General features: G+C 40.4%; 1 protein-coding gene across 3 annotated transcripts; it reads right to left on the bottom strand.

The window, feature by feature from the left end:
* Positions 1-1,140: 1,140 nt before the first annotated feature.
* Positions 1,141-37,821, bottom strand: LOC131232543 (uncharacterized). 3 transcript variants are annotated; one of them, XM_058228847.1, is made up of 10 exons: positions 37,666-37,821; positions 35,580-35,727; positions 30,958-31,018; positions 30,734-30,866; positions 23,269-23,392; positions 21,992-22,048; positions 10,550-10,646; positions 10,017-10,224; positions 1,626-1,686; positions 1,141-1,497 (listed from the first exon to the last, which is right to left on the bottom strand). In XM_058228847.1, the coding sequence occupies exons 1-10, from the start codon at positions 37,770-37,772 to the stop codon at positions 1,438-1,440; spliced, it is 1,056 nt and encodes a 351-aa protein (XP_058084830.1). In that variant the 5' UTR covers positions 37,773-37,821; the 3' UTR covers positions 1,141-1,437. The 3 variants fall into 3 exon arrangements, with proteins under 3 accessions (XP_058084830.1, XP_058084829.1, XP_058084831.1); XM_058228846.1 differs by lacking the exon at positions 37,666-37,821 and adding an exon at positions 36,708-37,040; XM_058228848.1 differs by lacking the exons at positions 21,992-22,048; positions 37,666-37,821 and adding an exon at positions 36,708-37,043.
* Between the last annotated feature and the right edge of the window lie 23,127 nt (positions 37,822-60,948).

The following is a 60,948-nucleotide window of genomic DNA, read 5'->3' as shown; positions in this document are numbered from 1 at the left end:
CTCAACATATTTTAAATGATTTTATGAGTGTTTTCAACCATTAATCTTTTGTTTCAATTGTTAAAATGTTTTCATCTTAATATCTTGTAGTCCACTTGATTTGTATATAATTTGAACGATAATAATACAATTAAGATCTTGTAGTCCATCACTTGATTTGCATGTAATTTGAACGATGGTAATACAATTAAGATTTAATAATCCATCACTTGATTTGCATGCAATTTAAATTGACGATGGATGGTTATGTTCAATAAAGAGATTGAGTCAATTTAAATACATGGTTAGCTAAGATTTATAGACTTTAAATGTAATGGGGCAATACCAAAATCTGTACGGTGACGTAGCACCATATTGATATCATTCTATAAATTCTGATTCATCCTTATACAAAAGATCTTATTGGACCTGGAAGAGAGCCCCAAAGACATCACCATGTTGAGAGAGAGAGAGAGAGAGAGAGAGAGAGAGGGGGGTAAAGACTCCATCTAGTAGAGTCAACCTGACTGAGCTAGACCTCGAGTCAAGTTTCTTGAAACATGATTGCACATGGCATACAAGTAAATCAAGTCAGATCATCCAAATGGTGGGCCAGCATCACTTAGCTGACAAAATTAACCATCTGATTTCAGTCGATGTTGTACTGCCTACATTGCAGTCATCAGCTGGATAAATGAACATGCATGCCATGCGTATGGTGGATAAGCCACTGTAATGAGAAATGGAAACCACCCAGTGCACCTCGCCCAAGTTCTTTCCTTAAAGAGCGCGGACCATTGATATATAGTGGCAGAGTATGACTATCCATACACTTTAACACAACCACCGTACACATGGCATACTAGTACCACAATCCAAGACTATCCATACACTTTAACACAACCACCGTACACATGGCATACTAGTACCACAATCCAAACCATCCAAATCATGGGCCTTATGGTAGATGGGACATTTCTCCATCAGATCGATTGGAAGATCATAATCCCTTTTCGTGGATATTATTTGTTGAATTTGGATATTATTTGTTGAATTTGGAACATTGACTGAGAGAGAGAGAGAGAGAGAGAGAGAGAGAGAGAGAGAAGAGTGCTATTAACAAAATTGATTTGTGTGTATCAATATTAACTGCATATATGGTTAGGCACCTAGCCTGATCTAATTATTAGATGGGTCTAAAATGGACAAGAACCCAACCTGATTTTTAAGTAGGTTTGATTTCAGAATCCCGAACAACAAATTGGGTAAGGTATCTTGGGTACCCGCAAATCTGGATACCCTAGTCATGCTCTGCCAGAGTATTGTAGCTTCTCTGAAAAAGAAGAAAGAATATAGAAAACCAAATTGAAAAATTTCTCTAGAAACGCCTAGGAATATGCACAACGAGTCAAGAAGGCAAAGAAATTTGAATCGGGGAATACCAAAGAACAGAGATCATTAGTCCGTTGAACAAAGCTGGCAGACGAGGTCAACAACCCCCGACATGGGGGCATCATCCTGCAGAACAGAAATTCAAAAAGGAAGCATAAAACAGAGAATGATCAGGTGGCTGGGTTTTTTTTTTTTTTTTTTTAAAAGATCGAAATGCTTCACAAGAGAATTATAATTTCCAGGAGTGAACTCACAAGATATACAATATCAAATGCTTTACGGTAGGTTTCAAGAGACTTCTCTATGTTGTCATTCCTGCAGGAACAGTTCCAATTTCAAAGACATCCACAAAAAGATTGAACAAGAACAAGAAAAGATAATCTCAGACAATGAAAGTTAAACTGTCATGTGGCACACACATACAATGATCAGAAGTTTATTTGGTGGCCACCATGTGGGTGGGCAGTAACCCAAAAGACTATGTCCAGACTATGGAGCCCACCTGATCAGCAGCTTGAAAAAATGAATGGCAAACTGAAAGGAAGCAATGGTCCACATTCAATGGGCAAAACTCAAATGACCCAAATGGATCAAGGTTGTCTAATTTCATGGAATTTTGGGCTATGACCACCATATCAATTGCCTCAATCACATGGGCATCTGCTGTGTACTGAGGTGATGATGCTTTGCATTTCTCAACTGTGAAGACCTCCCAATAATTACGGTGGCAAATGGGGCTGGGCTGAAGCATGTTCAAGTCCAGTGCATGAGCTATAAGACCTGAGTCCATACCCGGCCCAGAATGAAGCAGACTTGGGCTAGGCCATTCTCCTATCCAAATACTCAGCTCACAAATGTTAAGGCGTCGAGCTGGACTAGACCTGCTTGTTGGTCCTTCAAGCAGATGTTCAAAGCCCAAGTCCAGCAGAATCAACTATCGACCCCAAAACTCAGGCCCATGACCAACCCACAGGCCTTGAAACTTGGCCCAAACCCAGCAAAGAGGACTGGACTTGAGTTTGACTGGATCCAGCCCAGCACATTTCCCACTATACCAAAAATGCAATAAAAAACTGTTAATCTGCCCAGCCCATTTACCACTTCAGAAATGTGCAATCAATTTTCTAACAAGTTCCATTTCCATTTTATTTTTATGGAGAGGCAACCAAAGTTGGGTGCGACCTACAACTGTTTTCTTTCTTCCAAAGAGACAAGAGTTGGGGTTTTTTGGATGCATGGAATACACGATGTGGATACAGAAGTGTAATGATTACATTTTCCAGCACTACAGTCCAGCGGATTGCAAAAGGGGTATTTTTGGATAGCAAGTGGAAATCACATTTTTCATTACATAACAGTGACCTTGTATCTTGTGCCATAATTATGGAAAGTTTAATAACGACTGCATAGAATCCATGGTTTCCTTGCAATCCAAACAGCCATAAACATCAAAGCAAGGGAATAACAATTGTTTTCCCACGGATTCCTTGTATTCAAACAGGCCCTAAGGTAGTATTTCAGGTAAACAAGGAAACTCACTGTTGGGGGATAAAATGGTTCTACGGAACTAATGAACTTAGTCTCCCTGGTGAACCACAATTAAAGACCAGACATTAAAGTCTCACCATCAATTTCTAGAAGAGTCTCACCCTTACAAGGCCGTTAGAATTCAAGCAAGATTGCCCAGCAAACAAACATGCACAAATCTGGTTTACATATGTTAATTGGAATTTACATATAAAATAAGCAACAAAGGTTCCCTCCAGGAAAATTGTTCCAAATTATCCATTTAGAGTGGGAACAATCTGCTCAGGGTAAACATTTTCAAATTAAAACTTTCAACCTCACCCTTTGAATCTGGGTAGACTGGCCTAAAGAGAAATATTCATAATTTTGTGGGGTATCACGGAGGAGCCCCATCCAAAGTCCAACTAAATCTGATGAATTTCAAGTGAGTATAAAAGGAGAGCCCTTCACAAAGTCTAGCCCAGGGAAAAAAAAAAATAATCATTGGTATGTAGGGAGGTCTCTTAAAAAAATCTCACTAAACCAAGTTTCAATGGGTATGTGGGGAGAACTCTTCAAAACGATTCACCGAACCAAGCCTAAACAGGGATACAGGAGGAGTCCTTTCAAAAGTCCTATCACCAAGATCAAGGTTCTCAACAAAAGCTCAGATTCCCGAAGGATCCCATCCTCCATCAAAGTTCCACAGCAAACTTTTCCAGATCACTGCCAGTGTTGCAAAGAATTACGCTGATGATCTGGCAGTCCCACCATGGAAGTGCTCCATGAGGGCCACACATGACCCTGATTACTCTTAACACTACATAGCTAGAAGATGTTCACCATGCCGCCGTGCTCCAAAAGCATTTTCAGGATTTCAAAGTTAAGAGATCTTAATGCTTTACAAATAGATGTCATTTCATGCTTTGCAGATATATAAATATCTTATCCCCGATGCTACGCTGATATCTTGATGTCCAACAACTTAAAGTCGCACTTCAATGCCTTAACAGCTAAACGAATGACCTCCAACTCTCAACAGCTACAGAATAAATATATTGATATCTTGATGCCTGACACTATCTTTTCAAGCCCCATGGACACAGGATACTACACTCATCAACACTTCATGGCTAGAATATATTCCAAACTGTCCACAACTAAAAAACAAGATTGTCAAAGCTTTGAAGCTAGCAGACATACTCGATGCTTCACAGATGACTTTGTCTTATGCTTCATGGCTATATAGATATCTTGATGTTTGATGATATACTGGTATTGTGGTGCCCAATAGTTAAAAGGTGTGCTTCGAAGCTTCACAGCTATACAGATGACCTCTGATGTACAATGTTAAAAGAGATACTTCAAATGCCATAAGATAAAGGACGTTCCTCGATAACTAATAGCTAAAAGATACACGATTCCAAGCACTAGAAGGCAACCCTATTCTGCTTTAAAGGATCTCAACATCTTAAAACTAGCAGACAATCCTCTAGGGATTCATTAACATTACTTTGATGCTATAAAGCTAGAAGCTGCAGCAAGAGTCCTTCAAGATGGTAAACTGCCAAGTTGTTGGCAGTGGTTCAAGGAATGACAGCATCAAACAAGTCTCTGCCCTCACTCCTTGATCCAGACTGTTCAAAAGGTCCATATCATCTCAAATTATCCCAGCGTGAGCTTGCAACCAAAGATGAGGATCCGAGACCACAAGCAGCTACTTGAACCTCGCTCTGCTCCACTGGTCAATCCAATTGTTCAAAGTACACAAAAGACTATGCCACAATAAGAGCACAAGCAGGAAGAAAGTTTGAATGGTAAATCTCCTCATGAACAGAAAATCAATCCTCTGGGAGGCGACTCAAGCAATCAAGTCATCTCCAGGGCACCAAATCCACTTTTGAAGGACCATCATCGACTTCTAGAATCTAGATACAATGCATGGGCTCTAGAAGCTAATTACATCAATCAAGAACCTCAATGTACAAGAAAAGGCATAAAAATATTGTGCACCTAGAGCTGTCAAAGCATGTTTTTAAGACTCCGAAGAGTCCAATACGACTCAGATTCAGTACTGTTAGAATGTTAAAATGGGCTGTTTGGAATGTTAATTAGGTTGTTTGGGCTTTATTGCATGTGTTTGGATAGTGTTTAGGCCCATAGGAGTAGTATTTGTGTCATTACTTAAGGAGGGCAAACTTGTAATTTCCCCATTTTTCAGAGAAGGCCTAATAAAACATGAGGTGAGCATGTGTGGAGGGGTAGACTCTCTAGCCATCCCAGTCTCCTTTCCTCTCTCTTCTTTCTGTCTTTTCTTATCTATATTTTCTCTAATCTCCTTCTTTCACACTGGCCTACATGTATCAGAGCATGCCTGGGTGTGATTCGGACTCCAAATCTCCTCATTTTAAATCCCTAATCTCTGGATCAAGTATTCTAGGCCCCCAAAAAATCTAGTGTGCTGATCAAACCATAAGGAAAGAGTGTCCCTTTGTTGTTTTCGTGCAGATAACAAGTTTTCTGTGTTTTTCATTAGGTAAATGGAATCGTTCGCAAAAGGGAGTGTAGGAGCCTCATCATGAAGATGAAGGCTTGCTGATTCTTCACGTAAATGTGATGCTTGAGTTGATTTTCTTTTTTACTAGGTGTTGGAAGCTTCTTCTTCTTCTTCTTCTTGTTCTTTTTAATTTTTTTATAAAGCTTGTCTATCCGTAATATTGTGTGAGAGGTAAGAATGATGTTGAAGTCGATTCTAGATGATGAAGGGCTGGAATATATCAGCGTTTTTCTGTATAGGTAAATTAGTTACAAGATAGCTATGAAGCCGAAAGGTGTGGTCATTGGTCCATTATCACTAGGAGAAGTGTCTGGATCTTCATTTAATGTGTGAATAACATCCATGAAACTGAATGGGAAGAATTATCTTTCTAGGTTAAATCTGTTGAAGTGTTTCTCTTAGCCCGAAAAAAAGATTACTTCTTCACGGAATCTAAATTGAGGAATCTAATTCTAAATATAGATAGTGATGATGTGCAAATTAGATCTTAGTTGTGGAATAGCATGGAACCTGAAGTAAGTTCCAATTTGGCGTTCTAGAATACTAGTAAGGATGTTTAGCATATTGTTAAAAAGATGTACTCCTCAAAACAGAATATCTCTCGGGCTTATCAGTTGTATGAGGAGATTTTCTAGTTCCAAAAGGGGGATAAGTCCCTTAGTGAATATTTTGCCAAATTGACTGGCATGTGAGAAGAACTCCAAATATATCACCCTATTACTTTCGTTGTTTGGAGCATCCCCAATGTTATCGAAATATCCCCGACTCAATTATACTGATAACACTGGTAACACTGGTAACTCCCTGTCATCATTAAAAAAAAAAAATGATACCGATAACACCGGAAGTATAAAAAATTCCAGGTATCAACGATATATCGCTAATGTATTGATTTTGCCAATATTTTCGACTATGTAAATTTCAGGTGTCTCTTGTGTTGCCAATTTATCGACATCGCTAGTATTTTCAACTGTGTAAATTCCAGGTGTCACATGTATCCCTGGTGTATAGGCAATATTTCGATAATATTGCCAATGTATCGACATCGCCAAAAATCAGTTTATTAAAAGAAAATTCATAACATGCTTTTATGATGAAATGCATGTTTGTATGTATGTATATGTATGGATGGATGCATGCATGCAAGGATGGATAGATGGATGTGTATTTGTGTGCGCACGCACACATGCATGGGTGGGTGGATGGATCATGCATGTGTGCTTGTATGTATGTGCATGCACGGATGGATGGTGGGAACCTGGTTGAATTTTAATCAATAGATTCTTTTATCAAAAGTTACAGCAAAAACTAATAATCAGGCAACGTGGTTGAATTTTAATGAAAAAATCGCAGCACAAATTATTTCTGGTGAAATGAAAGGGTTGACTGAGGTCTGAATGCATGTGGATCTCCACTGAAGATCACCAAGGCATCAACCCAGAACTCTAGGAGCAGTACATTAAACTAAACTCGACAGAGCCAAGTTCTTCCAAGCCAGGGGTGATCATGCAATTGAGGCTTTGTTCCCATGTGAGTACAGATGAAGGGCCAAAGTAGGGCCAAAGTGATCACATGCCTGTGTGACCACATGTGCAGTTGGGCTAGAGTTCAACTAGTTGCTTAAAAAGTAGATATATTTTCTTTTCTTTTTTCCTTTTTTCTTTTTTTTTTTCTTCTTTTTTTTTTTGTGAAAAAATTCTTTCATGTTTTAACTAAAAAGGAAACTGACTAAAAACTTCACTTAGGCTGATAGTGAATGCCTCCACTAGTGAGGCCATTTTTTATGGGGACATCAGAGGACCTACTCGAGTATACCAAAGGCAGAGGCGACCACCGACATCAATGTAGCCCTCTCTATGGATGGGAGATAAGTTCCAGATGGGGCCTGTCGGACCACTTCAAAGACCCCACATACATTGGACGTGCATTAGGAAGATCCCGCATCGGATGATGCATGTGGGTTTGCTTAGGAGACATTTTTAGCTATAGGTTTTTATTTTCATGTCAATCAGACAGTTGGATCTTGTCGACCAGATCTGGGCCCCTTGGACCCTGATCTTACTTTATTTATGGTTTTTGTTATTTCAAGATTTATTAGACAGTTGAAATTGCACTTAGGTGTTTTAGTGTCTTATTTTGGATTATGGGCCATAACACTTATGTGGATAGCAATTTTATAATTTTTGGTTTTTTTGATATATATATATATATATGGGAAAAGGTACTATGCGCTCGACCTCACGAGTCCGTCGTCGAGCTGTGTGGGCCCCACCGTGATGCGTTTCAAACATCTACCCCATCAGTCAAATGCACCATTCCATCGTGGGCCTAGGTCTCAAAAATCAAGTCAATCCGTGACTTGTGTGGGCCACACCACATATAGAAGTGGGGAGGGGCCGTGCACCATTAAAACATTCATAATCATTTTTTGGGCCCACCAAGATGTGGTTTGCAAATCCAGCCCATCCATTATGTGTGTCCCACTTGGATGAGGGTTCAGACCAAGTTTCAGCAACATTCAAAACTCAGGTGGGCCCCACCAAGTGCTTTTATATGTTTTAACGGTGTCTTTACATGATTTTAGATGGTATGGCCCCCGTGAGTTCCGTATACGGCTGATTTTTGAGATATCCCATAATTTAGAGGGGACCCATCAAATGCACGGTGTTGATGGTCGACACGCATCATGGTGGGGCCCACACAGCTCGACCTCACGGGAGCTTATCGTGAGGTCTAGCGCATAGTACCTTTTCCCATATATATATATATATATATATATATATATATATATATAGATTTCTATGTATCGTGCGATATATTGCACCATATTGCACAATTTTTTGCGATATCACCAAAAAAATCGAAAAAAATAAGGAAAATCATTCAATCAAGAGGATTTCGGTACCTATGGAAGAACATTGCGTGACCGGATAGTGGGCCACTCGATTGATCCATAGCAGTGCATCGTAAGCTCCACGAAATCTCGATTTCCCTTGATTTTCTTCGAATAGATGCTCCATTTACATTGTATAGGAGATTTCGGCAAGAAATCTGCGAAAGCCCTAGAGATTTGGGTTTAATCGAGAGATTTCCCTTGATTTTAGGGATTTTTTTCAAGAGATATTCCAAAACCCTCTCTGTTTGCAGGTTTGGAGGAAACGAAAATAAAAGACTTGTGTCTCTTGCGAAAGCCCTTCTTTAGAGTCTGTGAGAAAACCTTCCATTCCAATCGGATTGTGGAAGGGCTAGAAGATTGCTTGGTGGTGGACTCCTCCAAAGTTCACTTCTTCCGCTTTCTTTTCTCCAACAAGATACACAACTCTCTTCACTTGTCTTCTTCTTCCTTTTTCTACCACTCCTATAAAACTAAAACCCTTTCATCCCACATCCATTTTTTTTTTACATTTCCCCATCAAAATCCAACCATCCATCAACCCCACACGCACATCCATACGTGTGTCCATACAGACCAGCTTTACAGACAGCCGTATGTCCATACGGACAGCCCTATCCCCTCCATTTTTTACATCAGCATCAATCTTAAACCTACAACCGTAATTCTCATTTCCTAAAACCCTTAGTCCTTAATTCCCAAAACCTCGATACCCAATTCCCAAAACCCCCTTCAAAAATCTGATTTTCAAACAAACCCATTTTCCCCAAATCTGATTTTTTTAGTGCCATTGTTTCTTCATGTGAATGTTGCCCTACCTATGCTAGATTGGAAGTCCCAACTTCCAAGTGGGCCACTCTTGTGAAATTTTATACTTTCATGCACCATGTATGTGATAGCCTAGGTCCATTGAGTGGTTAATCTGAATTTTCATAACCTATAATGTGGATGTGCTTGGTTTTACTTGCTGAATGCTTAAATTGATACATAGTTTGATCTCACATCATTCATCCTAGGCTAGTTTCACTCATCCTACATCAATTTTGCACATTCCCATTCCACTGAGGTTTTGTTTACATTGTGAAGACCAGATAAGGACTCTTCGAGAAAATCAGTTTTAGGAGGTTGGGCTGTAGTGAGAGCACTAGCTTAAACTAGTGGGTTGGAGACTTGGAGGTATCGACCTTGGCATTTTCTATATTTTTCTTTGGTGAACACTTCTAAGCCATTCTCAAATCTGGATATTTTGGGATCTTGATTCAAATCACCTCAGTGTTCCGGTACATAATCGGATCCTGGAATATCTCCATTCAAGCAACAGGTGTACTGGCTTGCAGCAGCCATAGCATAAAATTCCTAGGACTCCTTTGTTTAATTATCTACAACTTTGTCTGAAACTAGGAAATATTCTAACTAATTTGAGGGTAGGCATATGGCATTCTAGTTGCATTCTCATTGAGAGTTTCAGGAAAGAGGTAATTGGTCATGCCACTGATTGATAATGAACAAATCCTATCCAATGCTATGAATTAATAAGCATCATTCAGAAGTCTGATGATGGAACAAGCTTTTGAAACATAATCCCAAGAAATTCAACTAAGACTGTTTATCTATATGTAGCAGTTCACAGGAAAGAGGAAAAATGACCATTTATAGCTATAAAAGACAGCGAGACAGTGATTAACTTACAGGAATCCAACAGCAATTCGGTTCTCATAGTTCAAACCATCAGACATTCTTAGATCTCCAAGGTGATCACCAAGAAGTAACACATTAGTTCTCATCTTCACTGAGGCATTGTCATCATTTGGCTCATCAGTATCTCCTAATTGGTCATGAACTGGTGCAGCCATATCAAGAGCATGCTCATTTTTGTTCAGGACATGGATTGTCTTCCCTATCACCACAATCGGTTAGAAAACCAAAAGACAATGCAATAGAATATGATGCAGGAATAAGTACATCTGATCTATGAAATGGAAGAGAATTTGATAAAATGCATTGGTGTTGCAGTGGAAAAAACGACTCCGAAAGTTATGAATGATTTTTGGACAGAACCAAGCAAGTTTTCTTTGAATTGCGCATGAAGAAGCAACAATCTACCAATAATTTGAGCATAATGAATGCAATATTGATGGAAGGATTTGTAAAAGGGAAATTTTCTTGCCGAAAAGATTTCTAAATGCTACATCAGAAATTCTGTGAAAATGTTATGTAGATACCTTTAAAAGCTACAAGATGCCCACCGTCATCGAACTCCATTCGGTTTGATACAACCCTAACATTTTTAAAAGATCTATGAAGTTTTTGCCTCAACACCTGGTAAATCAACAAGAAGACAAACCACCATCACATAGCACCAACATAGGTGCAAAGAAAAATGGGCTTAAATTATACATGCAACCAAGTAATGACTAACACCATAGTTCAAAACCTCAATTAAGCAATCAAAACTCAATGAGATTCATCCACTCAATGAATGATAGACCACCTGAATAATTAAATTGAGCAACAAAAATCTTTTTAAAAAAAATCACATACCACAAGAATCTGCATTATAAAAATAAATAAATAAACAATACCATACTTGACCAAGCTCTATCGCTCTTCTGTGTGCGCGCACACACACAAACTGAATGGGCGGACTTGAAACTTGGCTGAATCAACTCGACTAGATGAGATTTTGATCCAGGTCTCATAGACACTTTTCTCGCCAAAGTGACTCCGTTGAGATTCCTGCTATTCTATATTTCTAGGGATGGATCTTTGGAGTCAGATTTTCCCATGTTAGCGAATTTAGCCTTGTCGAGAAACGTTATGGTCAGTAGTTGTTTTTCATAGACCCAGTGGTGGGGGGGGGGAGGGAGGGGAGATCTAATAGATAAAGAGGCGGCGAAATTTACAAAATTGTTGGAGTGGATATACTTCCTTCATCCTTCCCCCGCTTATAAGGATTTTTGGTTTGGAAAGGCGAGTTTGTTAGGAAATTTCTCAGTTCAGCTGGTGCAGGACTGAATGATCTAACCTCATATGATGCCATGAAATTAAAAGACAAATTAAGTAGAGCAATGGAACAACAAAATAAAGCTACTTCACCATAAATTCAAGATTTTCAGATTCAAGACGTCCAAATTCAAGCCTATGACATTCCGGCAACGCGAATCTTATAAATTATTGATTAACCAAGACCTATGGGAGATAGAACCCCTATCCTAGCATAGGGTTAAATTTGAATTCAATGAAAATCATGCGTCTTGTAAGAGTTTTGATGTGTTAGGGTTGTTTAAAGGCTAGGGAATGTGGGAAATGTATTTGGGGTATCTAGGCTTGGAAGAATTAGGGTTTGCAACATTATAGTTCAGGTTTTGGGAGGTTTCGGGTTAGGATTTCAGATCTTCGTTTTAAGGGATTTAGGATTTAGGGTTTTTAGAATTGGGAATATGGGTTTCAGGTTATAGAAATTAGGGATTTATGATTTGGACAAGGGATTCTCAGATTTTGGGGATTTGGGTTTGAAAAAATTGGGGATTTTGGAATTTGGATATCTAGGGTTTTGATAATCAAGGGGCTGAAAATTAGGTTTTGGGATTTGGATAGTAACAAAGAAGAAGAATGAAGAAGGAAGAAAAGAAGAAGATGAGAGAAGATGATACCTTGTTGAGAAGAGAGAAGAAGGAAAGATAACTAGGGAATCGCCGCTCATGGTTTCGCACCACCAATCCAATCATATGATGAAATTTTGCTCAATTTCTAAGCAAAATGAGAGAAATCTCTTTCATTCATAAAATGCATTAAAAAAAAAAAAAAAATCTAAGGGCCAGACGTCCAAAGCTAAATAGGCTTTGGACCATCAAATTACGAAAATGCCATTTCAGTTCTTTTTTATTCTCATCATGTCCCAAACCTCACAAAACATCAAATAAATGCACCAAATATGAAATAAATTGGAAAAACGCCTAATCTAAGCTTTAAAAAAAATAAAATTTGATGATATCCGATGATGACGATGGCCCATGATCAACAGTCCAATCAAGCTGTCTATGCGATCCAACGGTCCGATCATCATATCGTCACGATCTAACAGTCCAAATCTCCCAACAAAGCAGCCCACATGCATCTTCCTAGTGTAGGGTCTTCCAAAATACACTTCCCGATTTGAGTTGGATTTAGGGTTTTGAAACCCTCGGTCGAAAATCCCCCTTTCTGAGATGGGAGAGTTTTCAGTGCAACCCCGAATAATATATATTTTTTAAGCTTTGAAGAATGGAATCGGATTTTTCTTTTCTTTAGTTACCAACATGGGAAAATGATCAAAGTGAAAACGCTTTCACCATATTATAGTGTAAACGGTTACTATGGGACCCACCATGATGTATTGATGACATGCACTCCAACCATCTTATATGCCATCCCTCATTTCACCATGTGCCCAAAGTTAGGCTAATCCATGACTAAGGTGAACCACGCAGTCAGGATGCGTTGAAAGGGGATGCCCGCCCTTGATTCTTGTAGAGGGTCTACCTTGTTGTGTGGATGTCATCCAATCCAACAATATGAAACATTTGCCCCAGATGATGGCACACCTCAAAAACCAGGCCATTCTGAATCTCAAGTGGGGCCAACGCAAATCGATTGTGGGCGTCCCCCTCCCAAATGTTGCTGCTCTCTTGGCCCACCTAAGTCATGGATTGGCTTGAATTTTAGGCCCATCACCAAAGAAGAGATGGTGTGCATGATGGTTGAAGTGGATGTCATGAACACATCACAGTGGGGCCCATGCAGCTCTTTTTCACCATAATTATAGTGAAACTTGTGCATGGGACCATGACACCATGTAAATTGATCATGCAAATGTTTTTCACTATAGTATAGTGCAAATGGTTGTTGTGGGCCCCACCATGATGTGTTGATGACATCCACTCCGACCATCCTGCACACCATCCTTTGTTTGGCCATGGGCACAAAAAATCAAGCCAATCCATGACTTACGTGGACCACATGGGCAAGAAGAGTTGAGAGAGGAAACCCACCCTTGATTCTCATAGAGGGCCCACCATGTTGTGCATATATCATCTAATCCATGATATGAAACATCTGCCCCAAATGATGGCACATCTCAAAAACCAAACCATTTTGAATCTTGGTTGGGGCCTTAGTGCAAATCAATGGTGGGGGCCCTCCTCCTAACTTTTCTTGCTCGCGTGGCCCACCTGAGTCATGAATTAGCCTGACTTTTAGGCCCATGGCCAAATATGGATGATGTGCATGATGGTTGGAGTGGAAATCATGAACACATCAAGGTGGGGTCCACATATCTCATTTGCACTCTAATTATAGTGAAAAGTGAAAACGTTTGCATTGGATCATGACCGTACATATGTATACATGTGTGTGTATAAGTATGTGTATATATGTATGCATGTACATGTAGAGAGGAATGATCATTGCAGTCAACTGTATGGTAGTTTATCATGTAATTGAGTACTATCTCCTTTGTGTGTGTAGCACCAATCCAAGCAGTCCATCGATTCTGCCCTATGGATTTGGGCCCAACCCCCAAAAATCATGCCAATCCATGAATCAAGTGTACAACAACACGTGGAAAAAGTTAGCAGGGGATGCCCAACCTTGGTTGCATTGGGGCCCTCCTGCGTGTTGGAATGGCCTCATTTTCAGAGTGTCCTTCGTCCTAATGGGATCTGTCAAGTGAATGGATTAGATGGGATATAAACAAAATTGGTGAGCCCCAACCACCAAAGAGTGAGCATCCCTCCCAACTATTTCCATGTGTTGTGGCCCACCTAATTCATGGAATGGCCTGAGTTTTGGGCCCTGGGCCTAAATCCACAGGTTGCCCTAATGGTTGGATAGAATATCAATCACACATTAGCAAAGCCCACTATACTCGATTACATGGTAAGCTACCATGGAGTCAACTACATGATCATTCCCCATATACATGTACCACATAACTTTCTATTGTATTGAGCTGCTGTGGCAACCACGGACGTATGCACGACATCCAAAAATAAGGCCGATCCATGAATTAGGCGGTCCATAGAACAATGAAACAGTTAGGACGGGATGCCCAGTGTTCGAGTTGTCGATATCGCTACAAGTTTCGCTAGCCGGAGATAGCGATATAATATCGTTATCGCTGATAATATCGCCGATAACCGGAAATGCAGGGAAAAATGGGGAAATATGGGGAAAATGGTGGACTTTTTCAGTGAAACTTCGGGATATGCCTAAATACACATATTTACATATTCAGGAATGAAAATTTTGCAAAAAGAATGCATTAAATTAGAAGTTTCCATTTAATGGGGGCCAAAAAGTATGCGTTGTCATAAGAAATCACTCAAATAGTAACCAAAATTAGTTTATATAATACAAATGCAAGCTTACAACAATTAAGACATGCAAAAGTAAATGAATTGAAAAAAATACACATTTCTGCCCATGTTTCATCCCCACATAGAGTGACGAGGTGGCTCGTAATCATTGTCCGGATCCCGTGGCAGTTGAGAGTAGTACTGCTACCCAACATATTGACAGTACTGTTCCCAGGTCATCATCTGCTCGTACTAATTGAGGAACTCTCTTATGTACCTTTGATAGTCATCCTCCCCAAACTATACGAGTACGCCTAGACGTGGGAATTGCGTGACATACATCGACGGCATTTCCTGAGCAGGGTACTGAGGGAACAGATCACGTCCAACCCCAACTTCTTGATAGTATTGTTGCCAGTCATATGGGTACCCCGAATATTCTTCTGTCAAAGGGTCATGACTCGAAGAACTATCTTCCGGCTGCCTGTACCCATGGGTAGAAGAGCGTGACTGAATGTCAGAGCTGCCATGGCCATACCCGTGATATCCCCTATGAGCATAAGGTGGGACAGAAGTGGAGCTCCCCTGATCTGAACTTATGTCCATAGATGACAGGCTGCGTGTGAGAGCATCAGCAGCGGCGCGTCCAGCTTTCTTCTTCGAACGACACTCGAACATATATCTGGGCTCTGATGCTCTCGCCCTGGATGGTGGACGAGATCCATGATCCTCGTCCTGAGTGGTATGGTCAAAGCTCTGCTCCTTAGTGAATTGGCCAACGGATCGTTGGCTCTGAGCTGTCGTGTACCCCCCACCACTGCCACCCCCACCCCCACTAGTACCACCTATACTAGTGTCGGTGCCTCCGTCCCCTCCCTCATCACCGTCGTCATCGTCGTCGTCGTCGTTCCCAGGACCAGTGTCCGGTGGGGGTTGAGTCTCATCATCATCATTACTCACTACGACTTGATGATGAGGAGGGGGCCATGAAGATGCTTCCTCACCCTCTTTGGAACGTGCCGAACTCCTCACCAAAGGATCAAAGGAGTCTGTATCCGCCTTCTGTTCCTCTATTACCTGATTGACATCGATACCCAGAGCCGCTGCTCCCTCGGCTACTTGTGGAGCAAGGCCTCCCTCCGCATCATTTAAATCAACTGATTTGACCCACTCATAAAGTGGGTCCTCATCATCATCACTTATCTGTGCCATGTTACCTATAGACAATAGGTCTAACGGGTCTTGATTTTCCTCCATGTCTCAGTCTACCCGCAACTGCCTCTCTCTTAACTTCATATTGTAATGGCAGTAAACGAGCTTTTGCAGCTTCTCATATGCTAGTCTGTTCCTCTTGCTGGTGTGTATGAGTGACCATGTGCTCCAATTCCTCTCACAAGGTGAGGATACAGTCTGTGCGAGAACACGGACTGCCAATAACTGCAGTGCGGACGTGTCGACTCCGTACATCGCCCACCACTCACCTATATATCCATGAGGAGCTTCTTTTAGTTTGGAGTTTAAACGAAAAATGCATTTACCTAATTATGTTACCATACTCACACGGCATCATCGTTTCAGTCGATGCTTTTGCTAGTGCGGATGAGAATGTACCCCTCACATCTCTAAACCGCAACAACTGTAAATACGGATTCACAGGTCATTATTTTTAATCACCTATATTTCTACAGGCTATAAGGAAGAAATTTTATTGCATTACCTGTTACCAAAATCTGCTTGCGCTGTCGATTCTGGGAACAATCGTTCGAACGCCTCGTGAACGGCCATTGTCAAATCTTGATTCTCATGGAGCCGACGTTTATAATGAAATTTGGGATTCAGGTAGTATGCTGAAACCCAAATATTAGTTACTTAGTTGTATTAACATGCAAACAGAAGTGATGTTTAAAGTACTCAGTTGTATCAACAAACTTACCAGCTTGGTGGAGTGGATGCTCGAGAGTCCCAGTCCATCGACGATCGATGATATTGATCACCCACTGATACGAAGTGGGGATTGCAGTCATTATCCCCTCTCATAATTCTCATAAGCTCATACATTGACTCCATCGAAGGTTACATCTCATTATCTACGGCTCGTAGGACCTTGTACATCGGATGCAGGAAGGAAACGACGTTGTGAACTTTATCCCAGAAGGAATCAGAAAACACTATATTCGAACAGGTCTTTGTACCCTCAGTCTTCCTCTGATTCCACTCCATGTATTTCTCGGATCTGAACAAATTTCTCAGACCCACGCGGTGCCTGTATAAGCTATCGAGTGCAATGAAGTTCGTGGCGAACTATGTCGCGCCTAGTCTAACGATATCCCCTCCACAACACTTACGCATTGCAGCCAACAACTATGAGTGATTGTATATAAAGTTTGTCACTCTCCTCGCATCCTGGATGGTTTTCCTAACAGAATCCCTCTAGCCTATCTCCTCAAGCATTAAATCAATGCAGTGTGCCGCAAACGGGGTCCAATAGAGATTGAACTTCTTCATCAATTTCTTCCCCGCCTTAACGAACGCACTGCCATTGTTGGTCACAACTTGGACAACATTCTGGGACCCAACTTCTCTAATCACTTCTTTCAGGAGAGCATATATGTATTTGTGATCTTTTATTCTGGCCGATGCATCAATGGATTTGAGGAAAACCGGTTGTCCTCTACAGTACACCATGAAATTGATAATGGACAATTTCATGGGTCCTGTCCACCCATCACACATGATTGTTACCCCATACTGCTTCCAGTTCGGCTTGAGTCCACGTACCCAAGCCTGCATCTCCTCGTGCTCCTGATCAAGGTAGACGCCAAGAATCTCCTGTGGCGTGGGAGGCTTCACGCCGGGCCCGGCACGCTGCACCTCCTCAATCATATTTTTGAAGTAAGGACTGGCTACTGCATTTGCTGGTACATGGCTCGAGATGAACCACATAGATATAGCGCCACCCACTTTCTCCCTGAGCCCCTTGCTCCACATTTTTTAATCTTTTTTTATTAACGCCTGCGATGGGTGCATCTGGGACACAAGCGCTTTGCGTGCGTTGTAGGCCATGCCCGCTGCCTCCCTCAAATCGTCTACTGCTCCCACCAGCCTCATGTCGGGACGTCCCAAACGACGGCCTACTCTCATCAATCCGTCTTCTTTGCTCCCCCTCCCACTCTGAAGCCCAAGACTCACGAATCACTTGTCTAAAATCACTCCTTTCTCGAGCCGTAACATAGTCATCGGGGTACATGATCCCCTCATCGTCGTCATCATCGTGCTCATCGATAGCACCTAGGCCCCGTCCAGTGCCTCGTGGCTCCTCCCTCATATCCCTCTCCCAATCCTTTTGCTGCAGCTTGTGTGACTTCGCTTCATTCAACACTCTTCTCATCTCCTCTCTCACTGGCCTTGTTACACTTGGACAGTCTTTCACATTCTTGTATCCCCCTGCCAAATGTTCCTTTAGCCTAGACACTCCCCCACTCCGTATCACTTAGCCACAATAGTTGCATATGGATCCATATTTATTCCCCTCCACTGGCCGTCCATGTTTCCACCCACTGTCCCTTGCTCCTCCTTTTCCCAATCTAGACGACATTTTGCTCTCTAGTAGTATACAAATTTGCAACAATGGACAAAAAAAAAAAAAGTGCATCGGCTCGTATTCAGTGTAATAAGCCCAAATCATTTCAAGGGCTAAGATGTTAGATCAAATCAAATTTTCATATAAATTACAATCAAGGAAAGAGTCTGCAGATTGCATACTAAGTAACTTTATGGGGCCTGCTATGACTTATACATACAATTTGATGGGTCCATGTAAATGGTGGACGTTATCTCCCAACTTATTCCCTCTAGTGTAGCCCATTTAATTAACTGATCATCTTGATTTTTGGGAATTTGGAGTAAAAATCACAGTTTCATAGGATGGACGGGTTGGATTTTACTTTATGAATGCATGTGCATGAAAGCCACATGGAGTAACGGGTAAAGGATTAGGTGCGGCCCCAGCCTCATCCACGACAGTGTGGTCCCAGCCCCCACCATGATGTATATGTTTCATCCATTTTTACATACCATTATAGGGCTTTATACCAAAAGAATATAAATCTCAGGTGGACCACACCACGGGAAAATAATAGTGATTGGATATCCACCATTCATCATGGTGGGGCCCACAGAGCACCGACCACTAGCCATTGGCTGGTGGCAGGGGCGTAGACAATCCATTTTTATTTTTATTTTTGGACATGGATTAGATGCTGACAAGGTCAGTAGCCAAGTGGCTACTGAAGTGACGTCACCAAGCTATGTGGACCTACCATGATGCGTGTGTTGTGTCCATACCATCCAACCATTTGCAGAGATCGTTTTACTTTTATGCGTGAGAAAATGAATGAGATAGATCTAAAGTTAAAGTGGATCCACCACAGAAAACCGTGGGAGCAATCACACCCACCGTTGAAATATTTATAGGGTCTATTGTGATGTATTTTTGAGATCCAACCCATTCATAAGTTAACATTGAAATAAATGAAGTGAAAATAAAAATATCAGCTTGATCAGAAATTTCAGTGGTCCCTAAAAAGTTTTGAACGCTAGACGTCACTGTCCCCATTGTTTTCTATGGTGGGGTCCACTTGAACTTTAGATCTATCTCATTTTTTTCTCATGACATAAAAATATATCTCCAAATTAATGGACGGTATGGATACAATACATGCATCATGGTTGGGTCCACATGGCTCGGTGACGTCACATCAGTAGCCATTTGGGTTAGCTGCCCCATGGGGATCGATGCCATGTGTTGAAATGAGGTATCTCCACTCCGTCAGCGAGTTGAGCTATGGTTCTGGGTGTCTTTGGCTACGGCTTTTGTCCGTAGCCAATCCAGAAATCGGATTAGCTACTAAGTTACTCAGTACGCTGTAAGTTGGGCCCACTGTGAATTTGTGTGGTTTATCCACACCTTCCATCCGTTTTTTCATATCATTCTAGGAGTTGAGCCCAAAATTGAAGCTCATACAAGTCTCAAGTGGACCATACCACAGGAAACAATGGAAATAATGATTTCCACCCTTGAAGCCTTTCCACCCCATGCAGCGCAGGACTGAGATTTCCTTCCTGCTCTGCAAGCTCAGGTCGGGCCCGCTGTGATGTTTGTGAAAAATCCTCCCCGTTCATCAATTTTGTGAGTTCATTTTATGACATGATGCCAAAAACAAACCGTATCTAAAGCTCAATTGAGCCTAAAAAGTGATAATTAAACATCCACAGTTGAAATATTTGTGGGGCCACAAAAGTTTTGATTCATGCCAATATTTTTCTTTTCAGTTCATCTCAACAGTAATGACGTTATTAATGGTACGGATGGCATCTAAACATCACTGTTGAACCAGGAAGGTTTCAACGGTTGGAATTTCCCAAACCACATTTTCCCTTCAGTACGGCTCACTTGAGCAGTTAACGTGAACCGAGAAGGTTTCAACTGTGGGTTCCACTGTGATTTATGTATTTTATCCACTCCTTCCATCCATAGCAGATAATTTTAGGTCATGATCCTAAAAACGAAGTATATCCAAACCTCAATTGGACCACACTGTAGTCAACAGTATGAATTGAAATCTACCGTTGAAAATTTCTTAGGGACCACAGAAGTTTTGAATCAGCTGATATTTGTGTTTTCCATTCATCCATTTCTGTGTGATCTTATGAACAGGTTGGATGAGAAATAAACATCACTGTGGGCCCTAGAAAGGTTTTAACGGTGGAAATCATTATTCCAACTGTTTCCAATGGTATGGTCCACTCGATCTTTGGGTATGCTTAAATTTTGGTCTCAACGCCTAAAATAAGATGGAAAAACGGATTGACCGCATGGATCGACCAGATACATTCTCGGTGGGCCCCGAAGAATGTGTTCGGTATGTTAACAGCGTACAGAACCACGTACGCGATCCCATTTACGCCCGCCCGATCCCCAAATTCCGAAAATCCATCTCAAATTTCAAATTTCCATCAAAATCCCACCAATTTCTCCAAAATTTCAACCGAAAATCCCTCTCCCTCATCCCAGATTCCCAAATAAGAAAAAAAAAACGTCAAGATCTCGCCCCGCAAGCAGATTCGAGAAGTTGCAGGATTTTTCGACGGAAAAACGAAAATTTTTGGGGTTGAATCTTACCGGATATTGTCGATCTGCACTCAAGGCTTTGAATTCGCTTCTTCCTCCAGATCCGAGCGAAAAAATAGGTAATTTTTCGATTTTTTTACATTTTTTCGCCGACAACTTCCCCTTTTATCGACAAAAGGGGTTGTTGGCTACAGTTCCCACCCGTGGTTGATGGGAACAGTGAAATATCGACGATATTTTGGAAAATACCGATAATCCGGCGAGATTATCAGCGATTTTTGGGAGCGAATAAAAAAAACGGGGTTTCGATGTCACATAGCCGGTGACACTGATATTATCGGCGATATTTCGATAATATCGCCGATATTTTATACACTGGGGATGCCTACCCTTGATTTAAACTGAGGCACATCTAAGTTACGAAACTGCCTGACTTCTAGCCCGACACTTCATCCAGGCCAGATGAAGGGTTTGAATATAGCTCAGTACCACGAAAAAGCTATGGTGGCACCGGTAATTTAATATGTGCGTGCGCACACACACACAGATTTGCTAAGCCCAAACATGTCTACAATTCCACTAATGCACACCCCACCACATATGGCAGCATGGCACGCAGGTGAAATATCCAAGCCATCCATCATGCAGACCTTACTGTGCAGATGCTGCCCGCAAAAGATGAAGGTGATCAAGTCAATAGGTGTGTCATGATATTAAAAATAAGTAGAAAGGTTAGAAAATTTTGGCCAATTTTTCACATTCATACATTTGTTAAGTTAATTGTGGTCCACCTGACTAGTGGACCATCCTGATTCTTGGGATAGGAAATCTACATAGTCGTACTGTTCTAATGGATGGCTTGGATATTGCACCTGCCTGTAACGGTGGCATATATGGTGGCCTGTACATGAGCAGGCTCGTACATTCATGTGGGCTTAGCAAAGCTCATATATGTTACATACCAATGACATAGATGTATATGTAAATCGATAACATATTTGTAGCTGGTTCGTGCAAAACCAAAATCAATACATTATCAGGACTTGGTCCCATGTCTACCCTCTAGTGGGGGCGTGCACTGACCAGATCATCTCGCGAGCTGGACGCAGTTTTAGTCAAAGTTTTGAATTTTTAAACCTTGGGTAAAAAGCTGCAGACCTAGAGTATAACCTTTATAAATTACATCTTGTGATACTGACCTCTTCTATGATGTCCGCAAGGCCTGCAGAAAATATAAGAACAGGCACATCTCTCTCCTGCCAATTAAAGAAATGGAAGATTAAAAGTTGGATAAGAACACTGATAAAAAATGAATAAGAATAATGATTTGATAGTGGAACCGCAGAACAGGATTCATGTAGCTGGCCCCAATTAATTGGACAAGGCTTAGACGACAACGACGACGACGACGAAAAGAACACCGATCCCAAAAAAAGGGTTGGATAAGAATTCCAACTGATTCTTTGGCTATATGTTCTTGTTTTTCCAGGTCAAACCTTCTACTTGTCTAACTGAAAGTACAACACCAGTTGTATAAGTAATTAGGGTCCCGTTTGAAAGAGCACTGGAAACTCCAGCTGGCCTTAAACTTTTAAATACAAGGTGATCATTTGGTAAACCCTGAATACGTGAGGTGGTATGCTGAATGGCTTTCCCTTTACACAAATGGCTTTCCACTGCCCTCCTCTATTTTAGTGAAAGAAACAAGGTCAATAGCAAATTTGATTATTAGTAATTGCACCTAATGGAAATGTTCCTATTCATGCTGAGTAAATGAGCTGCAGTTACTTTGGACTGATTCTAAAAGGATGCAATACAAAGTAGGGCAGTTCAAAATCAAGTTTGGCTTAGGGTGTATTTGGATGCACCAGCGACTTGAGTTGCAGAACTTAGTCTAATAAAATGGAAATAACCAAGTTATGGTTTCCCTCCTTGACATTCATATTGAGGGATGGGATTGCAATCACATTACTTTCAGGTAGGATTTTAAAGGAATGTAACTACAATCGGCAGGCTACTCAGCATGCACAATGAATTGTGGGAAACATCATTAATTTTTGGCGTTCCCTCCTGATTAAACTGATTTTTTGCAATTATTCACTATGCAAATGTAGCCTTATATATCCACAGGAACATGTGCAGACCTGTGTGGACTTGTCCATGATAAAGAAACCAACTCCTCGAGTCAGAAATTGGCTCCAAGACCCAACACCAACTAAGATTTTATTAAGAAAACAGTGGTAATTATGGCTCAGCTCTTTGTTTTGTATATATAGCTGTCATATTTTTCATCAATTCGATGAGATGAGTCCAAGCTTTCAAACTATCAGCTGAGCCCAATTGAAGTCTTATTGAGTTGCCTAAGTTAAACTGGCAAATTATATATCTTTCAAAAAAAAAAAAAAAAACTGGAAAATTATATACATCAAGTTTCTAAGGTTTGAACAAATAACTAGCATAGAAGATGGCTCTCTACCTCCAAGAATTCAAACAGTTCAGCTACGCCCTCTCTAAAAGCAATCACAGCATCAGCCACAGATGTCTTTATGGCATCATAGGTGAGACCACCCTCAATAAGAAGAGCATGGGTTTTCCCCCACCTGTAATGAATAATGATAGAAATAGGGTCTTTAGGTTCTTGATATTCTATTCAAGGAAAAACTCGATAATAATGAGGGCATGACAAGTTCAAGCTGTGGAAATGCATTGCAAGTGTCGTTTTGTGAATATCAATGCATTCATGTGGAAATGATGCCCCAATGTCATTCCAAGGGAAACCAGTTGAAGTGAAATAAATTATTAGTGAAACAACCAAGAGGCTCTATCCAAAGCATGGTTTTAAATATCAGTTATGATCATAACCGCATCGGTCACCCCCATGACACGATATAGGGTGAACCGGTCCGTTCACCAAAATAATAATAATAATAATAAATAAATAATGTGCCATATCAGCCAATACAGGCTGATAGCCTCAGGCCGTTACAGCCAGTATGGGCTGATACGGTCATAAGGCCCCATTTGAAATTTTATTTTCAAATTCTTTCTCATTCGTCCACTCCTTTCTTCATTTCAACTATGAAAGAAGCTTGGAAACTAATGTTAAACTAGATCTAGGCCTATTTTGACGAAGAAAACACAATATCTGAGTGGGTTCAACTCTCGAATCGCTATGGACCATTTTGGAAATTATTGGAAGAGGGAATAAACAATCAATTTTTTTCTTTTTCATCTTCTTTGTGTTGTATTCATGTGTAATGGGCCCTAATCCACCAAATCATGCTTGGCTTATGCTCAACTAATGTTGGAAATTTTTTTAAACGCAACAGAATTTTTAAAAAAAGTCAAAATTTCATATTTTAATCAAACCTAATTTATAGGTCCCCACCTAGATATTATCAAGTTGCTAATATGAAAAACAATTCATATTTTCATATTTTAATAAAACCTAACTTATTGACCCCCATCTAGATATTATTGAGTTTCTAATATGAAAAACAAAAATCCTACAGTTAGGATTATGTCTAGATATTATCCCAGCTAAGAGCTGTTTGAGATGCTACACGCATAAGTTGTGCATCAAGGCCAGGCCAAGGGGACGCAGATTAGATGCTGACAGGTTGAGTAGCGAGTTGGCTACTGAAGTGACGTCACCGGGTTGTGGGCCCCACTATGATGTATGTGTTGTATCCACACCATCCATCCATTTTGAGATATCATTTTAGGGCATGAGCCAAAGAATGAGGCAGATAAAAATCTGTAGTGGACCCCACCACAGAAAACAGTGGGGAGAGTGATTCCCACCATTGAAACTATCCCAAGGCCCACCATAATGTTTATTTGAAATCCAACCTGTTCAAAAGTTAAAAAAGACATGAAATAGGGGAAAACACAAATATAAGCTTGATCTAAAACTTTTGTGGCCTTTAGAAGTTTTTAACAGTGGGCGTCACTGTCCCCACTGTTTTCTGTGATGGGTCCATTGGAGCTTTGGATTTAACTCATTCTTTGGATATTGCTCTAAAATGATCTCTCCAAATGGATGGAAGGTGTGGATACGAAACATACATCATGGTGGGGCCCACGGAACTTGGTGACGTCACTTCAATAGTGAGTCTTGCTACTCAACCTGTCAGTAGCTAATCCGCGCCCAGGCCAAGGGTGTGCATGTGTGGATGACATCTCACTTGTGCCGTCTAGACAAGTGAACCCCACACATCTCTCTCTCTCTCTCTCTCTCTCTCTCTCTCTACAGTTAGGGTTTCATGAGATGCATATGTGATGGTACACCTCATCCCTATTTGTATGCCATAGTCAATCAAAAGTCAGTGATCCCACGTAACCATGTACCCAAACTGATCCAATCCCTCCACTGACCATGGTCATCCACCCTTGATCTAATACCTATGCAAATCAACAGGTGGACCACAATATCTTAACCCTTGGATATCCTTCAAGTGCAATTAGAACATTTTTGGTGGTTAAAACAAAAGATCAACGGTTGAAACCATTTAGAAAAACATTTTAAACCATTTAAGTACCAGGCCTATTTATAAAACAACTTGATGAACAGTCCAATCATAAAGATTTAAGCCATAAAAGTGATCCTAAGCAACCAGTGAATCCTTTGTTTAATCATATGGACCTCAACCATGTCATAATGCGGACACACAATCACACCCACATATGGAGACACCAGGGTGACCTCATGATGAGGGCCAAGGCATATTACACTAGGAACTTGAACTCCCCATATGTCCTCGAGTCTAAGGATCAGTCAATGGCTCAAAGCTGATCCATACACAAGTCGATCTACCAGAGATGATGGGTCTTCTGATCCAAAGACTTGAAGCCATCCTCTAATGCAAGTGTTCAAAGGGTCTAATAACAAGACTCATATTCATGAACACTCACACTCCCATGTGCGGTAAGGTAAAAGGCAACAACTCGCCATTTAGCCTGATGGTGAAGACTTTACATCCCAACTCGTCATCGGTCTCCTCACACAGGATGACCACATAAGAATATCCGTACATTCGTCATAAAACCTACGAAGCGGTCATGGAATAACAAGATACTGAGATCCATGGAAAAAAACATATTAGTTATCCCATTAATAACATGTCCACACAAGAACAAGGTTATGATAAGGGCCGTTACAACCCTGTTAGCATAGTCTACGATAATTGATTAGTCAAAACCATGTCCAAGGTTGCGTTGCATGGACTCTTGAATATCATCATCATCCAGATTGCTACAATATTTCAAGGTATTGTAGTTTTTAAGGGGTTCTTAGGATTTTGTAAGTCAATTCATGTAAAAACATTGTGGATTTGTGTGCAACTGAATGCACATTTACAAATCCACAAACAAAACAAATAAAAAACTATCACCCCTTTCTCTAAGAGGATATACTCTCATGGATTGGGAAAATTCGTGAATTTACTAAATACATTCATTGGCAGTCATCTGAGCCCAACCCATGGATTGGATTGGCATGTGTGAAATATGGGCCATTTGAGGAGGCAGACACCTACTAAAGCTTGTCTTTTAAAACGATTTTGGAAAATTCTTTCTAACGAAGAGAGCCATTAGAGAAAATGGCTCCACTCCAAATATATTAAATTAGATTCTATATGGCGGCTTAAGATTCCTCCGAATGCGTCGTGGGCCTATCGGAGCATTCTTAGTGTCCGCAACATTGCTAAATTGCATACCAGATTCCTTGTGGGAAACGGCCACCTTTTGGCATGACCCCTAGTTAGCGGACAATGGCCTCTTTGATTGTTTCGGAACGCAAGTTGTCCAAGATCTGGATTTAGGTGCAAACATCACTGTTAGTACCTTTATTCAGGACACTGAGTGGCAACTCCCATACCCCAACTCTCTAACCTTGGTTGGAGTCTTTGAGGAAATAAAAAATCATTGTATCATTCTGATTGACAATGAAATTGTTTGGACTCTTTGCCCCAAAGGCTCCCTTACCTTCACCTTGGCCCGTAAGGCTTGTAGAAATGTGGGTTCGGATCCCCCATGGATTGAATTCGTTTGGTTCAAGGGAACTATTCCCAAACATTCCAATATTGTGTGGATGATTTTCTTGGGTGTCTCAAAACCAAGGACATGTTATATAATCTTAATATTGTTAATAATACCTTATGTCTATTCTGTCCATGTACTCTTAAAACGATTGATCGTCTTTTCTTGTGGGTTTATCCGCTGGATCTCAGAGACGTTGCACTCAAAATTCAATTTCTCCTTTACTACCTCACCCTCCATTCTCAGTTGGTTAAGCGCCTTGTGGAAAATTGTACAGACCGGGTTTTTGAGACCTCTCTAGGCTTACTTTCTTGGTCCTTGCGTGGCATATTTGGAGAGAGGAATAATCGCATTTTTAACTCGAAAGGCTCGTTTCGCATCTCTACTCTAATCTAATAAGAGCTTTTCAAATAAGAGTCATTCTAATAAGCTCTTTTTGTTCTAGCTCTTGCTTTAAATAAGCTCGTTTGGTAAATCACGTTTTCAAAGCCATAAAAAGCTTTTATTTGAAATAAGCATGTTTGGTAAAACGTCCAAAGAAAAGCTTTTTCTAGGGGTAGTTGATGTCATTTTTAAAGATTACAACAACTCCATTAGAAGAGCAATCAAAATGATCGTTTTGGTTGACCTTTTAAGTGGATCGTCCATTATATGGGGCCCACATTGATGTAGGTCATCCATCATGTGGGCCCCACCGTCAATGCTAATTGTCCTTTGTGTGGGGCCCCTTAATGTCCACTACTCATGATGAGGAATCCACATTTGATGTATCCATTATGTGGGCCCTACCTTCGAAGTGGGTTGTCCTTCATATGGGGCCCACTTTTGATGTCCACCATCCGTCATGTGGGGTGCACCTTCTATGTGAATCATCTATCATGTTAGGCCACTTTGGATATGAGTCATCCATCATGCAAGACCTTGGATGTGGACCGTCCATTAGGTGGGGCCCACTTGATGTGGACATTCCATCATGAGGGGCAACATTTTGACATGGGCTATCCATCATGTGAGGCCAACTACATCCATTATGTGGGCCACTTGATATGGACCATTCATTATGTGGGGCCCCACCTTCAATACGGATCGTTCATCATGTGGACCCACCTTTGATGTCAATCGTCCATCACGTAGGCCCACCTTTGATGTCCATCATCTATCATGTGGATCACACCTTTGATGTGGACTGTCCATTAAGTGGGGCCCACTTAACATGGATGGTCCAGCCATCCATCATGCAGGGCCCACTTTGATGTGAACCGTACATTATGTGGGCCCACATTGATGTAGACCATTCATCATGTGAGGGCACCTTCAATATGGACTGTTCATCATGCAGGCCCACTTTTGATGTCCACCATTCATCATGTGGGTCCCACCTTTCCCATGGACCGTCCATCATGTGGGACCCACTTGACATGGATAGTCCATCATGCGAGGCCACATTTGATGTGGGCCATCCATCATGTGGGACCCACCTTTGATGTTCACCATCCATCATGTGGGTCGCACCTTTGTTGTGGTCCGTCCATCATGTGGGGCCCAACCTTCAATATGGGTCGTTCATCATGTGGGCCCTCCTTTGATGTCAACCTTCCATCATGTGGTCGGCCTTCCATGTCCATCATCCATCATGTGGGGCCCACCTTTAATATGATTGTGCGTTATGTGGGCCCTCCTTGATGTGGACCATCCATCATGTGGAGCCCCACCTTCAATATGGGTTGTTTATCATGTGGCCCACCTTAAAGAGACTATAAAGAGAAGAGAAGACAGCAAGATGGGAATTACTTAAAAAGTTTAAGGACAAACTTGTCCAAAAATGTCTACCCACTAAAGCCAAATAAGCTCTTAAAGAAAAAGTGACCTCCCCATCACTTATTTTTAAGAGCTTTTTTGCCAATTTCTTAAAAAATAAGCTCTAAAATTAGAGCTTTACCAAACAGTCTATTTCCAAAATAAGAGCTTATTTTTTTAGAATAACCAAATAAGCTCTAGAGATCCCAAATGGCCCCTAAGTCTCTCCCCTAAAGAAGTCATTTTTAGAAATATTATTTCTGACTTAACGGCTAGAATCATTTTCATTTTTCGTCCGATTATTGCCTCCAAAGCCCTTAATTCTCTCTTGGCAGCATGGGACCTCCCTACATCTTTCACCATAATTAGTCCCTCAACTCCTTCGAAACGCTCTCCTAATGCAGTAGGGCCTTGCTGGACTATTGCCTATACAAAAATTAATACTTCTAGAATTGACATTCTCTGCTTTCCCCCTTCCTCTAGACCTATCTAAGGAATTATCTCAGAAGTTGGCATGCATGGGCCAAGAGACAATAGCCTCCAAATTCTTTTCCTTAGCACTTCTAGAATTAATTATGCTAATATTGCATGTGTTAGCATCCAAGTGCACATGGTGAGAGCTTATGTTCTTCCTCATCTGGGGAGATGCGTCTTTTTGCCCATGGCGTTCACACCTTCATCTCCTGCTTTGGGTGCCAGACCAGTGTTGTTTCATCGCACCACAAAGGCCTCCAGTTGAAGCTTACTAATGGTTCATTAACTTCCTCTAGCCACCTAATCCCTACGATGGAGTTAGCTTCCCTTCTTTGATCTCCTGGCCCAGGATGTGTATTAGCCCGATTGCGGGTGCCTCTCCTCTTTTCTGCTTTTTTTTTTTTTGTTTTTTTTGTTTTTTTTTAATTGTTTTTTTGTTTTTATCTTTTCTTTTTGGTACCCTGGCCCAGGGTGTGGGACTTGAGTCCCCGACCCGAGGTGTAGGTTTTATCCTTTTCTTTTCTGTTTCTAGGGGCTCCGTCCCCCAATTTTTGGTTGTATTTCTTTGGGCTTTCCCCAGGGTAAATGATAAGAGAGTCAGTCCTTTCTTGCTTTCCCAAAAAAAAAAGAAAAAAAAAAGGAGCCATTTATTAGGTGGGCAACCCAGTGATCTTCCTAGGCCCAAAAAGCAAAATGGTCAGATCATCACGCATCACACATGTAGGTTGGAATGTTGACAACTAGACCATCTCTAATCATCCGTTGCAACCACATATGCCAATGTGGCATGTGTAAGGGCAGGACCATTCAACAGATGGGCCATCAGTATTCAGCATGGCCCAAAAAATGGATTGGTGTGGTCATCAAGCGGTCACATGCGCAAGTTGAATGTGGACATTTAGCCCCACTCTAATCAATTGTTTGCTACTACACATGTTAATGTGGCATGTCTAGATCTGGACCGTTCATCAAGTCAGTCACCAAGTGAATCTGACATTTCCCAAAGAACAGGTTGGCCAGTTCAACAGGTAGTCACTCTTGTTGGTCAGATGTGGGCATTTGCCCCCTTCGTGTGCATGTGTGAGGTATGGACCATTCTTCAAGTGGGCACCCAGTGAACCTACCATGGCCACAAAAAAAAAAAAAAGGCTCGGAACCAGGTGAGCTACAAAATGAGATCTGGACCATTAATCAATACTGTTAAAATTTCCAAAGGGAAGCTATTGCCAAATGGAAGGAATGGATTTGAGAAGTGAAACCACAGATTTTAGGATTGCCAGACAATAGATTTTAGGATTTTTTTTGAATCCAAATTCCAGGCAAAACCACGAATTTATAAAATTCATGGATTTGCCAATTCGTGATTCCTTGATGCCAAAAAGGCCCTAAGAGAGAAAAAATGAAAAAGAAGAAGAAGAAGAAGAAAACAGACAAGCAACAAAGGAAAGAGGGAAAAGAGTCCTAGAAAAAGCAATATTCAAAAAAAAAAAAATCTACATTTTCAGACATTGTTGAGAAAAGGTTGTTTAAATACAATGAACAAAAGGAAATCATACTTAAGCTGAAAATTATGAAGCATGTAATCAATCAAAGCAAAGATTGTAGAGAGAGAGAGAGAGAGAGAATCATACCACTCTTCCATGAGCTTTGTTTTCTCCTCGATGGGAATTGTTGGTGAGAATTCCAATGGATGATAATATTCAAATAATTCCTGTCTCTTTCTGTCATACTTGGGATTGCCCTGCTGCAAGAGACCATGACTGGCTAATCATAAAATTAGAGAATGTCACAAACAAACCAAATATCCAAAATAAAAAAGAAAACCTCATCAAAACATGAAAAATAAGCAACTTACAATTTCCTCGACGTCCGTTAACCCAGTACTTCGTTAGTGTAGCATCGAAATCTGCAATCACCTGAATTTTCACATCGGAAGGTGTGAAAGATAAGAAAAGAACAGCATGGATTACATTATACTCTTCAGCAACCACTTATCATGGGGAAGATCTCTAAAAAAAGGACATTTCCTAAAGTTTAAGAAAATTTGAGTATATGAAATAAAAAAGTGAATAAATGAAAATTACCTAGAAATAGAATGTGGTTCCTGAAATTCAATCAAAATGGAAAAAAGACAAAATGTGGGAAAAGGAAAGCAAGCATCGCATCACAATCTCTAGAACAAAAATGTATTTCCCCAAGCCAATCAAGATCCCAGAATAAAAGAAAAAGAAGAAAAGGAAAACTTCATGAAATTCAAACGAAACAAAAGAGAAGTACAAATCACACAGAAAATCTCTAAGATAATGGAGTTCCTGATATTCAAGAAGAATAAAACGAGGATAAAATAAACATAAATGATGAAAAATGCACCCATTTCATCAAAATCTCTAGAAAAAAGGTGCAATTAAATGCTGCATTCTGCTGCATTTCAGGGGAGCACAACTTCATAATCTTCAGTTGGCACAACAAGCACAGATTAGGTTTTTTTTTTTTTTTTGAGAGAGAGAGAGAGACATAACAACAATTTATTGAAACGCCCACCGAAAGGCGGGAAAAGAAGATGCTCTGAAGCTAGCTTCAGAGCTGGAACTGAAGAAGATGGCAATATTGTGGTAGACATCTTGGAGATTTCAGGTTATCCACGGAAGCCAGAATTATCAGAAGAGATGTGTTTCAGACATTCAATTACAATGAAGATGATGACGATGTGTCTATGGTGTCAATGGTGATTATAATGATGATGATGATGTGGTGCAGATGTTTGAAACAAGTGGAATATGGATGGTGCTACCCAAAATGATCTTGTGTGCTGTGGATGAACAATAAAAGACTTTTGTGAATAAAGCAGCTGTGGATCCCAGTTACTTGTTTGAGTTGACGATCATTAATAGGGGACTTGAGTTGTTCTTAAGGTTGCATTTAATTAACGGGTAGTTGGAGTGATATATAGACAAAACATTGGGTCAATGGGAAGTTAGCTTGTGGGTGCTCAAAGTTAGAGAAGCCGAGAAAGCCATTCACGAGGGGATAACAAATATCACACACATCTCACATGCACTCAATGGAGACATGGTATATGTGTATAGTTTCATAACCATGAGGAATGCTAATCTCACATGCCAATATCACAGGAACCTAACATGCACTCAATGGAGATGTGGTATATGTGTATGACATCTACACTACTCATCTGGGAAGCATGGTCATGGATGGGTCTTGATCCAAAACAACCCCATGCTAAATCCTAACTGCTTGAATGGAGGATTTCTGTCCATTTATTGTTAGCATCTGGACAACTTTTTAACCATCTCTTTTTCCCCAGAAAAATGCAATTGAATGGTTAGGATCATATGACTTGTGTGATTTTTGGCCATGACCAATCCATGATGGGGCCCATCACATCAAATCTGGTCTAAGTGCCAAACGCAAACCATGCGTCTGCATCGCTTTTGTTTGAGATACACATGTTATTTCTCTGTGATATTCAGTTCCCACCATAACTACCATGTTGAATTTGTAAGCGCTGCTGATGAGGACGTTGTTGAGGAATACTACTATTCAGGCACACTTCTTGGAGCTCCATGATGTGCATGCCAGAAAATCCTATGACATGTAGATCCTTCAAACCCCATGGGGCACCAGCATCAGATTTGACATGTGGCTGGACTCATTTCCCCTCCCAATACAAACATTTCTTGCTTCTTGTTTCACATATCTAATGAGTTCTAGCTAGATACAATACAATAACAATCGTCCTAACGAGAGATTTCAGGAATCCATTTCCCACATCTATTCTTACTCTGGTAACTATCATATGGCGCATCCATATTGCATATGATAATTCAAATTTTAGAGAAAGTTATAAAATTATGTAAAGAAATAATGGTGAGAAAAATGCTAAAGTATTCAATATTGCTATTTTCAATACCTTGAGATTCAAGCAAGTTGGGCATCTAGATTATTACCACACTCAACAACAACCATACCTTAAGTAGCATTTTAAATAAATACCATCTCTATTGATATTTTTGTACAATGATCACGACCATTGGTTTGGTGGGCACCTTGTGGATGGGCCACAATGGACCCAAAAATAGTTCAGACAAAGCTATGATGATGATGATGGTGATGTGGATGGAGTGTATCCCAAAAGCAATTCATACTGGTATGTAGAGGTGGGCATCGAGTTGAGTCGGACCAAGTTAGGTCCAACTTGACTCGATCCGGTATTGTGAAAGCCTTGACCCGAACTCGATCCGACTCAGGACCAAGTCCAACGAGCCTGACTCGATCCGAACTGGATCTTGGCTAGGCTGATCCGAACCGAGTCCGACTCGATGAGAGATACCAAGTCAGATTGAGTTGGCTACGGTTCGAATCGGGTCACCAAATGTTGAGGTGATATTTACAGAAAGCTTGTTTGAAAAGCTTGTTGATGACGTGATATTTACGGAAAGCTTGTTGATGACATGATATTTATGGAAAGCTTGTTTGAAAAGCTTGTTGATGTTGACGTTAACACAAAGCTTGTTTGAAAAGCTTCCCTTTTTCTCCTTAAAATAATAAAATCTATGGGGCCCACCGTTATGTATGTGTTTGATCCATGCCACCCATTCATTTTTCCCACTCATTTTATGGCATGAGCCCAAAAATGCAGTAGATCCAAAACTCAAGTGGACCATTCCATATGAGATAGGAGAAATTGAACGTTTATCGTTCATTTCTTCTTTGGGGCCATAGAAGTTTTGGATCAAGTTGATATTTGTGTTTTCTCTTCATCCATGTCTGTGTGATGCCATGAACGGGTTGGATGACAGGTACACATCCCTATGGGCCCTTGGCTCATTTTTATTTTCAATAGTAGACATTCACAATTCTCTTTGTTTCCTATGGTGTGGTCCACTTGAACGTTGTATCTGCCTCATTTTTTTGCTCATGCCCTAAATAGGCATGTAGACCAAATGGACAGCGTGGATCAAACACATGCATAACAATGGACCCACAAATTATACTTCCATAATTTTAGTCCCTTTACCCAAAAAGCGGATTGCGTACTAACTACTGAGTAACTCAGTACGCTTAGCGTACTGAGTAAACTCTGTGGGGCCCACCGTCATTCATGCATTGTATAAACTCCGTCCATCCATTTTATCATATAAATTTAGGGCTTTAACCCAAATATTAACCATATACAAAGCTCAAGTGGACCACACCACCGAAAATTGTGTGAATTGAAGTCTACCGTTGAAAAGTTCTTGGGGGCCACAGAAGTTTTAGATCAAGCTTATATTTGTGTTTTCCCTTCATCCATGTCTGTGTGATCTTATGAACAGTTTGGATGACAAATAAACATCACTGGGGGCCTTAGAAAGGTTTCAACGGTGGAAATCAATACTTCCATTGTTTCCTGTGGCATGGTCTACTTGAGCTTTTGATATACTTCATTTTTGGGCTCAACCCCTAAAATGATCTGGAAAAACGGATGGACGGCATGGATAAACCACATGAATTCACAATGGGTCCAATAGAGTTTACTTAGTACGATAAGAGCATACCGAGTAACTTAGTGCGCAACCCAATTTCCTTTACCCACTATTGTCGCCACGGCTTTCAAGGTCAAAGTACACCGTAAATAACTTTTTCCAAACAAGCATAAAAAGCAATAATGACAACATGCCCTTAGTAGTCCGCTGGACAACAGAAAAATGTAGAACATGGGCCCCACCATGGATTGAGTTGGGTTTCGGATCAGTTCAGATCCAACCAGATCAAGTTTCGATTTGAGTTTATGAAACCCGAACTGGACTCGGTTGGGATTCGAATCCGGCTGAGTCTACTCGATCCGAACTCGACTTTGCCATTTGGTTCGGGACGAGTCGGATCCGCCGGATCGAGTCAGGTCTTGCCCGGCTCTACCGGTATGTGGTAGACATCCAATTTTCACTGGCATGTGGCATGTCATAATCCCATGTTACCTGAAAGGAAAAAAGGAAAAAGATCAAATCTATCACCACCTAAAGCAAGCATTAGGCTCTCTCCCTCTCTTCCATCTATTGCCATACACATCGCACTTCTTTGGGATGATCACAACTATTGATCTACCAGGCCACCGCATCAATGACCCATAACTGAAAATTTGCAGCAATCAAACTATTTGAGTGTTGCATCAATTTTTGGCAAATGGACAGTAAGGTAAAAAAAGAGAAAAAGAAAAAGATAGCTGAGCAAGAAAATGAGCAACAGTTCAATGCTGATGTGCAAAAGTTGCAACAATCATAAAGCTATGATCGTCTACTGCATCTTTTTGGCCCATCTACATGGTGTACAGTAGAGAAAGCCCTGCCTCCAAAGATTCAAGCAATAATCAGGCATTGCATGAACACTCGCAGAAACTGAAATAAAAATTGGATGAGAAAAGGAAGTTCAAAATTCAAAATCAAGCAAATCTATTAACTATTAAAAAAAAAAAAAAAACACCTGCAATTTGCTCGGACCGGCACTCCGAATTGCAGCCTTCTTCTTTTCTAACAACTCCAGGTCTCCGATCACAACCTCTGGGAACGGCATCGGGTTTGCTTTTTCCTTTTCCATCTGACCTTGATTGTGGTGTTTGCAATTCCAAACCCTAATAAAAATAATTTAAATAAAAAATTCAAAATTTGTGTCCCTCTCTGAATAGTGTTTTAAATAGCAAATGGTGTGTAGCGTAGTGTTCCCCTTTTGAAGCGTGAGGCTTGAGCCACTTACGCTACACACTACTTCTAGATTTTTAATTAAGTTTGTGCTTGGTTGTGCCAAATATCATGAAATTATATAATATCAATTGCACCAAATTAGTCTGATTAATAATGGAATTTAATGAAATTTGATGACATTGGGTGCAACCAAACACAGCCTAAAATCATAGGGAAAATAGGCAAAGATTAAGTATAAAGGAAAAGAACGAGCAACCTAACTGATTTAATACTATTACTTATATTATTTAACTAAAATCATTGAAAGATTAACTAACTTTTATTTTTTTTTTTTAAATGGAAAATGTGACAAATAATTGAAAACATCAATTGATTTTACTATTTAGTGAAATATAACATGAAGCGTAAGCTCTATAGCATACATCATAGGCTATGTAGTGTGCAAAAATTAACATGTAGCGTATTAAGGTATTTTCATGAGCTACATGGCGTTAAGGCTAAGCTATGCGCTAAGTAGCGTAAGTTGCATGCTTCATGGCAAAGCTATCTAAAACATATTTGCAAATGGCAAACGCTAGTTCCACACATGTGTGCAAGATCGCGGCCGTTCATCTGGTGGGTGGTCAAGCGGGGAATGTGCATATGTCCACATTCAACTGGACTACCTGATGAACTAAAAATCCAGTTTTTTTTTTTTTTTTTTTACTTATTTATTTATTTATTTATTTTTGTGTGCTGGGGCACATTCCCATGATGGCCCACCTAGTGATAGGCCAGGATCTCGCCACACACGTGTGCAAGATCTCGGCTGTTCATCTGGAGCTTGCATATGTCAACATTCAACTGGACTCCCTGATGAACTAAAACTTCAGATTTTTTTGTGTTGGGGCACATTCCCACAATGGCCCACCTAGTGAAATGCCAGGATCTCGTGCCATCCCACCATGAGGGCTCAAGCAGAGCCCGTGGTTGTTTGGCGAATGCCGCCAACAGAGTGGAGAAAAGATCAGATACAGCAGTTGTATGTGAACTTCCATAGCCATTTCTTTCACTCATTGGGTGGGCCACAACAACAAAATCAATGGGCAGCTGATGGAAGGGATGAATGTACTGTTGTGGTCGACATCATATAAATGTGAGATGTTGGTGGTAAAGAAACCGCTGGATCAGATACAGATGCTGTATCTGACCATTTCTCCGCATACAAAAAGGAAAGTGTATGCTAATGCCCATGTATGCATGCATATGCATATGAATGCGTGTATACATACATATATATACATACATACATGTGTAGATATACAAACAAACATATGTATGCATATCTACACACTAATACATGTATATAGAGATAGAGAGAGAGAGAGAGAGAGAGAGAGAGAGTCATCCATGCGAACAACAGGGTGGGCCCCATGGTGATGTGTATGTGAAATCTACACAGACCATTAGATGCGCCACATCACATTGGGGCCAGGGCCAAAAATAGACCAATCCGTGATTCAGGTGGGTCGCAAAAACAGTTGGAACCGAACGCTCTTGATTTCAATCGGGCCCTCCTGAATTGCAGAATAGCCTGTGGCCCTGGGCGGAACATTGGGTAACACACCTAATGGATGGACTAGATTTCCCATACACAGCTTGCGTGGGCCCCCTACAAAATCAAGGGTGGGCTTCCCCCTCCCAGCTGTTTCCGTTGGTGTGGCCCACCAGAATCACAGATCCGCCTGGGCCGTGGACCTAAAATGGGTGACACATCGGTTCTGGGAGTGAATTTCACATGGTGGGACCCATCCTCTTGTTTGCCCGCATGGATGCAGAGAGAGAGAGAGAGAGAGAGAGAGAGAGAGATTTGGCGTGAAATGTGGGACCTGGAGAGGAAGAGGGAAGGAAGAAAAATGGGTGTTTTCCAAATGCCACTGCCACTGGTAAAGCTGCTCAGACAACTCATCAATCGAGAGAAAAAGAGAGTATGCATTTCCCATAGATAACGGACGCGACTTGCCTATCAACCCCTGTAACCCTAAGCTCTGTGGGCCCACCATTATGTTTTTTTTGGCTGCATCCACTCCGTCCATCCGTTTCGTCGGTTCATTTCGGGCATGAGTTTAAACACGAGGGAGCTACAAAACTCAAGTGGCCAACAACCCCAATCTGATTGGACGCCCAATATTGAACCCTTCTTGGTGGCCGCGGAAGTTCTTGATCAGGCTGATATATGTGTTTTACCCTCATCGGGGTGAGAATAACCTTGTGAACGGTACGGATGGCATGTATATTTCATTGTGGCCCTGGAAGGTTTCAACAGAGGAGGATTCCATTCCTACTTTTTCGTGTGGTGTGGCCCACCCTGAGTTTTTGAGATCTCTCAGGGTTAAGAACATGCCCTGAAATAAGCTGTCAAAACAAATGGAGAGAATCGATATTACACAAACATGAGTTGTCCAGTAGAAAACCAACGTGAACCCTATTCTCCGACGACATGATAGGAATGTAGATGATGATGACGAAGAGTCCTAGTGATGGATTACTATACGTTTATATATTATTATAGTAGTCCCACTGGATAGATTGCTATACCTTTATATATTATTATAGTGTTACCGTGATCATGCATGAACATAGGTTAACATAAGTGCACTGCTCGTACAGTGTCTAAGAATTGTTAATTGGCTAGTTATAAATAGCTTAAGGGAAGTGAAACAAAGAATTATCCCGGATCCACACCAAGGTATTGATGGTGATTCTCAAACATCCCATGACAGAATGTGATTGGACAAAATAGAATGTAATAAAAACAAAGACGGGGAATGGGTTACCTACTCCTAACAGTCAAAGCCAGCCCTTTAATTTTGAATTCTTTAATTAAGAATTCATGAAATCTCCCAATTAGGATCTGAACGTATGACTAGTCAGTTAACAACCAACCACTCTACCACTGAGCTACTAAGGAACAACGGGAGAGATCTCATAGAGTTAAACTCACATTCTCAACCCATGACTAATATGAGCCCGAAGCTTCCTTTGTAACTCCTGGAGTGATTTCTTTAGTTGTACTGGGAATTTGAGATTGGATACAACGGTTAGCGACAATGATTGTGATGGATGAATCCAGTAATCCTATCATACCATGAACATCACATGTTTTAAGACAAATATGTGATCATTACATGATGAATGATATGGTTATTCGGTATAAAAAGACTTTGCTCAAGTTAGGAAGGACAATCCTTACCATCAAGCTCAACTTGGTGTCAGTAATGCCTTCACCATATCCCACATGAGAGTGTGAGTATGCCATAAATACAAGATTTTATTAAACCTGATGGGCACTTGCATTGGTGATCGAGATCAGGTCACCAGTTTGGAAACCAATTTACCTGAATTAAATTAGACTTGATGAGGCATTGGAACTTTGATTATCTTGAAACCTGAGAATGGGTGAGAGTTAAGTTCTTATATCATGTATCTTGGCTTGCTTTACGAGATTACCACGTTGCAAATAAATGTAGGTTTGATTGAGTATGTTCACCTGGGTCTGTTGATCAATATGGGCCAATAAGGGATCCACTAGTTTCCTAGGAATATGTTCATGGCAGAGATCTAACACGTCATATACTTATTAAGTGGTTTTCAACCAGACCTAGTACTTGAGTATTTGTTCTGTAAAATCAACGTGAGCCCTGATTTACTAGGTGTGTGAATAAGATAGGGTTGATCTTAGCCGTAGATCACAATGACCTTGTGTCCCTCATGGACACCTTGTATGCTCAATGTATTTGATGTTACTTTAAACTTATGAATATAGGTTAGTTAAGTAAGTCATCTAGTAATCATTTGGAGCTTGAGATTTGTAATGTCCTGAATTTTTGCTATTTTGGATTGCCAAAAAAATTCTTAATCAGCTTGCGTCGTCACTTATTGACTCTTAACGCTCGAGGTGAGCCTATACATAGGTGATGCTAATAAATAACCGCACGAATTCGATTAATCAACCATAGGAAGCCAACGAATCCGCCCAATCACTTAAACCTCAAGTTTAGTCTTGTGATTTGTTCATCTAGGTCATAAATCTAGCTAACCTATTACTGATCAATCGAGACAACTATAACTAAATAAAGATCTACCAAAGCCGAGACAACTATGGGTCAAATCTTAATTAATAAATCAAATCAACCCAGTTACTCATTTAACTTAAGAACCAACGGTCTAGAGTAATCATGACCGAATCGCCATTTTTGTTAATTGCAAATAAGCTACATTATGAACATCGTTAATTCAAACCCTAATAATTACGCACAAGAAATCTTGATACCTAATTCATTCCAGAAATGCCTTGATTATCCTAACAAGATCTAAACCGCTCGTTACTGGGCCACTAGTTCCGTAACTATAGAATAATGTATGTCTCACTAGACTTGACGCCCATCGTGGGTGGCAAACCAAGAAAGTGACCAGAACTGCTCAACTTGGGCTAGAAGACAAGTGCTTGAAACGCGCGAATCCCCTAAGCTGAAATCTGAAAACTTAAGTGAAATAGACCCCTCGCTGTTCCGCAAAATTGTGACTTTCTTACCGTTAGATTGCGACCAAACTTGAGGTACGGGTCAAGGATATTTCTTCCCCCGTATCCGTATAACCTCATCCCCAATCGATCACCGACGACTGTCCATCACAAGTAGGGCCCCCGCGGTTGATTGAGGCATCCGATCTCAACCCAATTTGAACTCATTGCTCATCTTATGATGGGACACCTTCTCCATGGCGCGAATGACCCAGCGGCCCCCTGAAGGAGCCCTGTGGGCCAAATTCCAGCCCACAAAGGGCATGCATGTTAGAAAAAGGCCCCTTAGGGCCATTTAGACATAAAATCTAGTCTATTTAAGGCCTAAAATTCCACTCTCTTACTCCCATCCGAATTTCTAATTGCAAGAGAGTAAGGGAGAGGGGAGAAGAGAAGGTGGGAGCTCTTTAGAGAGCTGGTTTGAGGGTTTTTCTTGTTGCCGCTACCCACGTCGAAGCTCGCAACCACACCTCACCATAGGGAACGGCCCGACAATAATGGAAAGGTAATCATCTAACCCCCTTCAAAAAATTTAGCCTTGTGGGTTGTTGCATGCACCCCTACGAGCTAACTTATTCGACGCAGGGCGTCAATTTGTCAATTGCTTGACCGGTATCCTAGGAGCGGTGCTAGAGAATCGTTGGACCACCCCTAGGTGCCGACCATTACCTTTAGGTTGCCAATTATTGAACCTATATCGTAATTAATGATTGTGTAATGAAATTTGGAATTTGTATGTTAAACAATGAGTAATTCTTAGGTGTAATATCCTCCATAAATTGTGAATTTTACCTAGAATAGTTGATCATTGATTGCATGCTAGAATAGACTATTTTTACTAAAATTCCATGCCCATATGCTCCACATTTTTCCCTTAATATAGGTGCGTAATTATCTGGTTGTTGTAAATTGTGCAATGATTGAATAATGCACTACATACCTATTTGCTTGCCCATTTCAACTAGAATATCCTAAAATACTTATGAGTTGGTTGCCTATTCCTAAATAGAATTGTTTGTGACATGGTGTATAATTTTAGTCTATTAGTAATTGGGTTGGCCAACAAATTAGAAAAAATCACAAGGGCAACCCTACTAGATCGGCTTCCCTGGGCCAATCGAACCGATTCGGGCCGAAGACGGACAACTGACAGTAGTTGGACTACGCGGGATGCTTGCACCCAGTGCCGATTGCGCTATAATTTGCCTAAGTCAGCCAAATTAGTCTACTAGTTAGCCAACCATGTATGTTCATCATGTATGTTCACCATGTATGATCATACCTATTTGAACCTGGGACACTCCACGCCCTTGGAATGCCCACTTACAACTTTAGCAATACAATCCACAAATCTCGAGAGCTAGGCATGGTGGTATGGGACACTATGTCGGCCTACGCCGGGGTGACAAGCCTCCCCGTAGTGACTGCGAGCAATCTAATTTACAAACCCGTCTTTCGTATGAGTGCAACTGGGAGTGATGAACCCAGACGGATCAAGGATCACAGGCACAAGGCCGCTATGGCTGCCCTGGGTCTCGCGATCGGATTAGGGCCTTAATTTCGTAAGAGTGCCTCAGTTTTTCCAATCTTGCTAGAAGAACGGATATAACTAAATATTCAGCTAACATTATCATTGTCGTATTGCATTAGTTAGGTTGGAGACTCGGCAGTTGAGGTCGTATTGAGGGAGTGTTGGTCATATGCAAACGTGTACATGGAGTCGCTTGATGGATTGTTGGATGGTGAGGGCATACATCATATCATAATAGTATGTGCATGCATTAGCAAAAGTATTTAGGGACTGTATGCTTAAATTGCTTTTCATTAATTGTGCATGTAGATTTGATAGCTTGTGTAACTTGATGTTAATGGAACCACTGAGTTGATCACTTACTCCCACTCTAGAATGGTGTTTTAAAACACCAACCAGATCCTATCTTAGATGCAGGTATCATAGAGTTCGACAAGCTGGATGAGGCATCCATAGACTAAGAGAAGGAGACCTGCTCGTGGATGCCCTAGCCCAAAAATCAGGAGAGAGAGAGAGAGATGCTCACACAAGTTGTGTGGGACCAGAGGTCTTTACTTATGAGGTCATGGGTTCAAGTACCCATTGTAGTGAAATCCCACTGTGGCGCGAGTGAGCCGGTGTGTTGGGTCTGATGCGTGTGTTAAAAAAATGTGTGTGGGACAAAACCATGTCTTAGGCGGGCCACTATAGTTGCCGCAAGGCCAGCGATGGGACCATAGGGTAGGGACATTTTGTACATCTTTTGGACTATATATATTTTGCTAAGACGCAGTCCCGTACACTACGCGTATACACATAATATTGTTAATCATGCTCTAGTTTAGTTAGTTGATTTCAATTTACACCGCATGATCCATTTAATTTTTCAAATGCTCATACACCAATCAAATGAAACCCAAATTAGTTAAATCTGTAAACCATAAGTGGCACCCGAAAATTCGGTAGTCAGGCATTGCTCGACCCTCGAAATTTAGGGCGTTATAAGATCGGACATGATGATCATTAATTAGGGAGAATCAAGATCCATGGACATTGGACTCAACGGGACACTGGATTTAGTGCTCAACAAGTCTACGACTCAATCGATTACTCTCTCTCTCTCTCTCTCTCTCTCTCTCTCTCTCTCTCTCCCTCTCGCTTGAATTGCTAGATTTAAGGTGCCTTTCTCTCCATTAAAAGAGAGTTTTATAAAGCTCTCTCAACTTTTAAAGAACGGAATCTTCTCCATATGGTTGCGCAAATTGTTTCAAACGGGAAGAGATTCTGATGTTGATTTTGAGGGATCATTGGATTCTACCCATAATGCTAATTTTGGCTAGATCCTTGTTGTTGAAGTGGTGATTAGGTCGACGTCACGACGGCCGAAGTGGATCTTGGATCATTAGTTCTACAATAATCTACAATAACAATTTCTTAGCGAGGAAGAAGCAGCAAGTTAATGGTGGAATGTTACCCGTTGATCTTTTCTTCATTTTGCTTCACATGGATGGTCTACATTGGTCCAAAAAAGCTTAGTGGAGCTTAAGATCGAAGGTTAAGATCCGTTTTCTCGATGGGTTCTTTGTTTGAAGGTTTTAGGTTTGACCCACATGGTTGCAAGAAAATTAGTAAGAAGTCAGCGTGGAAACTGGCTTTTGTGGTCGTGTAATCTTGCTAGAACATGGCAGTGGGTCCCACAATATCAACCGTTTACATTACTTGGGAATTTTGAGGTTTCTGACTCCATTGATGCTCACTGTCGTGGAAAAGACACTAATCGAATTGGCTCTTGTGACGTTCTTTTAGTGTGGTTAGGATTAGAAGATCCTGCATCATGCTTAGACAATTGAGATTAGTCGGCTAGGGTTCTCTTGGATTCGTAGATGGGGTCAACTCTTTGAGTGTAGAAAATGGGTTGGTTTTTCTTTGAGCATTGTCTTGGTTGTAGGAAAACTTACTATTTTTTAGTTTGTTTCCATCATTGTTTTAAATATCGACGATATCGGCCGATATATCTCACGATATATCTTGTATCCCACCAGTGCGATACGAAACGCACAAGTAGTGCGATATATCTCACATGTTCAATCTAGTGAGCATTTTTGAATTTTGATGCTCTTATTTTCTTTAAATCATGTTAAATTAGTGTCAAATTGTTACAAATTCATGATTTTTCATGTTTTGCATGAAAAGTCATGGATTGGGAGCTTCAATTTCAAGATTTGGAGGAGATGGGCTGAGTTGCAAAAAATAGAAAAAAAATCAAAATTTCCCAATTTCTCGCAAATTGTTTGCAATCTTTGTGTTCAAACATCACATCAAACATGTCTGTAACCAAATCTAATGATTCTTCTTTTGCTTTTCAATGTATTGTTGCTTGTGTTTCCATACGTCTTTTAACATTTATAAATTATATGAATAGATATTGAATATACTTGCATCAATTCAGTTAGACAACGCATAGATTAGGACCCCGTAGAAAGAAAACTTATTATGTGTACTTATTTTTTTTTATAATGTTTTGATTTATAAGTGTGTATTGATGTCTTTTTTAACAATCCCCAAAGTTTCATCGAAAAATTCAACTAATTTCTTAATGTTTCCCCATGTTTCCAACAACAACGATACATTACACGATATAACCAATATATCCCATGCGATAAGCGATACGTATCCGTATCTCAAGAATGCATTACGTAACGCGATACCAATATTTCGAACACTAGTTTCCATTTGCAGGTGTTACATATTTAGAGCCTAATTTTCACATGTAAACATCCAAGGCTGAGTGTAACTTGATTGAAGATCATGCTATTCAATAGCACATCCAATGCACAGCTTAGATTGTCGACATTGTTGGGGATTTGTGTTGTGAAATCACATAGATCTAGGATAGCAATCCAAGAGCAACAAGCAATCATAAGAGAACACAAAGATTTAATGTGGAAAACCCTTACGGGAAAAAACCACGGCACAAAGCGACAGATCTCTACTATGAAAATAGAAATTACAAAGAGAGAGGACTTACCCGATTCGAACAACCTCGAATCTCACCCTTGTTACACCTTTTGATAACCCTATAACCCTTTAAAATACCTTTAAGAAGCCTTAGAATACTTTAGAATAGCCCTAGGGACTCCTATTTATAGTTTTTGAAAAAGTTCAGAAACTGTCTCAAATTTACGCAGTCCGCACATGCTCTATGAACTTCGACTAGTCGAGCAGCTCCCTTGACCGATCGAGCCTAACCCCCAACTGGTCGAGCATCCCACTATTTATACTTTAGAATAGCCCTAGGGACTCCAAAACATGTGCTCGTTAGACTTTGAGTTGAGCAGGCCATAACCGGTTGAGTGGACCCTCGACTGGTCGAGCCAGTCCCTCGACCGATCGCGTCAGTCCCTCGACCGGTCGAGCATACCTAAAAAAATCAGATTTAAGACATCAATCACAACAATCTCCACCATGTATTCAATCTTCAACCATGTAGCTTCTTGACCTATTCTCCTATCTCTGCATCACATGATAGCTTCTTGTGCACACTCCGTCCTTCTTTTTCGCCATCGCTAAGCCCAGAGAAGTTACACAAAACTTGAACTTCTCTACAGGAACGATCTAAGTGAACATGCCCACAGATCTGAATCCACGAGCCCAACTACCTTTGTTCCTGTTTTCTCAAAAGGAAAGACGTAGTCTTCTTACCATCCCATTGTTATCCAATATTACTTGCCGGGGTTCTTGCTCACAATACTGATAGCCTGTGAAATAACCTGTCTAATTCAAACCATGACATATACTACCAACCGCATTCGAATAAGGCTCATGAGATATCCTGCTTTTCCTAATCTGTTTTGGGACATGTCATGAGGAAAACATGAGGAGAGACGCATAGGGAACGCTCTCCGGCTTTACCTGGTCCATCACATTCTTGATCAATACCTACACACAAGGTATTCCTCCTATGATTACCAAAGCCTACTCCTTCAGTCTTAATATCGAGAACCATCTTTGCAACCCCCCGATCCTTCATCCTGAATGTCTCACTTAACCGAGTCTTTAGTACATTGATTTCAGACATGTCATAATTGGTGATCTGCATGTCATTAACTTACAATACCTGACCCACCATGAAAGAATCAAACCACTTGCCTAGGTGGCAGGTCGTACCATGACCTCCTGCAAAGTCTTTTCTTAGCCCCTTTAAACTTCAAACTACTCTGGTTGCTTCATGTAGATCTGCTCTTCCAATTTCCCTCACAGAAGTGTAGACTCCACATCCATCCTTCCAACCCAAGATCACATTAGTCAATCAGTGCTAATCACGTATCTAATAGACGCCTGCTATACCATCGGTGCGAATATCTCTGAGAAGCTGATCCCTTCTCTCTGAGCATAACCCTTCGCCACTAACCTCACTTTGTATCTATGTTGTATCCTCCTGAAGATCCACTTGCATCCAACTGCTTCCCGGCTCACTAGAAGCTCCACCAGCTCCCATGTGTCGATCTGGTACAACGAGTTCATCGCATCGCCTAAAGTCACCTTCCACTTCTTAGCACCAGGCTCACCTAGAGCCATCTGAATAGAAGATTAATCCCTTGCGATATTGGAGTTGTCCATGCACCTCGCCGATATCCCGTAATTATGTTGTGTGATTCTTCTCACGGGTGGTTGCTCCACCTGCTCTGTATCCCTGTCCGCGTGTCTCAGCCTTCCTGCCCTGCCCGCTCATGTGGCCATGCCCAACATGCCACACACGTGTAGAGGTGGAATACACTACATCCACTGCAGCTCCACTTTTTGAAGTGCTCCCAATCAACTTGTACATGTTACTGAGTCATCACATTTTCATGATTACCTGTGCCCCTTTAGATACCTCATCATCAATACCTGTGTACTTGCATCCTTTTGCCTCAAGCACACCAAGAGAAATCAGATTCTTCTTCAAATCAGGAACGTGCCTGACATCAGTCAAGGTACACTCCACCCCATTAAACATCTTTATACGCACCGTACCAACAGCCACAACATTACAGGCACTGTCATTGCCTGTAAATACATGTCCACCATCGCACTCCCTGTAGCTGGTGAACCAACTCTGATGATGAGTCATGTGAAAAGATGCCCCTATGTCTAGCATCCACTCGTCCTTACGATCGTTGCATGATCGTTTGATCGTAGACACAAACAAAACATCACCATCACATCCACTCGATCCATCTAACGTGGCAGCATTGGCCTCCCTGTATGAAGCCTCAGAATCTTCTCTCTTCGATTTGGGATTTTCACACCCCTTCACATGTCCTTCCTTCCGACAATTCTAGAACTTTACCTTTCCTTTGCCCTTGCCTTGGATTTGGATCTAGAACCTGAAGAACCCGTACCTTGTTCAGAATTTTTATCCCTTGTAAACAGTGCATCAGAAGATATCCCCATGTCGATGTTAAGCTTTCTCAGGGCCTTCCCTTGAAGGGCTGAGATAACGGTGTCGACACGTAGGGTTTTATTCGTGGAGCACATTATATCCTTGAATGATTCATAAGACACCGAAAGAGAATTCAGCAACATACATGCTTATTCTTCATCTTTCATCACTTCCTCCATATCCAGTAATTTGCAAACCAATTCATTAAAGTTGCTGATGTGAGCCTCTAGATCTCCACCCTCTGCCATCTTGAAGTTATACCACTGCCGCTTCAAGTGTTGACAATTTTCAGAGGATTTTTTCGCATAAACATCCTCTAACTTCACCCATAACTTAGCCGCAGTTTTCTACCTCATGACATTATAGAGAACCTCATCCGTGAGACATAAACGGATCGATGATAAAGCCTTCTTATCAAGAGTATTCCATTCATCATTAGTCATAGTAGACTTTTGCTCCTCAAGAGCACTATCTTCACCTTGTTTGATTAAGGAACTGATCATCTTGACCTTCCATAATTCAAAATTATTTTTCCCTGAACACTTCTCAATCTCATACCTAGTGCTTCCCATTATTACTAATCCCTCAGATTCAGATCTGTGCCCCAACGATTGCTCTGATACCACTTGTTGGGGATTTATGCTGCGTAATCACACAGATCTAGATATAGGATAACAATCTAAGAGCAACAAGCAATCACAAGAGAATACAAAGATTTAACGTGGAAAACCCTTGCGGGAAAAAACCATGGCAAAAAGCGACAGATCTCCACTATGAAAATAGAAATTACAAAGAGAGAGGACTTACCCGATTCAAATAACCTTGAATCTCACCCTTGCTACACCCTTTGATAACCCGAGAACCCTTTAAGATACCTTTAGGAAGCCTTAGAATACTTTTGAATAGCCCTAGGGACTCCTATTTATAGTTTAGGAAGCTCCACTTACGCACCTCCTTTGGAAAAGTCCGAAAACCGCCTCAAATTTACGCAGTCCGCGCTGGATTTGCGTAACCCTTGACTAGTCGAGTAGCTCCCTCGACCGGTCGAAGGGCACCCTCGACCGGTCGAGCCTAACCCTCGACTGGTCGAGCATCCTGGACACCCAAAACATGTGCTCGTTGGACTTTGAGTTGAGCAGGCCTCGACCGATCGAGTGGACCCTCGACTGGTCGAGCTAGTCTCTCGACCGGTGGAGCATACCCAAAAAAATCAGATTTAAGACATCAATCACAACATACAAATGACTTCGATTAGTTATACTTAATTTCTTGGTTTAGAAAGGATTTGCTTAGAAAGTGGCCATCAAACCACCTTTAAAGTCATTGATAGAGCGTTCCACAAGGCTCCTTGAGGTGTCTAGGTGTGGATGTGTGGTCAATCCCCCAATCAACTATCAAGTGCATAGTAGGAGATGCATATGTGAATTTTTAGTTTTTTAAACTATAGGAATCATATTATTATCCCTAGAGGATTTTGGGACTCTAGAAATAAGTCCAAATGTGGTCCGATGTGATTTCTAGGCAGGTCATCTAGCAGATAGAATGAGCATTTTGATGAATGGCTGATCTCATGAATTGGATACCGAGATTGAACATGTATGGTTCAATTGGGTAGAATAAGTATTGGTTAAATCTCTATTCCAATTGGGTTTGTACAAATAGGTTTTTTGAAGAGTGATATTGGGTAGGAATATGTTCGATTGTAGAAAATTTTATGTGACCAATGGTGTGTTTGTAGCTATTAGAATCGGACTTTATCAGTATAAAAAATTTCTTAAGGTGTGTTTGGATGGCCCAAGTTCCTCATTAATGCAATGTAAAATTCACATTATTACTCCTTATAGCTACTTGGATAAACTAAGTTGTTAGATCATAATAATATATTGAAATTACTGCCGACTTGGATGGGCAAAGGTGTGATGATGTGGCATAGTTTCATGGGCCCTACCATGATGTGTGTGTTATATACGCACCATCCATTCATCTTGCTAGATCATTTTATGGAAAGAGACAAAAAATGAGGCACATCCAAAACGAAAACTGACCACACCATAGAAAGCAATAGAGATTGAACGCTTACCATTAAAAACTTCCCACGGCCCACAGAAGTGTTAGATGAAGCTGATATTTGGGGTCATGCCCTAAAAATGATATTGCAAAATGGATGGGCAGTGTGGATATAACACATATTAGGCAAGTTATATCTACATGTATCTAAACACGTGAGTACATTACATGCATATAAAAATATTAAAGCTGCGGGAGTAGTATTGGTGTTACATACTACTTTACTTCGGACTATTGTGGTAGTGATAATCATTACCCATTTACATAACATTACACCATATTATGGTGGATTACAGCCATCCAAACACACCCTTAGTGTGACAGGGTTAAGATGACATGTTTTAGGGTGGTAAATGAGTGAGTGTAAATGGCTTATATAGATATATATATATATATATATATATATTTTGTCTATTTCATGATGATGTAATAATATAGATTGAAATTAAATGGTTGCATAGCTTAATCTGACCACAAAGAGTCTCCTCAACAAGTTCGGGAATATATAAAAATGTGTATATGTATATGTACATATAAGCATGGTAGATCTTGAGTTTAACGATACATTTAACATATACACAGGCAACAAATAAGATGAACAAGCCAAATTCTCGATTAGATGTGCATACGAAGGGATATGATATTTTGGTAGTTGATTTACTATGATCAGGTGATCCAAAAGCAAAGTGGGTGATCAAATAGACTAGTCTAATGATAATTAGTTATTTAAATGGTCGATTTCATGAATGGTTGGGGATAATAAGACTATGAAGGCTCGAAAGGTATTATAATGTATAAATGCCACGCCTCAAAATTCAAAACCTAAGTAAAGTGACCCTGATCTCGAGTTCTAAGGTGTAAACTATAACTTCATGCATTCATCCATCACATCATCATTTAAATCACCATTCATCCAAATTAAACCATCAATTAAGTTATCCAAACCATAAAATTTCATAGTTCAAATTTTGAAGTAAATATCGTAAATTATACATGCACACCCCAAAATTTAACACAAGATAACATAGCCAAGCATAATCCCAATTGTTATGGGAAGATCCGAGCCCCTTCAATTCCAAGGAGCTACATCACCTTAATCTAGTCAGATGTATAAGAGTTAGTGTGGAATGGATAATACTACTGAAGGGAAGGAAGATTCCTGGCTCGGTCACAGTCGCGCTCTTGCTCCGAGGCAGGTAGTCGGTTCGAAGTGATCTAAGACTGGGATAGTCGGTGTGAAGCTCAGACCGAAGACTTCAGGCTATCCCAACTAGAAACGGATAACTCGACCACTCACATCTGTGTTGCCCGTTACGTGAAAACTTAACTCGACAGGATAGGTCTGCCGCCTACCTCGGAGCTCGGAGTGGAGATCTCCGGGATATTCGACAGACAAGTAAGGCCAAGTCCACCATGAGTCCAGGCCGGAGCTCGGCTCGGACTCAAGACACAGTCCCCGTTGGAATAACTCAATGGCAAAAGCCCATGTGTATGCTGATCTAGGTCCGAGGCTCAAAGTCAGGACCTCTTTGGCCCGAGATCCCAAGCCGAGGCCGGAATTGGATGTGGACGCTCCATGCACTAAACTAAGAAACTACTTTAAGCAGACACGACCGATTGTCTTGCTTGCAGATACACACGACACGCTACACGATCCCCGGATTACTGGTAATATCTCCACGATCATAGTATCTCGCTGATTGAGCGAATCGTGTCGAGATTAACGGACCCAGGTCGTCCGATAGTTAGGTATAAATATAATGAGACTCTATTACTATATGTACGCAACATCTTGCACTCTCCTATTATGCCTGAACTTAGACCCAGATTCCCTTGACGTGACTTAAGCATCGGAGGGTCCCCCAGCTTAGCTAGGGTCTCCTTTGCTTGTTGCTAGTGTGCATGTTCGAGACGTTGAAGCGGTTCAGAGTGGAGAGCCGTCCAGATTTAGTCATCAACACCAATCATGCTATTCCAGCTTCCCACTTTCACCTGAAAAACAGAACAAGGCATGAATGAGCATAAAAGCTTCGAAAGTACATCTCTTGTTTGTGTGGTGTTTTTAAGTCATGTCACGATTCTTTCTAATATCATGTGTGCATGGTACTTGTATGTCATGCAACATAAGGCAATACCATATAATATCATATGAACATGGTGTAATGCAACAAAATGTACATGCGGTCATGTATGCTAAGCCATCTAGGTGAAACCAACACATCCTAGTGTAGTTATCCTCTGGAAAGCACTAAAGCCAATACCCAAACACACCATGGTGTATTGCCTCGCATACTTGACCTTAGTAGTGGGGCCAAACGCACCATGAACTATATAACCACTCTACCCGGTCTGACAATAGCAGACCCTTTGCAATCTTGACATGCCAAGTGGTTAGACCTGAACCCATTTCACAATCCTCACATGCTAGGCTGGTCAGACCTTCCCCCATCCGATCACAACAGTGAGAGTTAAATGCACCGTGACCGATGTGTCCTTTTGGTCTTGACCATGAGGCAGTCGATTGGTACCAACGAGGTTTAGGAAATTTCATCCATGGGGCGCCTTAGTCCCTAACATGAAATAGACATTTATGGTGTTCCAACTAGGAGTATGTTTGTCATAACCAATCCATCATATCATGCCATATATGATACAATACCCAATTACCATGAACATACCATGCATAGTTCACAGGCAACAAATGTCCCACAATCCGCATGCACATGCAATGTATCTCATGAATTAAGATTCCAAATCAAGTATACCAGCCATGGTCCTTTAGTCCATGCATATGATCCATGCTATTAACAATCATGGTCCCTCAGTCCATGCATATGACCATTTCGCGATCCCAAACTATGTGACCATGCACCTAACATTTCCATACTTCAATCCACATGCCATGTGTCAATTTAACCACAATGCATATGTAGGCATGTCCAATGTTTCTAACCACTAAGGCGAATCCTACACATACTGATCATGACATTTCATGGTTCGGCATATCATCATATATTTAAGTGGCCACAATTTATCACACGTATCACATGGTCAAGTGGCCACATCTCATGTCGCTTACAACTCGATCAGGTGGCCATAAAATGTCTCAAATACATAGGGTTAAGTGGGCCACACTCCGGTCATTTTCACACAATTCAATACATAGTTAATGGTCATACACATAACTTGATCTCCACCTGATCGATGGCCACACTTATGTCCTCATTTACATGATTAGTGGGTCACACTTGCGTAAGGTTAGTGGCCACATTCGTCCCATCTATTCACTTGATTAACAACCCAATTTTCACACCACATATCATAGAGATTAGGGCAGCATTTCAATCAAAATTCCCATTGCCTAGTGGCCCCACCTTCACATCACTATTGGGCACAATTTAGGGGCCTTACATGTATTACATTTCCCATGATCAAGGGCCACCTCAACATCTAGGTGTGCCATCCAACATACATCACAATTCACATAGTTTAGGGGTCATACACATGCGACATGATCTCACGATTAATGGCCATGATCTCATGATTAATGGCCAGATTCACATATCAATTTGTTACAATTTAGTGACCAAATACCCATCTGGGTCACGTGATTACATGATTTGTGTCCACACCCACCTCATAATTACATAAAATCAAAGGGTCATACATATATGACAACAATACATGATCAAGTGGCCATACATACTGAAAAGGCCAAGCTATATGTCCTAGAGGGGGAGGGGTGAATAGGAATATGCCAAATTAAAATGATAATAGTGAAATTTAATTAAATAAAGGAAAGATAACGCTTTAAACAATCCACAATACTGAAATGTAAAGCAACCTTAAAATTTTAGATGTTCTAAGGACAACCTTACACCATAAAAACCAAGGGTTTGTGGCAAGGACAACCTTACTAGAACAATCTAAGAATCAATAACACAAACTGAAGAGAAATAAAATAGCAAGAATTAAAATCTACACTATTACAACATTCCCCACAATGCTTGAAATGAAAATATTACAATATTCACATCCACGAATACATCCCACAACTTTGAATGATAAAAGATATAGAAAATAAATCACACATCCACAAAACACAAAGAATTATAGTGGTTCGCCTGTGTGTACACCAACTATTCAACAACAGCCACATAGCTACTCCACTCCTAATATCCTCACGCAGTGGATATTAGTGTTCACTATGAAAATAGGTTTTTCTCAAGTTCACCTAAAACCCTCATAATTGTGTCTTTCAAGTGGGCTTACACAATTCAAAAACCACACTCTCTGAGTTTTTTGGCTCTCCTCAGATAACCAAAAAGAATGAGATTTTTCTGGCTTAATCTCAAAAGAAACCAACACAATGGAAATTACAATAATGTAAAATACCTAGATTTCTCCTTTTGTTGCAGCCCGAAAGAACCAAGACCAAGTAGAAATTCGAATATAGAAGTTCAATGTCCATACTCACTTTGAAATGGTTATAGGTTCTAATTGATTTTAAATTAAATCAAGTTGGGGCTAGCACTATTTGATTTTGATTGCAAGAAGTGGAATATCACAATTCCTCTTTCAAATCAGAGTGGAATGCAGAAACAAAATCAAATATAAAAAGCTAATAAAAAGAGAATATTAAATATGCACAATCTAGCTTAAGAAGATTACAAACTTATCTCTCAGAGTGATGCCTTGATTTTACTTGAATTGGATATCAAACTCTGAAATCGTGCTCTATTTATAGTTGTAGAAATCACATCTACGACTGGTCCTGTGGACATTACGACTGGTCGTAGAACGTACTGATTTTTAAAATTTTGAGCGCGATCGGATAAAACCGTTCCACGACTGGTTGTAGGCACTTCACGACTGGTCGTGAAACTTCCACGACTGGTCGTGACCTGTCCACAACTGGTCGTGAGGAGTTAGGAATAGTTGCTGGAGTTTGAGTCGTAGCTGCTGGACTGATCGTGAACGAGTCGTGCATTATTTACACGACCGGTCAAGCAGACTCCAGGACTGGTCGTGGCTTAACAAAAAAATTTCAAAATTTTACAACAAATTTAGGACTGGTCTTGGAATTTCTTGGACTGGTTGAGCCAGTGCTAGGACTAGTCGAACAGAGTCCAAGACTAGTCTTAGAACAGACCAAAACATTTATAAAATAAGCAATTGACTTATGTATCCGAAATGACCTACCCTAAGGTCAATCTAAGGTCTTTCATACCTTAAACATGAAGTATGAACATTGAACCTTCTTTTCTTCAGATAATAGATGATCTTTGACGTTCATGAAGTTCGAGATCTCGACACATGATGATGCTTGAACATGAAATTTTTGGAAGCTTGAATTCGTAGTTCTTGAGTTGTACTTCACCTTGAGTCATGAACAAGATCTTGTCTTTCGAAGTAGTTTTAAAATACTAAGCTTTGAAGCTTACGAAAGAGAACAATGTACTTGATCTTACAGTTCTTGAAGTAGATCTTTGTTCTTGACTTGAAGCATTGTCCTTTTACATGTGATGCATTGCCTTGAACATATATACCAATGTGCTACATAAGACACAGATTGAGGTTTTGGCACTACAAAATTTGACAATCAAAGGAGCATGAAACCATAATACTTAGAATCTCCCCCTTTGTCAAATTTGTGACAAAACACACTCAAAAAATAAGAGAAGCATCTCAATAAAGAATCATGCACCAGTTATAAAAGAAAACCAGTTACAGCCTGGTTAAAGAATCATGCACCAGTTATCATCAACTTAGCACACATCATCATGAACTAGTCAAAACACCTCCTTACTTACTCCCCCTAAGTAGCACGCGTATATCCATTAAAAAAATACTACTATCCAATCCCAATCCATATCTATACAAGCATAGCAAAATAATTCTCCCCCCTTTTTGTCACAATATGACAAAGGAAGCAACTAAGATATGGAAGAGGAAAAGAAAAGAGAAATAAGGAAGCAAACTAGTCATGTTATGGAAGATATAAACAAATTCAAAGATCACATATCATTAACCAGTACAAACCAAATTCATCCAAAGTCAGTCTAAAAAACTAAACAAAAGAGTTAAGTATCAAAAGAGTTATTACAGCAAAAAAAAAAAAAAAAAAAACTTAATCAGATCCAGAAGATGGTACAGGAAAAGATGGATCAATTTGGTGTAAACCCTTGTTTAAGCGCCTCATATATTTGAGCATATAAGCAAATTGAGAATCTTGGGTTACACGAATCTAAGCCACCTGTTCCTCAAGAGATTGTAATCGCTCAGCAAAATTAGAAGACTGATACTCAGGGTCAGCCTCAGAATCTGATTCAATCTCATTGAAGATATTATCCATATTTATATCATCAGGAGGTAGATCATCACCTTCTTCTTCATTCACAGCAGCAACTCGACCATCGCCAACATCCACTTGGCCCTCAGCTAACCACAACTTCATTTTATGTATATTTGAGTTGATGAAAATAATGTGATGAATATGAGCCTCTCCAATAGGCATAACAACTAGCATGTGAGTAGCTAACGCAATCATAAGAAATACAAATGGAATATTACTGTGTTTAGGTGGAGACGGAATTGAATGATAGAATGACAGATCAAAGAAGGAAGACAAATATTTGTGCCTGAGATGATGGAATGCAAAATTCAAACCATAAAGGAAGTCAGTTCTGTTTTGTTACCAGAACGTGGACACAAATTTAAAATAAATATTCGATGAAGAACCCTGTATCTGGATAACAAGTACTTTGAAGCAAGCGCATTTCCATTTTGACTCCATTGCGCATCCATATTGCGTAATGCTCTAGTAAGTATGCGTTTTTCTGATTTTGAGGGTTTCTCAACTAGAGTGCTAAGTGGAATACTGTCATGATTAACAAGTATGTCCATTAGGCTAGAAATCAGGTGTCAATTAACTTGAAATGGGCCTTCTCTAGTTGTAATTATAAAAGTTAAATTCTCAGTTGAAAAATCAGAAATGCAAGCAAACATAGCCTGCGCAATAGACCGGTATGCCGGCCCACCCCAATGTAAAATGTTAGCCTATCATACAGCTTAAAGAAGTGGAAGGAGACCAAAAGGAGCAATGTGATCAAGATCAACAGGTCGTTCAACATAACATTGCACACTTGTAAATCCCACATATAGGAGGGATCATCTTCAGGTGATCGAAGGTGGCGTCTTGTTATAGTTGAAGAACGAGATGATGAAGGACCACGAGTGTTTTTTTTCCCTCTATCATCCATTTGCCACTAGAAAATTAAAAAAAAATACAAGGAGTTACAAAAGATGTGGAATGGGTTTTCTCAAAAACAAATTTTGGGGAAGAAAACCCCAAAAACTTCAAGGAAACTTGAAATCAAGCACTCCAAGGAAGAAATTGAAGTAATTGGAGCTTGAGTCTATAAGAAAAACTGAAATAATGTACTAACCTTGATGAATCAAAAAGTTGGGTACGACTAGTCGTGCTACGATCCGTTGGAGAGAAAATAGGAAATGAGGAAGAAAGAGTTTTTCCCCAAATTAAAAGATCTAATATGCTACACGACTGGTTGTTGGGATGTCCTCGACCGGTCATGCCACGATTGGTCGAGTACATCCTCGACTGGTCGTGCAAAGACAAAAACATGCATTCTTCACATAATTCTAAAATTTAAAATTATAATTTAATAAATATATAAACTATAATACAGAAATGCATGAATAATCAATTTAAATTGCACATACCAAGATCAAATTTCAATTTATTAAACCTGCTTTTGTCGAGCGGTTTAGTGAAAATGTCAGCAAGTTGAGTCTCGGTTGGAATGTAATCCAAAGAGATTGTCTTTTCTTCCACTAATTCACGAATGTAGTGATATCTAATGTCAATGTGCTTGGTTCGTGAATGCTGAATTGGATTTTTAGATATATTTATTGCACTGGAATTATCACAATATAAAACCATTGAATCCTGTACAATTCTGTAATCGCTTAACATTCTATTCATCCATACAAGCTGAGTACATGCATTTCCAGCTGCGATGTATTCAGCCTCAGCAGTTGAGAGCGATACGGAACTTTGCTTCTTGCTAAACCAAGAAACTAAACAATTTTCAATATAGAAACAACCACCACTGGTTGATTTCCTATCATCGATATTGCCAGCCCAATCAGCATTTGTGTGCCCAGCCAACTGATCACTAGTATCATATAGATACCAGAGACCCAAATTAGCTGAACTTGCGACATATCTCATAATCCGCTTAACAACAGTTAGATGAGACTCTTTAGGGTTAGATTGATATCTAGCGCAAATACCAACACTAAAAGCAATATCAGGTCTACTTGCAGTTAAATAAAGTAAACTGTCAATCATACTGTGATATAATTTAGGATCCACACCTTTACATGTAGAGTCTTTTGAGAGTCTTAATGTTGTACTCATAGGTGTATCGAAAATTTTTCGATTCTCAAATCCGAAATTTTTAATTAAGTTCAAAGCATATTTGGTTTGAGAAATAAAAATATCATCAGGTTGTTGTTTTACTTGCAACCCTAGGAAATAATTCAATTCCCTAACCATGCTCATTTCAAACTTAGATTTCATTAAATCTGCAAACTCAACAGTCATGTTAGTATAGGTAGATCCATAAATAATATCATCAACATATATCTACACTATTAAAATATGATCATTTTGTTTCTTAACAAAAAGAGTCTTATCAACACTTCCCACTAGAAAATTATGACTTATTAGAAACTTAGTCAATTTTTCGTACCATGCCCTGGGAGCTTGTTTCAAATCGTAGAGAGCCTTTTTTAAGCGATAGACATGATCGGCATTCTTAGGGTCTTTAAAACCCGTTGGTTGTTCAACATAAGCTTCTTCATGCAGATCGCCATTTAAGAAGCACTCTTTACATCCATTTGATAAATTTTGAATTTTTTAAAGCAAGCAATGGATATAAATAGTCTGATTGATTCAAGATGAGCTACATGGGCAAAGGTTTCATCATAATCATTGCCTTCAATTTGAGTGTACCCTTCTACAACCAGTCTAGCTTTGTTTCGAATTGTATTACCAAGTTCATCAGACTTATTTTTGAAAATTCACTTAGTTCTAATAATATATTTATCTTTAAGTCTAGGAACAAGATACCAAACATCATTTTTTACAAATTGGTTAAGCTCTTCTTGCATTGCAACAATCCAACGCTCGTCAGTAAGAGCATCTTTTACGTTAGCTAGTTCTATCTGGGATGTAAAGCACACATAATTACATATATTTTCTAGTTGTCTTCGAGTGCGCACACCAGTGAGAGGGTTTCTAAGAATTTGAGTGGTTGGATGATCTTTAACAGTCCTCAGTTCAGAGTTAGTTTGATTTGATGAAGTATCTGGTTTGTCAATTAAAAGAACTTCATCATTATCTGAATTTGAGGCAGTTGTATTTAAGTGATCGTCAATGACCACATTAATGGACTCTTGAATAACACCGGTCCTCTTATTCAGTACTCGATATGCACGACTGTTCAAAGAATATCCTAAAAAGATCCCTTCATCATTTTAGGATCAAACTTACCCAGATTTTCACAGTCACGTAAAATATAGCACTTGCTGCCAGAAATTCGAAAGTATTTGACAGTAGGCTTTTTATTGAAACACATTTCATAAGCCGTTTTATTATAATTTTTACTTGTATAAACCCGGTTGATTATATAGCATGCAGTATTTACAGCTTCTGCCCAAAGATTTTTAGGGAGCTTTAGACTATTCAACATTACATTTGCCATTTCTTGAAGCACTCTATTTTTTCTTTCAACAATTCTATTTTGTTGTAGAGTTTTGGGTGTAGAGAATTCATGTGATATTCCCTGATCGCAACAGAATTTCTCAAAACTGCTATTCTCAAATTCTGATCCATGATCACTACGGATCTTACAGACTTGAGAACCTTTTTCCATTTGGATTCGTTTGAGAACTCTTTTTACTTCATCAAGGGTTTCTGATTTATCCCTTAAGAAGGCTACCCAAGTGAATCTGGTAAAATCATCCACGATTACCAGTATATATTTTTTGCCACCTCGACTCTCTGTCCTGATTGGTCCTATAAGATCCATATGGAGAAGCTCAAGCAGTTTTGATGTGGCATTGGAGTCCACCTTTTTGTGAGCACTCCTAGTTTGTTTGCCAATCTGGCATTCACCACATATTTTGTCTACTTTTTGTAATTTAGGTAGACCTCTTATCAGTTCTCTTTTGCTCAATCTATACAAATTACGGTAGTGTACATGTCCAAGGCGTTTATGCCATAACTCAGTCTCATCGGTATGGACCATGTAACACGATTGACTAGATGAGCTAGAATCACTAACAATATAGCAGTTTTCAGAAGTTCTACGACCAGTTAATATTACAGAACCCTTTTTGTTTAAAATTTCACAACCTTGGTTAGTAAATTTTACGCTATGATTGTTATTGCATATTTGAGATATGCTTAACAGATTGTGTTTTAACCCTTCAACGTATAAAACATTCTTAAATAAGGGAAGGTTAAAGAGTTGAACCGTACCTTGGCCAATAATCTTACAAAACTGTTGATGCGATTATCCGGTTCGTCCTCCTAGACCCTTGTATGCCTGCAGAAAGAAAACAAAGGAGACCATGGCTAGAGCAGGACCCTCCGATGCCAAAGTCGATGGACTCGGGGTCTCAAAGTATTGGAAGGTTTTTGGAGGGATTTGTTTCGTACCTCAAGGTGACAAGGGTCCTCCTTTTATAGCTGCTGGGATATTCTCTTCCTGATCTTGTGCGCGGGATCTTCTCCTGTTATCACGGAGATAGGATCGTGCCCATCTTGAGCCATCATCCGATCCCGTGAGGATCTGAGATCTTATCCCAAGATATAGGGATGAGATCGACTAGCGGATGGTCTTGCACGGTCCGCCCGACACACGGGCGATAAGTCGTGAACATAACCATTGTCTCGGTTTGAACCATGCCGATTTGACGCATCCTTCGGCGACGAGGTATCAAGTCCGAGTCGCGAGGCATTAAGTCCGAGTCTTCAGACTTGTATTTTAGTAAGCCCCCTTACTCCGTGTGTTTCATATGACACTGAGGAGTAGCGAGTTTGGAGTCGGTTCGTAACTCAGTCCGAGATGAGTCGTGATCATTAAATGCATTCCATGAGGCCTTTGATGGGGGACGGTTCAACTTCTGACATCGCATGCACCGTCGGCCGTCAAATCACACATCCCGCCAATGAGGATTGGACACGTAGCGAAGGTATTATTATTGCCAGTTGACGTGCGCCACGTGTCGAGCGAGGGAATCGATGCAGGCGTCGAATCATTTCCTCATTAATTGTCTCCGCCGTATGGCGACCTTATATAACGTCAGGGGCCCCGCACTTTAAACTTTTACTGCTCTTGCCATTCCCGCTCCGCATTTTCTTTAGGGTTTACATAGCCTTTCGTCTCCTTCCTTTTCTTTTTCTTTACCGTCGGTGCCTCTTTCCGCCATCTCCGTTTTCCTTTCTCCCTCCGGTGAGTTTCTCCTTCCTCTTTATTTGGTAATAATGGCGGATA

Source organism: Magnolia sinica, chromosome 18 (genome assembly GCF_029962835.1).
Source record: "Magnolia sinica isolate HGM2019 chromosome 18, MsV1, whole genome shotgun sequence".
Lineage (NCBI taxonomy): Eukaryota > Viridiplantae > Streptophyta > Magnoliopsida > Magnoliales > Magnoliaceae > Magnolia > Magnolia sinica.
This window is presented reverse-complemented; position numbering and strand designations above follow the sequence as displayed.

Excerpts from the sequence above, each read along its gene's own strand:
- LOC131232543 (XM_058228846.1), bottom strand. The coding sequence starts at position 36,853 with ATGAGTGAAAGAAATGGCTATGGAAGTTCACATACAACTGCTGTATCT. Across the intron at positions 31,019-35,579 it reads CCGGTCCGAGCAAATTGCAG|GTGATTGCAGATTTCGATGC; the intron begins GTGTTTTTTTTT and ends GTGAAAATTCAG. Across the intron at positions 10,647-21,991 it reads TTGCGGACATCATAGAAGAG|GTGTTGAGGCAAAAACTTCA; the intron begins GTCAGTATCACA and ends TTGATTTACCAG.